Here is a 72089-nt window from a genome sequence, read left to right as displayed (position 1 = left end):
AGGCTTGATCTTCTGGTGGTGGTGGAGTCCGGATCACTCCAAGGACGAAGGCTTCGATAGATGCTGAAGTAGACGCTGGAGTTGGAGCTGAAGTAGATGCTGGAGCTGGTGCTGAAGTGGTGGCTCTTGTGTCAGCAACTGGCACGACAGACGACCTCGGACCTCTTGGCACTCTGGCAAAGGCATGAGTGGTAGTCCTGCCTCTCCTCTCCTGCATGTCCTCCTAGAGCTGCTCCACTGCAGACTGAACTTCGGTTACTTTGACATCCAAGTCATAGAACTTCTGTTCCATGATTCTCTCTAGGCTCTGCTGATTCTGAGTGAGGGTGGCCAGACTTTGCTCAATCCTCAGCGTGGATGCAATCAAGTAACCAAGCTGCTCTTGCTTAGTCTTCAAGAAATACTCAGATGCCTCCTCTTGAGTAGGCATCTTGGCAGCTTTCTCCTTCCTCGCCTTCTCCTTCTTTGCGTATGCTTGGGCAGATGATGGCTCGTTCTCAGTCATGACAACTTGATTGTCCTCAAAATCTGGACGGATGGGCAAATGTTCCTTGTCCAATAAATATATGCCCGTGCCCATCTTGGAGTTGATGAGCTCCTGAATTTGAGGGGCATATCCGCAGCTCCTCTTCTGATCTGCTGCAGTCCTCTTGATAGTTTCCACTATGAGGCTCATCACCTTGAACTTATGAGGTACATCAAATACATGTAGCAAGTTGATAGCATGGCCTCTGATCATCTTGTGATCACCTGACTTGGGCAATAAGGTGTGCCTCAAGATCCAATTGATAGTCAGGAGCCCTGACAGAAGGTAATGTACTGAGCCAAACTTGAAGGTATCAAGTGCTTCATTTGGGATCTCCTTGTACATATTTGACATTGAGTTGTGGTCCATCTTTTTCTTGGCATATATGTCCATGTCATCATCATGCTCCTCTGGGGCATTAATCAACTTTGCCCATTCCTCAACAGTGGATTGGTACCTCGTACCCTTAGACATCCATGTGATCCTCCCATCTGGATAGAAGTGTGCTGTGGAGTAGAATTGCATGATCAGTTCCTCGTTCCACTTTGTGAGCTTCTGCCCAACAAAGTCAGCTACTCCACAAGCTATGAAGCTGTCTTGCACTCCAGGATAGTGCTCCTCATTGTCCTTAATGTATTGCCAATCAACCCATCGCATATCACAGACAATGGGCTTCTTATCTAGCAGCACTGTCTCATAAAAATCCTGTTGCTCCTTGGTGTGAAACCTGTAGTCCACGGCTGTCCTTCTCCTTGAAGCATACGTGTCTGCTTCTCTCCACTTCCTCAGCCCTGAATCTCTCCTGAGCTTCATATCCTCAGCCACAGGATGAGCATCGTTGTGGTCTGGGATCTTGGGCTTTAGCTTTCTCAGAACATTCTCTTCCTCTTCTTCAGCAACAGTCTCAGGCACTGGGGCCTTGTTCTTCTCAGCTACAGGAATGCTCCTTGTATTTCTCTTAGGCTTTGGCTTTGGAGCTGGCTTGGCCTTGGAAGCAGCTCCCCCTGATTTTATGGCATCTCCCATTAGCTTGGGTGCCTTGGGAGCTGGTGCAGCCACCTCTTCTTCTTCTTCTTCCTCTTCCATGATGGAAGCTTTGCCAAGCACTCTAGCCACAGTCTTCTTCACCCTTTCCTTTCTTTTCTTGCCCTCAGCTGCAACTGGCTCTATGGGCTTCTCAGTTGACATTCTGGCCTTTGACATTGGCTGCCTGCCTGCTGGCCTTTTGATTTTCAGGCCTGGCTCAGTGCCTTGAGCTGGCTCAATTCTCTTGGAAGTGGCCTCTTCCTCTGCCACATAGTCCTCATCTTCGGAATCTGAAGTCCTCTTCTTCCTCTGTCTCGTGGCAGCCTTTGGCAAATTGCTAGGAGTGCTCCTGCTGTCTTCATCAGAAGAGCTGGAGGGACTAGTGCCCTCACTCATGTGCACCTGCTGCTCTGACATATTTTGGCTATCACTTTGATCAGACATGCTGCAAACTGACTGCTGACCCCGTGAATAGTTTATAGAAGAGATAGAGTGGATGAGCATCACAAAATGCAGAGATTTTTGCAAAAGAATGATCCAAAAACTTAGTTTTAGTTTCCCACTGAAATCATCTCGGATCTACCGATTTTCAAACTCGGTGATACCGAATCAGTTTTGGAACCTAAACTAGTGAACTCGGTAGGACCGAGTCACAGTTCGGTGGCACCGAGACTGCTAGGGTTTCACTGAGTTCAAAAATCGGTCACACCGATAAGTAATTCTCGGTCAGACCGAGTCTCACTTGTGCAATGGCATAAGCCAAATCGGTGGGACCGAGTTTTTCAACTCGGTGGGTCCGAGATGGTTTCGGCGGAAACCTAACCCTAAAATTTTCGAATCAAAGCTAATCTACAGGCGCATTGACTGGATAGGAGTGTTTCAGTTGTGGCAAGAATCATGAAGAACACAATGTGCTAGGAATTGGATGGGGAATAGCACTGTGATCAAGTCCATACCCTAGTTCGGCGGAGACTTGCTACGGCGGCAACGGCGGGGCAGAATTCCCGTTGACGGCGACGGAGACCAGCGACTGGAGGCGGCTGGCGGCGAGAAGACGATCCGGAGACCACGAGGGCAGAGCAGGCTATCGCGCGGGCGAGGGGTTCGGAGAAATTTCCAAAATTTTGCCCTTGACTATATATAGCCCAACCCTGTCGGTGTGACCGAGTGGAACAAATCGGTGGCACCGAGATTCATAACTGCAAGCAGTTACTGAAACTCGGTGTGACCGAAATGTTCAAATCGGTTGCACCGAGATGGAAAACCTAGATCAACTTAATGATCTCGGTAGGACCGAAAGTGGAGTATCGGTCAGACCGAGAATCATAAAGAGGTTTTGGAAGTTTAAGTCTATGACGAATCGGGGACTCTGAGCGCTCCTCACACAGAGTGGTTCGAATCTGACTTAATCAAATTTTGTGATGCAACATGAATAGAGTTTGAGACGAGAAAAGCATAGATAGCTAGAGGAGGTTCTTAGGCATTCTTGTCCATCCACTTGGCAAAAGAAGATAAAACCAAACAATCAAAACAACAAGTGGATGTCCTCGAATGAGTAAAATATGCAACCAGCATGCTCACACAATAAGATGGCAAATGAAATATGTGGCAAGGCATGCACAACCAATTCTAGCATCTATCAAGCAATTTGCGATGACAAGGTCATCTATATATGAGTATATTGACTTAGGAGTCAAGTGAGAGCACTTGATCATAGGTCATACTCATCGTTTAAGCTCAAGTAGGGTTACCACTTTTACATAAAGCATTGTTTTGTTCACATCTTTAGAGTTGCTTTAGCTCAAGTCTTAGAGTAAAGCTCCCCCTAGATGTGATATCCCCCCTAAGAGGGATGAACTAACCTTGGGTTTTGTCGATGATGACTTCATGTAGATGTTGAAGATGTGGATGCTCAATGTTGATGTAGATCACTTGGAGCTATCCATTTGAGTGAATTGCACTTTCAATACCTACATGGGTTAGTCCGACAAGGAACAAACAAGGATATCCATAGACATAGAGTGATGCACACAAAAGGTGATGTCCATGAAAACTTTTAGGTTACCTTGTCCTCTGTCTTACCAACAAGAGGGTTTGTGACTCCTTGAACTAGTGCACGATGTGGAAGTTGATTGCACTTGTTCTTGCCAAAATGATGAAAGTGAAGTATGTTGGCGGAGTCACCCTCAAGAACTCTCTAGTTCTTCTTCTTTTGGATCCACACCATCTTGATGGGAATCCTTGGAGTTGTAATCGTACTTGATGAAGTGGAACTTGAAGTAGTCTTGGGAATCCACTTGACTAAGGTCTTTGGAGCTTCTTCAAATGCATCAATTTCCTCTTGAAGCTTGTCCTTGCCTTTTTGCTTGTAGTCTTGTGGTGGAAGATCATCTTGAGCTTGTGTCCCCTTGAAAGAAGTATACTTCTCTTGTTGAGGGACAAACTTTGTCTTGGGGTATTGATCTTCTTCCCACTCAACTCCATTGGCATTGAACTTTCGTTCAAAACCAATACCTTGATCCTTCCTGTGCATTCCTTGTTTGCGCACAATTTCCTCGAATTGCTTACTCCCGGCAAGGCTTTTGTACACTCCTTTCTCTATAATTCCCTTCAATAAACTATTTTCTTTCTCAAGTGTAACTTGGCTAAGAGAATCATTAGTGGAATCAAGAGAGCTACTAGAAGTAACAATATTGGATTTAGCATGATCATTGTTACTACTAGAGGAAGAATCTTTCTTGTTCTTGTTACTAGACTTGACTTGAGGCATGTAAGTGGATAAGAGTAAACGCTTGGCAATGTAAGAAGAACTTTTCTTGCGGAGATCATCATTGATTGCTTTTAAGAACTCATGCTCTTGCTCAAGATTGAGCTTTTCAAAGCATAATTTCTCATGAGCTCTTAAAAGTTCTCGATGATCTTCGAAGATGGTTTCATGACTAACTTAAGAGTGTTTAGTTCTTTAGTTAGGGCCTCAATCTTATCCTTATCATTGTCATTCATCTTATCTTGATTAGCATGTTTAATTGACATTTCATCATAGTATTCATCACTAGAGTTGTCAACAAGCAAATCATCTCCTAACAAGTCATCTTCATCACTATTGAAATCAACATACTCGGGGTGTGTTACCTTAGGACCTTTGTCCATGAAGCATCTTCCAATTCCTTCATTTGGTGAGTCAAATATGTCGTAGGAGTTGGTTGACACAAGTGCTAGACCGGCAACACCTTCATCTTGAGTATCTTCGGAGTCGGAGTGATAACTTCTCTCGAAGTGGCCGTCGGAGTCGGAGCTGGATACCCATTCACCAACATGAGCTTGATGTCTTCGTCTTGTGTAGCTCCTTGATGATTTTTCCTTCCTTTCCGAATCCTTGCTTCTCCGTGAGTATCTTCGTTCATAACGATCATCTCTACTCCTTCTCTCTCTTGGTGGTGATCCTTTGCTTCTTCTTTTTGGAGAATCTTCTCTTCTCTTGTAGGGAGCCGTACACTCATTGGAATAGTGTCCGGGTCTTCCCCAATTGTAGCAGTTTTGCTCTCGACTAGAAGATCTTTTGTCATTGTAGGACCTTGACTTGAAGCTTCTATCTTTGCTTCTACTCTTGTAGAACTTGTTGAAGTTCTTCACCATTAAGCTCAATTCTTCATTGAAGTCTTGTTTCTCACTTGATGATGTAGGGGCTTCACATGAGGCTTTATAGGCACCACTTGATTTGTTGTGAAGTTCCTCTTTATCCTTAAGTGACATCTCATGAGCAACAATTCTTCCAATCACCTCCGTTGGCTTGAGATCTTTGTAATTGGGCATCATTTGGATCAATGTGCACACGGTATCATATTTTCCATCCAAGGCTCTTAGAATCTTCTTGATGATGAATTTATCGGTCATCTCTTCACTTCCTAAGCCGGCAATCTCATTTGTGATGAGAGCAAGCCTAGAGTACATTTCAGCGACACCTTCACCATCCTTCATCTTGAACTTGTCAAGTTGGCTTTGAAGCACATCCAACTTGGATTCCTTGACGGAGTCGGTACCTTCGTGCATATCAATCAAAGTGTCCCAAATTTCCTTTGCATTCTCAAGGCGGCTGATTTTGTTGAATTCTTCAGGGCACAATCCGTTGAAGAGAATATCACAAGCTTGAGCATTGTATTACAACATCTTCAACTCATCCGCGGTAGCTTCACGGTTTGGTTCTCTCCCATCAAAGAAGTCACCTTGCAAACCAACACACACAATAGCCCAAACGGCGGGGTTATGTCCAAGAATATGCATTTTCATTTTATGCTTCCAACTAGCACTGGTAGAAAAAGGGCCTATAGTCCCGGTTCGTAAGGGACTTAAGTCCCGGTTCCGGAACCGGGACTAAAGTGTCGGTACTAATACCTCCCCCCTTTAGTCCCGGTTCAATCCAGAACCGGGACTGAAGGCCCTCCACGTGGGCAGTGCGCAGAGCCCAGTCAGGAGACCCTTTGGTCCCGGTTGGTGGCACCAACCGGGACCAATAGGCATCCACGCGTCAGCACTTCTGTGGCTGGGGTTTTTGTTTTTTTTGAAAGGGGGGGGGGGGTTGGGGGTTTTGCGGGGTTAATTTAGGTGTTTCATATATTGTGTTAGCTAGTTATAATTAATAGAGAGAAGTGTCCTCTCTTATGTCCGTGCTTGGTCGACGCTACGTACTATACATACGTATATAGAGAGGACTAGACATGCTAGCTAGCTAGTAAGCAAACGAAGGAAACAGAAGATCGTCATGAACATATATGCATATATACAGATAGAACTGATATCGACCACCTCTCCTTCTCCGAGAGATTGGTCGAACAACAAGTTCTCGTATATCTATCTGACACTACCGGCTACATATATACAATAATTATCTCTTACAAATATAATCATACGGACTCAGGGTCCACATAGAATTCTCCGTCTTCAAGGATCACGTGGTCAAGAAAGAATGCCACCAATTCCTCTTGAATTGCTCGCATGCGAGCTGGTGCTAGGAGTTCATCCTGTTGGGGAACGTAGCAGAAATTCAAAATTTTCCTACGTGTCACCAAGATCTATCTATGGAGAGACCAGCAACGAGGGGAAGGAGAGTGCATCTACATACCCTTGTAGATCGCTAAGCAGAAGCGTTCAAGTGAACGGGGTTGATGGAGTCGTACTCGTCGTGATTCAAATCACCGATGACCAAGTGCCGAACGCACGGCACCTCCGCGTTCAACACACGTGCAGCCCGGTGACGTCTCCCACGCCTTGATCCAGCAAGGAGAGAGGGAGAGGTTGAGGAAGACTCCATCCAGCAGCAGCACAACAGCGGGGTGGTGATGGAGGAGCGTGGCAATCCTGCAGGGCTTCGCCAAGCACCACAGAAGAGGAGGGAGAGAGAGATGCAGGGCTGCACCAACGAGAGATCGAATCGCGTCTTATGGGCAGCCCTATGCCTCATATATATAGGGAAGGGGAGTGGCTGCGCCCCCTCTAGGGTTCCCACCCCTAGGGGGCGGCAGCCCTAGATGGGGAGCAAGGGGCCGGCCAAGAGGGGATGGGAGAGGGAGGCGCACCAATATGGGCCCTAAGGCCCATATCCCATTAGGGTTTGCCCCCTCTCCATCTCTTAGGCGCATGTGCCTTAGTGGAGCTGGTGCCCTTGGCCCATGTAGGCCAAGGAACACTCCCTACAGCCCATGTGCCCCCCCGGGGCTGGTGGCCCCACTTGGTGGACCCCCGGGACCCTCCCGGTGGTCCCGGTACGTTACCGATAAACCCCGAAACTCTTCCGGTGACCAAAACAGGACTTCCCATATATAAATCTTTACCTCCGGACCATTCCGGAACTCCTCGTGACGTCCGGGATCTCATCCGGGACTCCGAACAACATTCGGTAACCACATACAAACTTCCTTTATAACCCTAGTGTCATCGAACCTTAAGTGTGTAGACCCTACGGGTTCGGGAGACATGCAGACATGACCGAGACGTTCTCCGGTAAATAACCAACAGCGAGATCTGGATACCCATGTTGGCTCCCACATGTTCCACGATGATCTCATCGGATGAACCACGATGTCAAGGACTTAATCAATCCCGTATACAATTCCCTTTGTCTAGCGGTACGATACTTGCCCGAGATTCGATCGTCGGTATCCCGATACCTTGTTCAATCTCGTTACCGGCAAGTCTCTTTACTCGTTCCGTAACACATCATCCCGTGATAAACTCCTTGATCACATTGTGCACATTATGATGATGTCCTACCGAGTGGGCCCAGAGATACCTCTCCGTTTACACGGAGTGACAAATCCCAGTCTCGATTCATGCCAACCCAACAGACACTTTCGGAGATACCTGTAGTGTACCTTTATAGCCACCCAGTTACGTTGTGACGTTTGGTACACCCAAGGCATTCCTACGGTATTCGGGAGTTGCACAATCTCATGGTCTAAGGAAATGATACTTGACATTAGAAAAGCTTTAGCATACGAACTACATGATCTTTGTGCTAGGCTTAGGATTGGGTCTTGTCCATCACATCATTCTCCTAATGATGTGATCCCGTTATCAATGACATCCAATGTCCATGGTCAGGAAACCGTAACCATCTATTGATCAACGAGCTAGTCAACTAGAGGCTTACTAGGGACATGGTGTTGTCTATGTATCCACACATGTATCTGAGTTTCCTATCAATACAATTCTAGCATGGATAATAAACGATTATCATGAACAAGGAAATATAATAATAACTAATTTATTATTGCCTCTAGGGCATATTTCCAACAGTCTCCCACTTGCACTAGAGTCAATAATCTAGTTCACATCGCCATGTGATTAACACTCACAGGTCACATCCCCATGTGACTAACATCCAAAGAGTTTACTAGAGTCAATAATCTAGTTCACATCACTATGTGATTAACACTCAATGAGTTCTGGATTTGATCATGTTGCTTGTGAGAGAGGTTTTAGTCAACGGGTCTGCAACATTCAGATCTGTATGTACTTCGCAAATTTCTATGTCATCTTGTAGATGCAACTACTACGCTACATTTGGATCTATTCCAAATAACTGTTCTACTTGGAGCTATTCTAAATTGTTGCTCCATTATACGTATCCGGTATCTCTACTCAGAGCTATCCGGATAGGTGTTAAGCTTGCATCGACGTAACTCTTTACGTCGAACTCTTTATCACCTCCATAATCGAGAAAATTCCTTAGTCCACTAGTTACTAAGGATAACTTTGACCGCTGTCCTGTTATCCATTCTTGGATCACTCTTGTACCCCTTGACTGACTCATGGCAAGGCACACTTCAGGTGCGGTACACAGCATAGCATACTGTAGAGCCTATGTCTTAAGCATAGGGGACGACCTTCATCCTTTCTCTCTATTCTGCCGTGGTCGAGCTTTAAGTCTTAACTTCATACCTTACAACTCAGGCAAGAACTCCTTCTTTGACTGATCCATCTTGAACACCTTCAAGATCATGTCAAGGAATGTGCTCATTTGAAAGTACCATTAAGTGTTTTGATCTATCCTTATAGATCTCGATGCTCAATGTTCAAGTAGCTTAATCCAGGCTTTCCATTGAAAAATACTTTCCAAATAACCCTATATGCTTTCCAGAAATTCTACGTCATTTCTGATCAACAATATGTCAACATATACTTATCAGAAATTCTATAGTGCTCCCACTCACTTCTTTGGAAATATAAGTTTCACATAAACTTTGTATACACCCAAAATCTTTGATCATCTCATCAAAGCATATATTCCAACTCCGAGATGCTTACTCTAGTCCTCATAAGGATTGCTGGAGCTTTGCATACTTATTAGCATCTTTCAGGATTGACAAAACCTTCTGGTTGTATCACATACAACCTTTCCTCAAGAAAATGTCGAGGAAACAATGCTTTGACATCCTATCTGCAAGATTTCATAAATAATGCAGTAATTGCTAATATAATTCCAACAGACTCTTAGCATCGCTATGAGTGAGAAAGTCTCATCGTAGTCAACTCCTTGAACTTGTCGGAAAACATCTTAACGACAAGTCGAGCTTTCTTAATGGTGACATTTACCATCATTGTCCGTCTTCCTTTTAAAATCCATCTGTACCTAACAACCTTACGACCATCAAGTAGTTCTTCCAAAGTCTACACTTTGTTTTCACACATGGATCCTATCTCGGATTTTATGGCCTCGAGCCATTCATCGGAATCTGGGCCCACCATCGCTTCTCCATAGCTCGTAGGTTCATTGTTGTCTAGCAACATGACTTCCAAGACAGGATTACGTACCACTCTGAAGTAGTACGCATCCTTGTCATCCCACGAGGTTTGGTAGTGACTTGATCTGAAGTTTCATGATCACTATCATAAGCTTCCACTTCAATTGGTGTAGGTGCCGCAGGAACAACTTCCTGTGCCCTGCCACACACTAGTTGAAGAGACGGTTCAATAACCTCATCAAGTCTCCACCATCCTCCCACTCAGTTCTTTCGAGAGAAACTTTTCCTCGAGAAAGGACCCGATTCTAGAAACAATCCCTTATTGCTTTCGAATCTGAGACAGGAGGTATACCCAACTGTTTTGGGTGTCCTATGAAGATGCATTTATCCGCTTTGGGTTCGAGCTTATCAGCCTGAAACTTTTTCACATAAGCGTCGCAGCCCCAAACTTTTAAGGAATGACAGCTTAGGTTTCTCTAAACCATAGTTCATACGGTGTCATCTCATCGGAATTACGTGGTGCCCTATTTAAAGTGAATGCGGTTGTCTCTAATGCCTAACCCATAAACTATCGTGGTAATTCGATAAGAGACATCATGGTATGCATCATATCCAATAACGTGCAGTTACGATGTTCGGACACACCATCACAATATGGTGTTCCAGGCTGTATTAGTTGTGAAACAATTTCCACAATGTCTTAATTCTGTGCCAAACTCGTAATTCAGATATTCATCTCTATGATCATATCATAGATATTTTATCCTCTTGTCACGACGATCTTTCAACTTCACCCTGAAATTACTTGAACCTTTCAATAATTCAGACTCGTGATTCATCAAGTAAATATACTCAACATCTACTCAAATTATCTGTGAAGTAAGAACATAACGATATCCACTACATGCCTCAACACTCATTGGACTGCACGCATCAAAATGTATTACTTCCAACAAGTTGCTTTCTAGTTCCATTTTACTGAAAACGAGGCTTTCAGTCATCTAGCCCATGTGGTATGATTTGCATGTCTCAAGTGATCCAAAATCAAGTGAGTACAAAACGGACCATTTGTATGGAGTTTCTTCATGCATATATACCAATAGACATGGTTCGCATGTCTCAAACTTTTCAAAAACGAGTGAGCCCAAAGATCCATCAACATGGAGCTTCTTCATGCGTTTTATACCGATATGACTTACGTGGCAGTGCCACAAGTAGGTGGTACTATCATTACTATCTTTTGGCATGAACATGTGTATCACTATGATCGAGATTCAATAAACCATTCATTTCAGGTGTAAGACCATTGAAGGTATTATTCAAATAAACAGAGTAACCATTATTCTCTTTAAATGAATAACCGTATTGCGATAGACATAATCCAATCATGTCTATGCTCAACGCAAACACCAATCTCGATGGTAGAGGGAGCGTGCGATGCTTGATCATATCAACATTGGAATCACTTCCAACACATATCGTCAGCTCACCTTTAGCTAGTCTCCATTTATTCCGTAGCTTTTATTTCGAGTTACTAACACTTAGCAACCGAACCGGTATCTAATACCCTGGTGCTACTAGGAGTACTAGTAAAGTACACATTAACACAATGTATATCCAATATACTTCTATCGACAGCCTTCTCATCTACCAAGTATCTAGGGTAATTCTGCTCCAGTGGCTGTTCCCCTTATTACAGAAGCACTTAGTCTCGGGTTTGGGTTCAACCTTGGGTTTCTTCACTAGAGCAGCAGCTGATTTGCCGTTTCATGAAGCATCCCTTTTGCCCTTGCCCTCCTTGAAACTAGTGGTTTCACAAACCATCAACAATTGATGCTCCCTTTTGATTTCTACTTTTGTGGTGTCAAACATCGCGAATATCTCAAGGATCATCATATATGTCCCTGATATATTATAGTTCATCACGAAGTTCAAGTAGCTTGGTGGTAATAACTTCGGAGAAACATCACTATCTCATCTGGAAGATCAACTCCCACTTGATTCAAATGATTGTTGTACTCAGACAATCTGAGCACAAGCTCAACAATTGAGCTTTTCTCCTTAGTTTGTAGGCTAAGAAAATCGTCGGAGGTCTTATACCTCTTGACGTGGGCACGAGCCTGAAATCCCAATTTCAGCCCTCAAAACATCTCATATGTTTCGCGACGTTTCAAAAACGTCTTCGGTGCCTCAACTCTAAACCGTTTAACTGAACTATCATGTAGTTATCAAAACGTGTATGTAGATGTTCGCAACATCCACAGACAACGTTCGAGGTTCAGCACACTGAGCGGTGCATTAAGGACATAAGCCTTCTAAGAAGCAATGAGGACAATCCTCAGTTTACGGACCTAGTCCGTATAATTGCTACTATCAACTTTCAACTAAATTTTTCTCTAGGAACATATCTAAACAGTAGAACTAAAGCGCGAGCTACGACATAATTTGCAAAATCCTTTTTGACTATGTTCAGGATAAACAAGTTCATCTTATGAACTCCCACTCAGATAGACATCCCTCTAGTCATCTAAGTGATTACATGATCCGAGTCAACTAGGCCGTGTCCGATCATCACGTGAGACGGACTAGTCAACGTCGGTGAACATCTTCATGTTGATCGTATCTTCTATACGACTCATGCTCGACCTTTCGGTCTTCTGTGTTCCGAGGCCATGTCTGTACATGCTAGGCTCGTCAAGTTAACCCTAAGTGTTTTGCATGTGTAAAACTGTCTTACACCCGTTGTATGTGAACGTAAGGATCTATCACACCCGATCATCACGTGGTGCTTCGAAACGACGAACTTTAGCAACGGTGCACAGTTAGGGGAGAACACATTCTTGAAATTGTAATGAGGGATCATCTTATTTACTACCGTCATTCTAAGCAAATAAGATGTATAAACATGATAAACATCACATGCAATCAAATAGTGACATGATATGGCCAATATCATATTGCTCCTTTTGATCTCCATCTTCGGGGCTCCATGATCATCATCGTCACCGTCATGACACCATGATCTCCATCATCATGATCTCCATCATCGTGTCTTCATGAAGTTGTCACGTCATCTATTACTTCTACTACTACAGCTAACGGTTAGCAATAAAAGTAAAGTAATTACATGACGTTTAAGTTCACACGCAGGTCATAAATAAATAAAGACAACTCCTATGGCTCCTGCCGGTTGTCATATTCATCGACATGCAAGTCGTGATTCCTATTACAAGAACATGGTCAATCTCATACATCACATATATCATTCATCACATCCTTTGGCCATATCACATCACATAGCATACCCTGCAAAAACAAGTTAGACGTCCTCTAATTGTTGTTTGCATGTTTTACGTGGCTGCTATGGGTTTCTAGCAAGAACGTTTCTTACCTACGCAAAAACCACAACGTGATATGCCAATTGCTATTTACCCTTCATAAGGACCCTTTTCATCGAATCCGATCCGACTAAAGTGGGAGAGACAGACACCCGCCAGCCACCTAATGCAACTAGTGCATGTCAATCGGTGGAACCGGTCTCACGTAAGCATACGTGTAAGGTTGGTCCGGGCCGCTTCATCCCACGATGCTGCCGAATCAAGATAAGACTAGTAACGGCAAGCATATTGAACAAAGTCAACGCCCACAACTACTTTGTGTTCTACTCGTGCATAGTAACTACGTATAGACCTAGCTCATGATGCCACTGTTGGGGAACGTAGCAGAAATTCAAAATTTTCCTACGTGTCACCAAGATCTATCTATGGAGAGACCAGCAACGAGGGGAAGGAGAGTGCATCTACATACCCTTGTAGATCGCTAAGCGTAAGCGTTCAAGTGAACGGGGTTGATGGAGTCGTACTCGTCGTGATTCAAATCACCGATGACCAAGTGCCGAACGCACGGCACCTCCGCGTTCAACACACGTGCAGCCCGGTGACGTCTCCCACGCCTTGATCCAGCAAGGAGAGAGGGAGAGGTTGAGGAAGACTCCATCCAGCAGCAGCACAACGGCGTGGTGGTGATGGAGGAGCGTGGCAATCCTGCGGGGCTTCGCCAAGCACCACAGAAGAGGAGGGAGACAGAGATGCAGGGCTGCACCAACGAGAGATCGAATCGCGTCTTATGGGCAGCCCTATGCCTCATATATATAGGGAAGGGGAGGGGCTGCGCCCCCTCTAGGGTTCCCACCCCTAGGGGGCGGCAGCCCTAGATGGGGAGCAAGGGGCCGGCCAAGAGGGGATGGGAGAGGGAGGCGCACCAATATGGGCCCTAAGGCCCATATCCCATTAGGGTTTGCCCCCTCTCCATCTCTTAGGCGCATGTGCCTTAGTGGAGCTGGTGCCCTTGGCCCATGTAGGCCAAGGAACACTCCCTACAGCCCATGTGCCCCCCCCGGGGCTGGTGGCCCCACTTGGTGGACCCCCGGGACCCTCCCGGTGGTCCCAGTACGTTACCGATAAACCCCGAAACTCTTCCGGTGACCAAAACAGGACTTGCCATATATAAATCTTTACCTCCGGACCATTCCGGAACTCCTAGTGACATCCGGGATCTCATCCGGGACTCCGAACAACATTCGGTAACCACATACAAACTTCCTTTATAACCCTAGCGTCATCGAACCTTAAGTGTGTAGACCCTACGGGTTCGGGAGACATGCAGACATGACCGAGACGTTCTCCGGTCAATAACCAACAGCGGGATCTGGATACCCATGTTGGCTCCCACATGTTCCACGGTGATCTCATCGGATGAACCACGATGTCAAGGACTTAATCAATCCCGTATACAATTCCCTTTGTCTAGCGGTACAATACTTGCCCGAGATTCGATCGTCGGTATCCCGATACCTTGTTCAATCTCGTTACCGGCAAGTCTCTTTACTCGTTCCGTAACACATCATCCCGTGATAAACTCCTTGATCACATTGTGCACATTATGATGATGTCCTACCGAGTGGGCCCAGAGATACCTCTCCGTTTACACGGAGTGACAAATCCCTGTCTCGATTCATGCCAACCCAACAGACACTTTCGGAGATACCTGTAGTGTAACTTTATAGCCACCCAGTTACGTTGTGACGTTTGGTACACCCAAAGCATTCCTACGGTATCCGGGAGTTGCACAATTTCATGGTCTAAGGAAATGATACTTGACATTAGAAAAGCTTTAGCATACGAACTACATGATCTTTGTGCTAGGCTTAGGATTGGGTCTTGTCCATCACATCATTCTCCTAATGATGTGATCCCGTTATCAATGACATCCAATGTCCATGGTCAGGAAACCGTAACCATCTATTGATCAACGAGCTAGTCAACTAGAGGCTTACTAGGGACATGGTGTTGTCTATGTATCCACACATGTATCTGAGTTTCCTATCAATACAATTCTAGCATGGATAATAAACGATTATCATGAACAAGGAAATATAATAATAACTAATTTATTATTGCCTCTAGGGCATATTTCCAACACATCCCGCTTCCGAAACATCTAATTTGAAGAAGGGGGTCAATATATATATATATATATAAATGAATGAAACTCAACACAAATGATGGTAATAAAATAAAATTGTGAATGTTGTTATTTACGTACTTCATATTGTTCGTTAGAGTACCCGCCCCGCTCACAGGTCGTGTGGCGGATGGACTCGCAGATGTAGTATCCACAGAAATCATTCCCTTGTTCCTGCCACAACCACTTTACAAGAAATAGAGGTCAATCAAACTGATAAGCAAGAATGCTAAATGGTATTGATGAAACTAGCGCTTGAATCACTAGGAGATGCGCGGAACATGCTACTATAGTACTTACTTTCGGGTGTCTAAATTCCAGCTCCTTCGGCAGTCCCGGAACTGCTTTGGTGAATTTTCTCCAAACCCTGCCGGACAAAGAAAACAATTACCTGATATTAGGAAATGAACAAAGTTGCTGATATGGTGGATAATGATCGATTTAACTTACTTCTTGAGGATTTCAGTCATGTCCGCATACTCCTTGGGATCTTTTCGTTTAGAGTCCAAGACGGTTACTACTCCCTGCTCAAGCTTAATCTCTAGGAGAATATAGTGGTAACTGCACACACATGCATAACTCATCAATTACATTACTATAACCTTGACTAATATATAAGGGAAACCGAATACGCACAAGACAGTAACACTCACCTAAAGTTGTAAGGAAAGAGTATTATATATTTGTTTTGATTTATTACGAACGATCGTAGCAAGTTGGCCTCGGTAGCTGCGGCATGAAGTTTAACCTCAGTTGCATCTATGAGATATGTGTTAGCGAACCCAATATCACCGACTTGTCTTTTCTTCAATTCGGCGATCTTCAATCTGCATAATATAGTGAGGATGATTATAAATACATGCAATGAAAGAGCTAAGCTATATAGAGAAACTTAATGACAGAAGTAGTACTACTTACAGACAGTAGCAGGCGACCGTTGTTTTATCGAGGGCCAATTGATTGAAAAACTGATAGAACTCCTCAAATGGAACATGCAACAGATCAATTCCAACGAGGTCATGCTCCGGTTTAACTCTCACATGCAAAGTACTCCTCCCCCCAGAGTCTCTGCAGATTTTCATGTACCAATCATGCAATCTTCGCATCATCGTTGATAGAGATCTTTCATCTTTGACGAGAGGCTTCCCGTACTCGTATCTTTGTATCTGCACCTCCATGGGTTCATAATGTACTTCGTCGGGCAGGTAATATGCAAGATTGCTATAACCGGGCACCATCCTCGGATCATTATCGACGTTGTGGCTAGGCACCTTGAGCGGGGGGCACGATTGCTTCGCTTGTTCGCCGAGCTGTGCAATTTGTTTCCCAGCTCGTCGTTCTTTCAGCCTTTGATCACTGACAGTACTTCCCGACCGCTCCGCTTTGGCAAATTCCTTTCCAATAATGCGGTCATAGTTTCCTTTCGGCGGATCAGACTTCGGTGGTTTTGTCAGGGCAGCCAGAGTGCGCTTCACTTTCACCCGATCTACCTTCTCCTCCGGAGGTGGATGTTTCTTTGCTTTCACCCCTCCAAAGAAGTTCCTCACTTCTTCTCGCGCGATCTCGGCGTTCTCCTCCAGGGTCCTCTCATATGGTAACTTCTCTGGCGTCTTCAGAGAAGGACCGAATCTGTATGTCCTCCCGCCTCTGGTTGTACTGCTAGACGCCGACCGAGCAGATGGAGCGGTTGTCTTCTTTACTTGCTTAAGCGGCGGAGGAGAAGGACTACGACACGCCGGAGCAACTGGAGCGGCGGCAGGTCTCTTCCGCCCTTGCTGACGAGGTGGAGAAGGAGGAGGCTGGCTGCTCGGGCGCGTCGGCGCAGGCGGAGAAGGAGGCGGAGTGCCGCCACGCGCCGGAGAAGGAGCCGGCCGAGGGCCCTGATCGTCACTCGCTGGAGGAGGAGGCGGTGGAGGCGGAGTGCCCTGACTCGCCGGAGGAGGAGGAGGCGGTGGCGTCCAGTTCGGAAGGTTGATGAGCTCCTTCCGCCATAGGCATGGAGTCTTCAGGGCAGACCCCAGCCGAGTCTCCCCTTCACCGGTAGGTTGGTCAACCTGGAGGTCCTCAAATCCCTCCGTTATCTCATCCACCATCACCCTAGCATATCCTTCTTGAATCGGCCGGCAGTGAAAAGTTGCGCCGGGTTCAGTAGGATAAACAGAGCCGCCTTGACCTTCAAATTCATCCATTGCGTCATAAGGTGGCAGTTTTGAGACTCCGTTATAGCATCCACGGGATAGCTGGCAGGAGCCGTCAAGGCATGCTCCAGCTGAAGCAGCTCGGTGGAAGCCACGCTGCTTCTGCGCTGAGATGGCGGGGTAGCTTCGGGGGAGGCTTCGGCAGTACGTTTGCTGCGATTTGCTTCTCGTTCCTCTATCGCGTCTACCCTTGCTTGCAGCGCCTGTATTTGGGTCTGCTGCACTTTTTTCCTCCTCTCATGGGATTTGTAACCGCCTGCGTCCGGAAACCCAACCTTCCACGGAATGGAGCCTGGCGTGCCTCGTGTCCGTCCAGGGTGCTCAGGATTCCCGAGGGCCATTGTGAGCTCGTCGTTCTCTCTGTATGGAAAGAACCTCCCTTCCCGCGCTGCTTCGATATACTGCTTAAGCTTACTGACTGGTATGTCCATTTGATCGTTCGTCCAAATGCACTTCCCTGTTACAGGGTCCAGTGTTCCGCCAGCCCCGAAGAACCAAGTCCGGCAACGGTCTGGCCAGTTAATTGTCTCTGGTTCGATCCCTTTATGAACCAGATCATTCTCAGTCTTGGACCACTCAGGCCGGGCTACGAGGTAGCCACCTGACCCCGTGCGATGGTGAAGCTTCTTCTTCGCAGCATTTTGCTTGTTTGTCGCCGACATCTTCTTACTCTTTTCTGATGTCTTGTGGGCCACAAATGCGGGCCAGTGATCTCTGATCTTCTCATATCTGCCCTTGAATTCTGGTGTCTCATTATTTTCGACAAACTTATTCAGCTCTTTCTTCCACCTCCTGAATAGTTCTGCCATCCTCTTCAGAGTAAAAGACTTGATTAATTTCTCTTTAACTGGGTTCTCTGGATTATCCTCAGGCGGTAGGGTGAAATTTGACTTCAGCTCAGTCCAAAGATCATTTTTCTGCATATCATTGACATAAGACACCTCAGGGTCTTCTGTAGCCGGCTTAAACCATTGCTGGATGCTTATCGGGATCTTGTCCCTAACCAGAATCCCGCATTGAGCAACAAATGCGCTCTTTGTCCGGAGGGGTTCAATAGGTTGGCCGTCGGGCGCGATTGCTATGATCTCAAACTTTTCATCCGAGCTCAACTTTTTCTTCGGGCCTCGTCTCTTTACCGAGGTTGTGCTCGATTCGGAGGGCTAGAAAAAAGAACAAAGACTTAATTAATATGTGTACATACCAAAACAATGAATGCATCAATCAGCTAGTCAGCATAGGCTTAACTAATACATATACCTGGCCGGACTCGGTTCGGTCACCGGAGCCGTCATCACGGTCTCCTTCTTGCACCGGCATTGGGTCACCGGAGCCGTCCTCATGTTCTTCTTCTTGCACCGGCATTAGGTCACCGTAGCCAGCTTGTTCACCCTCTCCTTCCAGACCATCGGTTTCATTGAGAAACAACGAGATGGCATCACTTCCTTCTGCGATTATGTCCCTCAACAACGCTTCTTTTGTTGCTTCGTCTAGGGCGGTGTCCATAGTTTCTACAAATATTTGCAACATGGCAATTATTATTCAAACATGACAGATGGATATATTAGTGCCAAACGTAGAACTAGCTACCTAATCATAGTAAGCTATCGGGAGGGGGTATATATCGACAACGACGACACTACATCTATGTCCCTCGACGACCCTCGTTCCCGATAAAAAAAAGAGGAAGAAGAAGAAAAATAAGAGGAGAAGAAAGAATAGAGGAGAAGAACCCTCGACCCCTAGATGACCCTCTTCTTCCTCTCATGTTCGAGAGGATCGCCGAGGGGTCGGGAGGTTGCCTAGTGTCAAAGGATTCAACAAAACCATGTCTTCATCATTAGGCGAAAGTAACATGTGCATGATGGTACGAAGCTCTTCAAAGTTGTTCTGGAATGGAGTCCCAGATAGGATAATTCGCTTTTTGGTACAAAGTTCAGCAAGAGCCTTCCGAATATCGCTATTTGGAAGGCCTTTGCTGAATTCGTACCAGAAGGCGGATTATCTATCCGGGACTCCATTCCAGAACAACTTTGCAGAACTTCGTACCAACATGCCCTGGTTACTTCCGGCTAATGATGAAGGCATGGATTTCTTCAATACTTTGACACTAGGAAACCTCTCTCGACCCCTCGGCGATCCTCGACCCCTCGAACCCTCGACGACCCTGGAACCCTCGACCCCTAGACGACCCTCTTCTTCCTCTCATGTTCGAGAGGATCGCCGAGGGGTCGGGAGGTTGCCTAGTGTCAAAGGATTCAACAAAACCATGTCTTCATCATTAGGCGAAAGTAACATGTGCATGATGGTACGAAGCTCTTCAAAGTTGTTCTGGAACGGAGTCCCAGATAGGATAATTCGCTTTTTGGTACAAAGTTCAGCAAGAGCCTTCCGAATATCGCTATTTGGAAGGCCTTTGCTGAATTCGTACCAAAAAGCGGATTATTCTATCCGGGACTCCATTCCAAAACAACTTTGCAGAACTTCGTACCAACATGCCCTGGTTACTTCCGGCTAATGATGAAGGCATGGATTTCTTCAATACTTTGACACTAGGAAACCTCTCTCTACTTCCGGCTAATAAGAATAAGAAGAAGAAGAAGAAGAAGAAGAAAAGAAGAAAAAAAAGAGGAGAAGAAGAAAGGAATAGTGGAGAAAAGATAAAATAGAATATATTCTATTTTCTCTTCTTCTCCACTATTCCTTTCTTCTTCTCCTCTTCTTTTTCTTCTTTTTCTTCTTTTTTCTTCTTCTTATTTATTTCTCCTCTTCTTTTCGGTAGAGGAAACCCTAAATAGCTAGCAAGTATCGTGGGTGTGAGATACATGTGGCCTTCGGTGTCGGACACTACATCCACGTCCCACAAGTGACGTGGGCGTCGAAGCCCGCGCCACTTGTGGGATGTGGGTGTAGTGTCCGACACCGACGGTACATGTATCTCACACCGACGATACTTTCTATTTAGGGTTTCTCCTCTACCGCTCCTCGACCTCTCGACGACCCTCGTTCCCGATAAAATAAAGAGGAAGAAGAAGAAGAAAAAAGAAGAAAAGAAAGAATAGAGGAGAAGACTTCCTCTTCTTCCTCTCCTCTTCTTCTCCCTCTTCTTCCCCTTCTTCCTCGCCTCTCTCATGAATGTCCGACGTTCTCGACCCCCCCCCCCCATGTGTCGAAGAAAAAAAAGAAGAAAAAAAAGAAGAGAAGAAGAAAGGAATAGAGGAGAAAAGAGAAAATAGAATATATATTCTAATATTCTCTTCTTCCCCTCTATTCCTTTCTTCTTCTCCTCTTCCTTTTCTTCCTCTCCTCATCTTCTCCTTCTTCTTCTCCTTCTTTCTCTACTTATTTTCCTTTTCCTTATTTTACTTTTTCCTCTCCACTAACATCATCATATATTTGAAAAAATGCATATATGAAAAAAAAACATCATCATATATATCATCATCATATATATCATCTATCATCTATGAACAAAAATATTCCTAGATACATAAAAAATTTCTACAAATGAAAATAACCTAAAAAAATCATATGATCATCTATGAACAAAAAAAACATCATTTGATCATCTATCATCTATGAACAAAAAAATCATCATTTGATCATCTATCATCTATGAACAAAAATATTCATCATTTGATCATCTATCATCTATAAACAAAAATATTACTAGATACATAAAAAAATTCTACAAATGAAAATAACCTAAAAAAAATCATATGATCATCTATGAACAAAAAAAACATCATTTGATCATCTATCATGCATCTATGAACAAAAAAATCATCATTTGATCTCTATCATCTATGAACAAAAATTTGCAAAGGGATGGTGCCGGGGTACTGATCCACGGGCACCTATGGGACCGGCGGACCGAGTCCCTTTCGGTTCGGCGGGGGCGGAGATCGTGCAAAGAGCAAATCACCCTCGACAGGCGGTGGAAACTACCAAGCTGGAGTACGGTAGGGGCAGAGGGAATTTCCGGTGGAGCGGTGAAATGCATTGAGATCGGAAAGAAGACCAACGGCGAAAGCACTCTGCTGGGCCGACACTGACACTGAGAGACGAAAGCTAGGGGAGCAAATGGGATTAGAGACCCCAGTAGTCCTAGCCGTAAACGATGGATACTAGGTGCTGTGCGACTCGACCCGTGCAGTGCTGTAGCTAACGCGTTAAGTATCCCGCCTGGGGAGTTAGGCGATACACGCGAGCGATTTACCCAGGTTTGGGCCGCACGGATGCGTAAAACCCTACTCCTGCTTTGTGGTTTATATTGATTTCTTGCTCGGGAGCGCGGAGTGCTACAGTACACGCCAGCAGCTAGCGAGACCGAGCGTGAGTGTTTTCCAACCCCCCTCTACGTTGCACACGGGCCTCCTTTTATATGCTCAAGGGGTCACCAACAGGTAGCAAAAGAGGCAAAGGGTAAAAATGGAAAGGTGCTGCGGTAGGTACAGCTACCTACTACAGTGTATCATACCTAACCCTGACGGCAGGGGACAAGGACATTAAATGCCCGTCTGTGTCGCCTAAACAGTGCAAAAAGGGACCGTCAGGGGCGCCACCGCTCGCCACGATGGCGATCTTGTCAGCGCCGCTTGCCACCGCACACCGCAAGCTGCACAGCCTCCCGCCACGTACGCCTGGAAGGGTCCCAGAGCGACACGTCGGTGGATGTGCTGGAGCACGGGCACAGTGGCGGCTTGTCGCGGCAAGCGCCTTGCCGCGGTCGTTGTCTTGTCGCGTCCGGGAGCTTGTCGCTCACCGGGCCTTGCCGGGACGCGCGGTGCGTCGCGGCAAGTTTCTTGAGATGCCTCGGTTGGCCTTCCCGGCAAGCTCCTCTTGCCGGGGTCTTGAGATGCCTTGGATGGCCTTCCCGGCAAGCTCCTCTTGCCGGGGTCTTGTCTCCTTGACTTGGATACTTTGTTCTTGAATGGCTCCAAAGGAACCACGGAGGACCTTGGCGGTCACCCGGCAAGCCTTGCCGCGGGATGCTGCGACTGCCCGTGCATGAGTTCGGGATACTAGGGTACCCCTACTCTAGTACACCGACAGGAGCCCCCGGGCCTGGGCCATACACGGTGCTGAGCGCTGTTGGGCCAGGCCCAAAACAGGGCACGGGCACGCGCGGCCTAGGTTGCGCCGTATCTCACTCCGTATCCACTGCGCCCTCCCCGAACGGCATGCGTCAAATGCGGCGTCGTGAGAGAGATCGTGGGTGGTTTCTTTATTCGGAAATGCGGAACGTCCGCCCCTCCCTCTTTATAAGCAGAGGAAACAGGGGCAGTTCGCCCATTTGCCCGTTGCTGTTCCAATCTCAGAAATCTCCGCCGCTCCCTCGCCTTCCCAAAGCTGAGAGAGAGAGAGCAGCGCTCCGCCCCCCCATCGCCACCAGCATCACCAACGCCGTCATCTTCCTCCACTGCTGCCGCCATGGCTCCAAAAGCCGGCAAGGGGAAGGTCGTGAAGTCGACCGAGGCGCAGCGGCTCGCGGAGCTGCGGAAGGAGCGGGCCGTCTTCCCCCCCAAGCTTGGCGCGAAGGAGCTGAGGGAGAACTACTACCTTTTCTGGTCGGCGGAGACGCGCGCGCATCCACGCACAAAGGTACTCCCCGCCGCCGCTTGGAAGAAAGCCCCTAACGGATACCCTTTCTTCGCATTGTTCTTCTACTGCGGGCTCTGCCCGCCTTTCTCTAAATTCTTCTGCGACATCATGAATAGCTACGGATTCCACCTCCTTGACTTCACCCCCAATGCCGTCCTGACCATGGCAGTTTTCGCACATCTCTGCGAAAACTTTATCGGAGTCCTTCCCAACGTAGCCCTCTTCCGCCACTTCTTCATACCCCGAGTAGAGAGAGGGGAACCATTATCCGGCGGAATCGCCTGGATCTCAAGGGCCGGCAAGAAAGAAACCTATCTGGAGGGAGAGTTCCGCGGCAAGTGGGAGGAGTGGAGAGCAGATTGGTGCTGGATTGACGAGGAGAACCCGCAGCCATTCACCACCCGGCGCCAAACCCCAGTAGCACGCGGCAGCGATTGGAGTGACGTGGCCCCGGAAGATGATAGGCTGAAGATTGCCGTCAGCAGGATCCTGCGCCTCAGGCTTGCCGGGCTTACTGTAGGCGCTGTTGGCGCGGACTTCCTTCGCCGCCGCATCGCCCCCCTGCAGGAACGGGGGAGGCCCACTTGGGAGTTCAAGAATGCGGCAGACATCATGAGGCTGCGGCCGGGCCTCAACTTCAACTTCACCAGTCCTGGAGCTCAACGCGATGCTCCAGGAGCTCTTCAAATATGACCCCCAACATCCCGAAGTCTTTAGGTTGCCGGGGGGGTGTTGTTCCATTGTGCAACAATTCCGCACTCGACCGCATCCGTGCAATGATGCCGGAGTGCGACTCGCATGGAATTGTGCCAACTTGGCAGGAGCCTGCAGACGACGTCGTCCAGCAGTTCTTCGATGACTTGGTGGAAGTGCCGATCCGCTCCGATGAGAAGGACAGCCTCACCCGCGACACCACCGATGCAGAGATGGCGCTCATTGCCACTAGGCTGGAAGATGCAGCGGCAGCCGCAGCCGCGGGCGAGTTTGGATTCACCGTGGAGGAGGCAGATGCAGCGGAAGTGGCAAGCCGTGCCGAGCGAGGGGAGCCCGCCGGCAGGAAGGAGCTTGCCGGGCGTGATGCCGAGCCGAGCGAGCCTGCCAAGGACACGAGCGGCTCGTTGGAAATCAACTCCTCTTCCTCCTCATCTTCGGGCAGCTCGCCTTGCCAGACCCAGCAACCCTTCTCCAAAGCAGCCCCCAGCGTAAGTATATGATTTACTTTCCGCTGCGAGGTGCGCATGGGTACTTGTCTTTGCTGATATCTGCTTGTTGATTTATGTAGGAGCCGAGCAGCCCCACCAGGAGCCAAGGGAGAATCCCCCGACAAGGGAGAACTCTTCGGCAAGGGAGGGCTTCCTGGTAAGGGAGAAGTCTCCGGCAAGGGAGGGTTCTCCGGCAAGGGACAACACCAGCGGCCCCCCGGCAGCGGAGACCACGACTGCAGAACTTGGTGCAGGTACTCCTCTTGCTTCAGAACTTCCCTTGGGTTCTTCTTCTCTTGATCTTTCTGGGTTTTTGCTGGATTTTGCTTGACTCTTCTCCCCTTGCCGGCTGTCAGACCCATCTGCTGCGGAGCAGATGGAGATCGAGGTCGCCGCCGAAGACGCGGCCGGCGCTGGTGATCCCGCCGGCGCCGAGGCCGCCAAGGGTGCCGCTGCAGCAACTGGCGAGGGGTCTGGCGATCGTACTGACGGCGCAGAGGCCACAGGAGCGCCAGGCGCTACGCCGACCGCCGACCCGTCCGCCGAAGCCGCAGCGCCAAGCACCGAGGAGCCCCAGCAGGGCGTCTACTTGAAGGCCGGCGATGACGTCTTCATCAACCTCCCCTGGGCGTCAAGCTCCAGGGCGCCGGTCGAGGGGGAGATCTTCGACGGGGAGGTGCTCGCCTCCACTGGGTTGACGGTGGTTGACGCGCCAAGCAGCAACGGCAACGAGTCTGAAGAGGAGCGGCTGCTGCGGAAGTTGCTGTCACTCTACCGCGCGCGGCAAGCCAAGCTGGAGTCCCGCGAGGCGCTTGTCGCGAAGGCAGGAGCAGACATTGAAAAGCGCGCGGAAGAGCTCGAGGGTTTCCACCGGGAAGCCCTCCGATCCCTGGCGGAGGAGCGGGAGCAGCTCGCTGAAGCGCAGAAGGCCTTCCTCCTCGAGAAGGCCGAAGTCGAAGAGCGGCAGCGACTCGCCGCTGTGAAGCTAGCCGCGGAGGAGGGCGAGCTGGTGCAGCGGAAGGTCAATCTCGACGCCCACGAGGAGGAGCTTGCCGCGCACGAGGAAAAACTCGGCGAAGCACTCAAACAAGCAGAGGACACCGCCGCCGCCGCCGAGGCCGCCAAGGAGGAGTTGAAGACGAAGGTGGCGCGGCTGGAGGCCGATCTTGCCGAGAAGGGCAAAGAGCTCAGCGCCGCCAAGGACTTCAACACGGGTCTTGAGCTGAAGCTGACCGCTTTGACCAAGGCTCTGGACGGCGCCAAGAAGCAGGAGGCGGCCTTGAAAGAAGAGATCAAGGCCGACAAGGCGTTGCTGGAGAATGTTGCCGCCACCCAAAACGCCTTCAGGGAGACTGTGGAGCATTGGACGGAAAGTCTGGTGAATGCTGCCACAGACATCGATAGGGAGCTGGCGCGGCTGGGGATGGAAGATCTCGCGTATCCTTCCGACGACAACCTCCAACTGAGCGCCAAGCTCGTCCTATTCTTCAAGGGCGTGGCGACGGCCCTCCAGCGACTCCGGGAGAGGATCCCGAAGCAGCTGGCCGACGAGTCGCGCAAGATCTGCGCAGGAGCCCTTCAGAAAGTGTTGGTGAAGGTGGCCTTCCGCAATCCGGGCCTCAACCTCACCAACGTCCTCAAGACCTTGCCGCCAGATGCCGATCTGGAGGCGCTCAAGGCCCTTGTCGCACCCTTTGTGGACAAGGTGAGCGGGATCAAGAGGATCGAAGGCGATCGCGTAGATTAGGCCGCCCGTTTCTTCTTTTCTTGTCGCTGTCTTGTCATGTTTATGAAAACAATCTATTTAGAGCTGCGACAAGCTATCTTTGTAATATAACTCTATTCTGGGTATTGAGTGCAATGTTATTCCCTTTACTTGATTCCTCCCTTTGTATGTTTTTACCCTACGCTTTTAGGGAACTTGCCGGTGATGGCACCTTAGCCGCGAGCGCTGAGTGCGGAACGTCAGCAGCCTGCTGGCGGTGCCGCTACCGACAAGAAACCTTGTCGCAACTAGTTGCAGCTCACTTAAGTTGTTGAGCGGACTCGAAACAAAGTAAGGGCGCAACTAGCTATGAGTTGGTTCCTCTGCGCACAGGGTTTCCATACAAAGTGCGGTCGTTCAAGGGAGATAACTTAAAATTTTAAAAAATCTGATTGCTCAAACTTTGGCAACTTAGCTTTTCTGTTGTTTGCTTCCCGGCAAGACGAAACTTTCTTGAACGACGCCTGGTCCACACCGTTATCTTCTCCTTTCCCCCCGGCAAACTTGTGGGTGAGGGAACCTTCCTTTTCTTGAGAAAAAAGAAAGAAGAGAAAATAAAGATATGGAGCCTTATGGCTCGTTGTTGCTTACCGGGGTTTAGGTGCTGCACAAAGTGTTAGATAACACATGCATAAAATAGAAAGCATGAAATTGACAAAATGTGCGGAGCACATGAGCTTTACTTATGCACGGGGCCTGCGCCCGGCTTTGTACAAAGGATTACATGCAACAGCGGCAAGACTTGTACAAAAGGTGGTTGCCGGAACAGGTTCCGGCAACCGCGCCTTACGGGTAAAACTTACGAAGATGCTCAATGTTCCAGGAGTTGCTCACCGGAATGCCATCTTCGGTCTCAAGGCGGACAGCACCAGGCCTAGTGACTCGTTTCACCCGGTAAGGGCCTTCCCACTTTGTCGTCAACTTGTTGGAATTCTTGGCGGACTGAACGCGCCGAAGAACAAGGTCGCCTTCCTCGAGACTTCTGGCATTAACTTTGCGACTATGGTAGCGGCGCAAAGCTTGCTGGTAGCGAGCAGCTCGCACAGCAGCCTGAAGACGGTCTTCCTCAAGGAGTAGCGTGTCATCTTGTCGCAGCTGCTCTTGCTCAAGCTCATCATAAGCGAGCACTCGAGGTGACCCGTATACGAGTTCCGTGGGGATAACTGGCTCTGCTCCATAGACTAGAGCGAAAGGTGTCTGGCCAGTGGCTCGATTTGGCGTCGTCCTGATCGACCAAAGAACCACCGGCAGCTCCTCGATCTAGTTTCTTCCGCACTTGTTCAGCCTGTCGAAAGTTCTGGTCTTGAGCCTGCGCAGCACTTCAGCGTTTGCCCTCTCCGCTTGACCGTTGCTTCTCGGGTAAGCAACAGAAGCGAAGCAGACCTTGGCGCCAAGATCTTGGACGTACTGCATGAAGGTGCGGCTCGTGAATTGTGTACCGTTGTCGGTGATTATCCTGTTAGGGATCCCGAAGCGGCAAACAATCGACATGAAGAACTTGACTGCTGACTGTGCGGTCACCTTCGTCACTGGTTCCACTTCCGGCCACTTTGTGAACTTGTCGATTGCAACGTACAAGTACTCAAAGCCCCGACTGATCGAGGAAAGGGGCCGAGGATGTCGAGCCCCCAGACCGAAAATGGCCAGGATAAAGGGATCGTCTGGAGAGCTTGAGCCGGTTGGTGTATCTGCTTGGAATGGAACTGGCACGCTTCACACTTGGTTACTTGTGCAGTTGCATCCTGGAGGGCTGTCGGCCAGAAGAAACCTTGCTGGAAAGCTTTGCCGACAAGTGCTCTTGCGCCAATGTGATGACCACATATGCCTCCATGTATCTCTGCCAACAGCTTTTGTCCGTCTTCCCGGTGAATACACTTCAATTTCACACCGTTGAGTCTTCTTCTGTACAGTGTCTTGTCGACAAACTGGTACATACTTGACTGCCGGGCTACTCTTTCTGCTTCTTCTTACTCTTCGGGAAGTTCTCCTGTTTGAAGGAAGCGGACAATCTGCTGCGCCCATGCTGGAGCTTGTGGCTCGACAACAAGGACTAAAAGAAAATCTGCTGCTGCGGGAACATCCGCTTCTACGGCGAGAACCTGAGCCTCTGCCGGAGCTTGACGTTCCCCGGCAAGCTTGCCGGAGCAAAACTTGTCGGGAGCTTCTGCTTCAACGGAACAAACCCTAGGGCTTGCCGGAGCAGACTGCTCCTCAGCGCTCTTGGCGTTGATCTTGGGGACCTTCTTGGCGGCGGCTTCGGGGAGCTCTGCCGGCAAATAGTCACCAGAAATCAACTTCCTCTTCTTGCTCTGTCCAGTTGATGGTGTTACGGACGGCTGAGTCAGCTTGAGCACATAATCCCTGGTTCCACAGGTAACTTAAGTGCGGCGCACTTTGACAGGCCATCGGCAATGGCGTTCTGAGCTCTTGGAACATGCTCCATCTGCAGGCCGTCAAAGTGCTCTTCTAGCTTTCTCACTTCATCGACATAGGCTTCCATCAACGGACTCTGATAGCTCTTGTTTACTTGGCGGACGACAAGCTGTGAGTCACCCCTGACAATGAGCTTTTTGATCTGAAGGTCTGCCGCGATCCTGAGACCGGCAAGCAAGCCTTCATACTCTGCAGTATTGTTTGTTGCTTGCTCCTTGGGAAAGTGCATCTGGACTACGTACTTGAGGTGCTCTCCGGTGGGTGCGACAAGCAGCACGCCAGCACGGGCGCCTTGTAGCGAAAATGCACCGTCAAAGTACATCAGCCACTCTTTGCTTGCTTCATCGACGGGGATGCTCGTTTCTGGAACTTCTTCATCTGGTGTAGGCATCCATTCTGCTATAAATTCTGCCAATGCTCTACTCTGGATAGTTGAAGTACTCTCAAACTTGAGGCCAAAGCTTGACAATTCCAGTGCCTACTCAACAATCCTACCTGTCGCTTCTGGATTCTGTAGTATCCTCTTCAGCGGAAAGCGAGTGACAACTGTGATCTCATGTGCTTGGAAGTAATGGCGCAACTTTCTCGAGGCCATGAGGAGGCCGAAAAGCAATTTCTGCACGCCAGAGTACCTTGACCTAGCCCCCTGCAGGAGGGAACTGACAAAGTAAACTGGGCACTGCATCATTTTCTTCTGTATTTTCTCGCGCATCTGCGCAGATCCATCTTTGTCAGGACCAGAGCTTGCCGGGGAAGCCCGCTGCTTGTCGCTGGATGCGTTTGCCGTGGTTGCTGGCTCGTCATCTGCCTCCCTCTCTGCTACTAACGCAGCACTAACCACTTGATTGGTTGCCGCTATATACAGCAGCAACTTCTCTTGTGGTTTAGGTGCGACAAGTATTGGAGGGGAGGACAGGTATCTCTTCAAGTCTTGCAGGGCAGCCTCCACTTCCGGAGTCCATTTCATTGGACCTGCCTTTTTCAGTAATTTGAAAAACGGCAGGGCGCGCTCAGCAGACCTAGAGATAAACCTGCTGAGAGCACCCACGCAACCGGCAAGTCTTTGCACATCCTTGACGCGCTTTGGTGCTTCAATCTGCTCAATGGCCTTGATCTTGTCGGGATTGGCTTCAATTCCCCGCTGAGACACGAAGAACCCGAGGAGCTTGCCGGAGGGGACTCCAAACACACACTTCTCTGGGTTGAGCTTGAGGCTGTTTTTGCGCAGATTTGCAAAGGTCTCGTCTAAATCTTGGATCAGAGTTGCCTTGTCCTTGCTCTTGACCACTATGTCATCCATGTATGCTTCCACATTTCTGTGTATTTGTGGCTCAAGAGCGACATGGACTACCCTTGCAAATGTTGAGCCAGCATTTTTTAATCCGAAAGGCATCCGTATGAAACAGTACGTGCCATATGGAGTAATAAATGCGGTCTTCTCCTCATCCTCTTCTGCCATGAAGATCTGATGGTATCCTGAGTATGCGTCAAGAAATGAAAGCAAATCACATCCGGCTGTGGAGTCAACAATCTGATCAATGCGCGGCAAAGGAAATGGGTCTTTGGGACAAGCTTTGTTAACATCGGTAAAATCGATACAAAGTCTCCATTTCCCATTTGCCTTGCGCACGACTACAGGATTGGCCAACCACGTAGGATGGAGCACTCCTCTGACAAGGCCTGCTGCTTCCAACTTCTTGATCTCTTCTGCAATGAATTCTTGGCGCTCCACTGCTTGCTTCCTGACCTTCTGTTTGACGGGCCGCGCATGAGGACAAACGGCAAGGTGGTGCTCAATTACTTTCCTGGGAACACCGGGGATGTCAGACGGTTGCCAGGCAAACATGTCGACATTCGCCCACAGGAAAGCAACGAGCGCGCTTTCCTATTTAGGGCCGAGAGTGGCACTGATGGTGAAGGTACCACCAGTGCCGTCCTCCTTGGCGGACACCTTCTTTGTCTCTGGCGGAGCTGCCATTGTCTTCTTACACTTGCCGGTGGAGCTCGATGGTGCGTCCTCGACGGCAGCGCAGCACTCCGAAGAGGTGCACTTGCCGGAGTGGGCATCAGTGCTCTTGCCGGACTTTGTCTTCTTCTTCCCCCTGGGAGCTTCAACGGCAAGTGACTTGCAGTCTGTTGCGGCCGCCGCTTCCCGGTAGATCTTGTCGGCGCAGATAAGAGCATCCTTCTTGTCGCCGGGGACAGAGATGACGCTTATCGGGCCTGACATCTTCAACATGTTGTATGCGTAGTGAGAGGCTGCCATGAACTTGGCGAGTGCTGGACGGCCAAGTATCCCATTGTAAGGCAATGGAATATCGGCAACGTCAAAAGTAACCCTCTCAGTCCTGAAGTTCAGCTCGCTGCCAAATGTTACTGGCAACGTGACCTTCCCCTTTGGCTTGCTCCTTCCCGGGTTGATTCCTTGGAATGTGCCGGTCTCTTCGAGCTCGCTGTCAGGGATCTGGAGTTTCTGGATTACAGCGGAGGAGATCAGGTTCAAGCCGGCCCCGCCATCAACTAACATCTTAGTGACCTTGAGGTTGCGGATAGTTGGCGAAACCAACATCGGCAAGCACCCGACCGCAGTTGTGCGATCAGGGTGGTCCTCAATGTCAAAGATGATAGGCGTGCTGGACCATTTCAGAAGCTTGCGTGACTCGATAGGTGGCTCCGCTGCATTGACTTCCCGCACCCACTGCTTGAGTTGGCGGTGCGAAGTATGCAGAGAAGCACCGCCGTCAACGCACAAGACCTCTGTGGCTTTCTGGAACTCCTGCTCGCTGGTCTCAACATCATCCATGTCTTCGTCGTCGTCGTCGTCTTCATCCTTGTCGCGGCCGCGGGGAGGTCTGTCTCCTTGCCGCTGCTTGGCCTTGCCGCGGCGTCCTCCCCGGCCGGCGCGCTTCTTGCCGTATTCTCCAGCGCTTCCTTGGGCCCTCTCCTTGTCGCGTCGCTCGTATTCAGCCTTTTGCTGCTGGACAAGCTGCTCGACCTTCTTGCAGCTCTGGAGGTCATGGCCCTTGGTGCGGTGAATCTTGCAGTACTGCTTGTCGGTGCCGTCCTGCTTGTCGGCGACCGCCACAGCCTGGCAGTTGGTGCATGCGGCAATCTCCTTGCCGGAGCTACCAACCTTGGCTTTCTTGGCGCCACCCTCGTTGCCGGACTGCTCAACGACTAGCACCTATTTGCCTTTCTTCTTCCTGTTCCGCCGCCGGTTTCTCTTTGCCGGGGCAGCATCCTCACTATCAGATCCTCCTGCTCCTATATTCTCTCCGGGGAGTTTCCTCCCTTCTTCAGCACGTGCACACTTGTCGGCCAGGGCATACAGCTCACTGACGTCTCTGATCTTGCACATCGCCATCTCCTCCCGCATCCTGCGGTTACGCACGTTCTGATGAAACGCGCTGATGACCGCGGCAGGGTGGACATCTGGGATGTTGTGCTGTACACGGCTGAATCTCTGAATGTACTTGCACAGGGGCTCTCCTTCCTTCTGGCGAGCAGATGAAGGTCACTCTCCTGGCCATGAGGTTTGTGGCCGCCTGTAAAGGCGCCGACAAACTGATGGCATAGGTCTGCCCAGGAAGATATAGAGTTGTCCGGCAAGTGCATGAGCCAGGACCTGACGTTGGGCTTGAGCACCAGCGGGAAGTAGTTGGCAAGGATCTTGTCGTCTCGCCCCCCAGCAGCCTGCACCGCGATGGTGTAGATGCTGAGGAACTCCAACGGATGCGACTTGCCGTCGTACTTCTCTGGCACATCTGGTTTGAAATTCTTCATACTGGGCCACTGGACTTGCCGCAGCTCACGGGTGAACGCAGGGCAACCTACCGTGTACGGCAAGTCACCTGGTTCCCCGGGCGCAGCTCACGGTCTGATTGACGTCGCGCTTCTCTTCGGCGCTCGATGCGAGTACGAGCGTCCTCTTGCTGCCGTTCATGAAGAACTTGGCGCTGATCGTGGCGAGCTCGTGGATCTGATGACGCGGTGGAGTCGCTGTCGAGGTGGATCCGGCGAGTCGGCAATCTTGGCCTTCGGGGCGGAGAGTGCACAGAGGTTGCACCCCCACCGGTTTTGTCGCCACCGGCTCGTGCCTGGCTGACTGGCTGCGGCTGCGACATGCTCGGCTGTCGCTGAGTGTCGCCGTTGGCGAAGCCGATGAGATTCTGAATGGTGGCCCTCCAGTCGTCGATCTTGTCTGCCGTTGGCGGGTAGTCCAGGAGCAGCTGAGCTCGCGCCAAAGCTTCTGCTGCAGTGGCGGGTGGTGGCGGCGAACGGTGCGAGGAGCGGGATATGCTCGGACTTCTAACTATGTTAGAAGGAGTAGTATCCTGTCCAGGCGACCGCGCCTCGCTCGTGCCAGCATGTTGGTGTGCATGCTAGTCTGGAGCACTCCGAGACCCACCATCTTGATCTTGGTCCAACAAGCGCATGGTACTGTGAGCACCATGGCGCTGCCGGTCCCGCGCCTCCTGAGATGGGCGCGGTGCATGTACGGACGCCGAGGTCTTGGAGTGCGCCCGGTCGTTGTGGGAGCCGGCTACGCCGCCGATGGGCAGCGCAGCCTTGTCCTTGGACCTGGCAGCACCGTGAGCTCCCTCGTCGACGCCCGTTCTTCCGCCGGCGCCTGCCCCATCAGCCGTTTGCTCCGGCAGTGATGGGTTCGGCGCGGACGGAGCAGCTACCTCTGAAACCTTCTTCTTCGGTGGCATGTCGATGGAGATGATGAAGATCTAGCTCGCGAGAACGCCGGATCTGGTTCACACAACCTCGACGCCCCCTACCTGGCGCGCCAAAGATGCCGGGGTACTGATCCACGGGCACCTATGGGACCGGCGGACCGAGTCCCTTTCGGTTCGGCGGGGGCGGAGATCGTGCAAAGAGCAAATCGACGCAATACACGCGAGCGATTTACCCAGGTTCGGGCCGCACGGATGCGTAAAACCCTACTCTTGCTTTGTGGTTTATATTGATTTCTTGCTCGGGAGCGCGGAGTGCTACAATACACACCAGCAGCTAGCGAGACCGAGCATGAGTGTTTTCCAACCCCCCTCTACGTTGCACACGGGCCTCCTTTTATATGCTCAAGGGGTCACCAACAGGTAGCAAAAGAGGCAAAGGGTAAAAATGGAAAGGTGCTGCGGTAGGTACAGCTACCTACTACAGTGTATCATACCTAACCCTGACGGCAGGGGACAAGGACATTAAATGCCCGTCTGTGTCACCTAAACAGTGCAAAAAGGGACCGTCAGGGGCGCCACCGCTCGCCACGATGGCGATCTTGTCAGCGCCGCTTGCCACCGCACACTGCAAGCTGCACAGCCTCCCACCACGTACGCCTGGAAGGGTCCCAGAGCGACACGTCGGTGGATGTGCAGGAGCGCGGGCACAGTGGCGGCTTGTCGCGGCAAGCGCCTTGCCGCGGTCGTTGTCTTGTCGCGTCCGGGAGCTTGTCGCTCACCGGGCCTTGCCGGGACGCGCGGCGCGTCGCGGCAAGTTTCTTGAGATGCCTCGGTTGGCCTTCCCAGCAAGCTCCTCTTGCCGGGGTCTTGAGATGCCTTGGATGGCCTTCCCGGCAAGCTCCTCTTGCCGGGGTCTTGTCTCCTTGACTTGGATACTTTGTTCTTGAATGGCTCCAAAGGAACCACGGAGGACCTTGGCGGTCACCCGGCAAGCCTTGCCGCGGGATGCTGCGACTGCCCGTCCATGAGTTCGGGATACTAGGGTACCCCTACTCTAGTACACCAATAGATGGCGCCGGCGGCCGGACCAAGCTAAGGAGAGGTCGGCGGCGAGGATGGCGTCGGGGCAGGGGCGCGGTCGACGGCGAGGGCGGGCCGGGGCAGCGCGCGGGCGACGGCGACGGGGGCGGGCCGGGGCGGCCGCGTCGGGGCAGGGGCGGGCCGTGGCAGGGGCCCGGGCGACGGCGAGGGCGCGGGCGACGGCGGGCGACGGCGAGGGCGCGGTCGACGACGGGCACGGGTGAGGCGACAACGACGGCGGGGCAGCCTGGCGGCGTCGGCGTCGGGGCGGCAACTGCGAGAGACGGGAGTGAAAATTTCCAAAGTCTGAACTTATATAGCAAAGCCTTTAGTCCCGGTTCGTGGCACAACCCGGGACTAAAGGTGGGCATTAGTCCCGGTTGGTGCCACCCACCGGGACCAAAGGCCAATTTTCGGCAGCCCAAAGGGCGGGAAGCGGCGGCCTTTGGTCCCGGTTGGTGGCACCAACCGGGACTAAAGGGGTGCAATGGTCACGGTTGGTGGCACGAACTGTGACCAATGCCCCCTTTAGTCCCGGTTGGTGCCACCAACCGGGACCAATGCCCTTGTGCTGCCCGCGCCCAAAAGTTTAGTCCCACATCGCTAGCGGAAGGGCGCCGGCACTGGTTTATAAGCCCTGCTATGCCTCTCCATTCGAGCTCCTCTCTAATGCAGGCTTTCGGGCCTAAAGTTGCTACTGCCTGTGGGCCTATTGGGCCTCTGCGGGCTTGAATCCTGGCCCATGTAGGGTTTCTAGTCGTATTCAGGCCGTGGAGGCCTAGTAGGTGGCATTTTTTTTGGTTTTTTCTTTTTTATTTCTACATTTTTTTGGTTTTTTATTTCTACTTAAAACTAAATACTTACATTTTTAGTGATTTCTTTTTCCTTTTAGGTCACAAAAATTATAAACTTTCTGTTACTGCCATTAGTTTTAAATTTTGAATAGTTTAAATTTGAATTTTTAAAAATTTGTGTGAATCACTAGTTTATGAATAACTTTACTATAAAAATAGAATTTTTTTTCTATTTATTTTTTATTTATACATACAACTAAATACTTATAGTTTTTTAGTGATTTCTTTTTGCTTTTAGGTCACAAAAATTATAAACTTTCTGTTAGTGCCATTAGTTTTAAAATTTCGAATAGTTTAAATTTGAATTTTTAAAAATTTGTGTGAATCACTAGTTTATGAATAACTTTACTATAAAAATAGAAATATTTTTCTATTTATTTTTTATTTATACTTACAACTAAATACTTATAGTTTTTTAGTGATTTCTTTTTGCTTTATGTCACAAAAATTATAAACTTTCTGTTAGTGCCATTAGTTTTAAAATTTTGAATAGATTAAATTGGAATTTTATAAAATTTGTGTGAATCACTAGTTTATGAATAACTTTACTATAAAAATAGAATTTTTTTCTTCTTTGCTATTTATTTTTTATTTATACTTACAATTAAATGCTTATAGTTTGATTTTAGGTCATAAAAATTATATTCTTTTTGCTATTGAAGAATATTATAGTTTTATTTTAGTTGATCATAACATAATATTTTAATTGATTGTTTTTATTTTCATAAAAGTTTTGTAGTTCATTATGTTTGCTATTAATTCATTCTTTGAGCTAAATGACTCTGAAATTGGAAAGCATTTCAAAATGAACTCTGAAAAGGTTGAAAGTTGGCATGGTATCATCATTTCACCCACATAGCATGTTCCAAAAAATAGAGAGGGTTACGACAAAAACTTGATGCACTTCGTGTACAAAATGGACAATCACTTTCGAAGTATCAAAGTTTCGAACCATAAGACATGAAAGCATTTCAAATGAACTCTCAAAAAGTTGAAAGTTGGGATGGTATCATAATTTCACCCACATAGCATTTGCTTATTGCGGGAGAAAGTCTTCACTTTTTCTTCGCTTGTGTCATTTGCTTATTGCGCCGTAACCATGGATAATCTTCATTGTTTATCAGGATGCTTGGGTCAGCCTTGACATTGAAGGGAGGAATTTCATGAAACTTTTCATAATCTTCAGACATGTCTGTCTTGCCGTCCACTCCCAGGATGTCCCTTTTTCCTGAAAGAACTATGTGGCGCTTTGGCTCATCGTATGATGTATTCGCTTCCTTATCTTTTCTTTTTCTCGGTTTGGTAGACATGTCCTTCACATAGATAACCTGTGCCACATCATTGGCTAGGACGAACGGTTCGTCAGTGTACCCAAGATTTTTCAGATCCACTGTTGTCATTCCGTACTGTGGGTCTACCTGTACCCCGCCGCCTAACAGATTGACCCATTTGCACTTAAACAAAGGGACCTTAAAATCAGGTCCGTAGTCAAGTTCCCATATGTCCACTATGTAACCATAATATGTGTCCTTTCCGCTCTCGGTTGCTGCATCAAAGCGGACACCGCTGTTTTGGTTGGTGCTCTTTTGATCTTGGGCGATCGTGTAAAATGTATTCCCATTTATCTCGTATCCTTTGTAAGTCAATACAGTCAAAGATGGTCCCCTGGACAACAAGTACAACTCATCACAAATAGTGTTGTCACCTCTGAGACGTGTTTCCAACCAATTGCTGAAAGTCCTCATGTGTTCACATGTAATCCAGTCGTCGCACTGCTCCGGGTGTTTGGAGCGCAGACTGTTCTTGTGTTCATCGACATACGGGGTCACCAAGGTAGAGTTCTGTAGAACTGTGTAGTGTGCTTGAGACCAAGAATATCCGTCCCTGCATATTATTGAGTCTCTTCCAAGAGTGCCTTTTCCAGTCAGTGTCCCCTCATACCGCGATTTAGGGAGACCTATCTTGTTATGGCCAGGAATGAAGTCAACACAAAACCCGATAACATCCTCTGTTTGATGGCCCATGGAGATGCTTCCTTCTGGCCTAGCGCGGTTACGGACATATTTCTTTATGACTCCCATGAACCTCTCAAAGGGGAACATATTGTGTAGAAATACGGGCCCCAGGATGACAATCTCGTCGACTAGATGAACTAGGACGTGCGTCATGATATTGAAGAAGGATGGTGGGAACACCAGCTCGAAACTGACAAGACATTGCGCCACATCACTCCTTAGCCTTGGTACGATTTCTGGATCGATCACCTTCTGAGAGATTGCATTGAGGAATGCACATAGCTTCACAATGGCTAATCGGACGTTTTCCGGTAGAAGCCCCCTCAATGCAACCGGAAGCAGTTGCGTCATAATCACGTGGCAGTCATGAGACTTTAGGTTCTGAAACTTTTTCTCTGGCATATTTATTATTCCCTTTATATTCGACGAGAAGCCAGTCGTGACCTTCATACTGAGCAGGCATTCAAAGAAGATTTCTTTCTCTTCTTTCGTAAGAGCGTAGCTGGCAGGACCTTTATACTGCTTCGGAGGCATGCCGTCTTTTTCGTGCAAACGTTGCAGGTCCTCTCGTGCCTCAGGTGTATCTTTTGTCTTCCCATACACGCCCAAGAAGCCTAGCAGGTTCACGCAAAGGTTCTTCGTCACGTGCATCACGTCGATTGAGGAGCGGACCTCTAGGTCTTTCCAGTAGGGTAGGTCCCAAAATATAGATTTCTTCTTCCACATGGGTGCGTGTCCCTCAGCATCATTCGGAACAGCTAGTCCACCGGGACCCTTTCCAAAGATTACATAGTGTAAATCATTGACCATAGCAAGCACGTGATCACCGGTGCGCATGGCGGGCTTCTTCCGGTGATCTGCCTCGCCTTTGAAATGCTTGCCTTTCTTTCGACATTGATGGTTGGCCAGAAGAAATCGATGATGGCCAAGGTACACATTCCTCCTGCATTTGTCCAGGTATATACTTTCAGTGTCATCTAAACAGTGCGTGCATGCGTGGTATCCTTTGTTTGTCTGTCCTGAAAGGTTACTGAGAGCGGGCCAATCATTGATGGTCACGAACAACAATGCCTTAAGGTTAAATTCCTCCTGTCTGTGCTCATCCCACGTACGTACACCGTTTCCATTCCACAGCTGTAAAAGTTCTTCAACTAATGGCCTTAGGTACACATCAATTTTGTTGCCGGGTTGCTTAGGGCCTTGGATGAGAACTGGCATCATAATGAACTTCCGCTTCATGCACATCCAAGGAGGAAGGTTATACATACATAGAGTCACGGGCCAGGTGCTTTGATTGCTGCTCTGCTCCCCGAAAGGATTAATGCCATCCGCGCTTAAAGCAAACCATACATTCCTTGGGTCCTTTGCAAACTCATCCCAGTACTTTCTCTCGATTTTTCTCCACTGCGACCCGTTAGCGGGTGCTCTCAACTTCCCATCTTTCTTTCGGTTCTCACTGTGCCATCGCATCAACTTGGCATGCTCTTCGTTTCTGAACAGACGTTTCACCCGTGGTATTATAGGAGCATACCACATCACCTTCGCAGGAACCCTCTTCCTGAGGGGCTCGCCGTCAACATCACCAGGGTCATCTCGTCTGATCTTATACCGCAACGCACCGCATACCGGGCATGCGTTCAGATCCTTGTATGCACCGCGGTAGAGGATGCAGTCATTAGGGCATGCATGTATCTTCTCCACCTCCAATCCTAGAGGGCATACGACCTTCTTTGCTGCGTATGTACTGTCGGGCAATTCGTTATCCTTTGGAAGCTTCTTCTTCAATATTTTCAGTAGCTTCTCAAATCCTTTGTCAGCCACAGCATTCTCTGCCTTCCACTGCATCAATTCCAGTACGGTACCGAGCTTTGTGTTGCCATCTTCGCAATTGGGGTATAACCTTTTTTTGTGATCCTCTAACATGCGATCGAACTTCAGCTTCTCATGTTGACTAATGCATTGCGTCCTTGCATCGACAATGACCCAGAGGAGATCATCATCATTGGGCACATCGTCTGGTTCCTCTTGATCTTCAGCAGCTTCACCCATGGCAGCATCATTGGGCACATCGTCTGGTTCCTCTTGATCTTCACCAGCTCCCCCCGTTGCAGCATCACCGTATTCAGGGGGCACATAGTTGTCATCGTACTCTTCTTCTTCGTCGTCTTCCATCATAACCCCTATTTCTCCGTGCCTCGTCCAAACATTATAGTGTGGCATGAAACCCTTGTAAAGCAGGTGGGAGTGAAGGATTTTCCGGTTAGAGTAAGACCTCGTATTCCCACATTCAGTGCATGGACAACACATAAAACCATTCTGCTTGTTTGCCTCAGCCGCATCGAGAAACTCATGCACGCCCTTAATGTACTCGCGGGTGTGTCTGTCACCGTACATCCATTGCCGGTTCATCTGCGTGCATTATATATAATTAAGTGTCCAAATTAATAGAAGTGTACAAATCTCGAGGAAAATGGAGCTTGGAGGTCGAGCTTCGAGAGGAGAAAGCTTAAGTAGTGTGGCTCGGGCATTCCATCGAACACCTCATGTGCATAGAAGGTGAGCTAGAGCACCACAAAGCCCTCTCCCCCTCGGCCAGAAAAAACAGAGCACTGTGCTCTGCTCTTGCGCGAGGGGGTATATATAGGCACCTCATTGGTCCCGGTTGGTGGCATAAACCGGGACTAAAGGGGAGCCTTTGGTCCCGGTTCAAGCCACCAACCGGGACCAATGGTGGTGGGCCAGGAGCGAGGCCCATTGGTCCCGGTTCGTCCCACCAACCGGGACCAAAAGGTCCAGACGAACCGAGACCAATGGCCCACGTGGCCCGGCCGGCCCCCTGGGCTCACGAACCGGGACCAATGCCAACATTGATCCCGGTTCTACACTGAACCGGGACTAATGGGCTGAGCCGGCCTGGACCATAGCCCTGTTTTCTACTAGTGTAGCAAAATTAGTACCATCAAAGTAAGGACCTCTACGGTGATAATTTCCCTCGCTAGACGCCATACTCTCCTAGGTTGTGAAACCAAGGCTATGACCACCAAAAGCTATGGAGATCAAAGCAAATGGAGACCAAAGCTCTGATACCACTTGTAGGATCGAAAGTATGTCTAGAGGGGGGGGGGTGATTAGACTACTTGACCAAATAAAAACTTAACCTTTTCCCAATTTTAGTTCTTGGCAGATTTTAGCTAATTTAGGACAAGTCAAGCAATCATCACATAATTCAAGCAAGCATGCAAAGAGTATATAGGCAGCGGAAAGTAAAGCATGCAACTTGCAAGAATGTAAAGGGAAGGGTTTGGAGAATTCAAACGCTATTGGAGACACGGATGTTTTTCCCGTGGTTCGGATAGGTGGTGCTATCCTACATCCACGTTGATGGAGACTTCAACCCACGAAGGGTAACGGTTGCACAAGTCCACACAGGGCTCCACCCAAGGGTAACGGTTACGCGAGTACACACAGGGCTCCACCCACGAAGGGTCCACGAAGAAGCAACCACCCACAAAGGGTCCATGAAGAAGCAACCTTGTCTATCCCACCATGGCCATCGCCCACACAGGACTTGGCTCACTAGCGGTAGATCTTCACGAAGTAGGCGATCTCCTTGCCCTTACAAACTCCTTGGTTCAACTCCACAATCTTGTCGGAGGCTCCCAAGTGACACCTAGCCAATCTAGGAGACACCACTCTCCAAGAAGTAACAAATGGTGTGTAGGTAATGAACTCCTTGCTCTTGTGCTTCAAATGATAGTCTCCCCAACACTCAACTCTCTCTCATAGGATTTGGATTTTGTGGAAAGAAGATTTGAGTGGAAAGCAACTTGGAGAGGCTAGAGATCAAGATTCATATGGTAGGAATGGAATATCTTGGTCTCAACACATGAGTAGGTGGTTCTCTCTCAGAACATATGAGTTGGAATGGTGTGTGTGTGTTCTGATGGCTCTCTCTTCGAATGAGAAGGAGGTGGAGGGGTATATATAGCCTCCACACAAAATCCAACCATTACACAGTTTTCCAATCTCGGTGGAACCGAATCAATAAACTCGGTCGGACAGAAAATGTAAACCTAGTGACCGTTAGAGATTTTCGGTGGGACTGACATGCAACTCGGTAGGACCGATATGGTTAGGGTTTGGGCATAACGTAATCTCGGTGAGACCGATTATGCAAACTCGGTGAGACCGAATTAGGTAATTAGCTAACCAGAGAGATGGTCAGGCAAACTTGGTGGGACCGATTTGCTCTTTCGGTGAGACCGAGTGGAACTCGGTGAGACCGAAAAGTTACAAAGGGGAAACACTGAGTTTACATTGCAATCTCGGTGGGACCGATTCGCTCTTTCGGTGAGACCGAAAAGTTACGAAAGGGAAACAGAGAGTTTGCAACCCCATCTCGGTGAGACCGAGATCCTTATCGGTAGAACCGAATTGCTAGGGTTTTGGCAGTGGCTAATGACAAGTGAAACTCAGTGGCGCCGGATAGGAAGAATCGGTAAGACCGAGTTTGGCTTAGGGTTTAGGTCATATGTGGATATGGGAAAGTAGTTGAGGGTTTTGGAGCATATCACTAAGCACATGAAGCAAGAGGCTCATTAAGCAACACCTCATCCCTCCTTGATAGTATTGGCTTTTCCTAAAGACTCAATGTGATCTTGGATCACTAAAATATAAAATGAAGAGTCTTGAGCTTTTGAGCTTGAGCCAATCCTTTGTCCTTAGCATTTTGAGGGTTCCACTTTCACATCCATGCCATGACAATCATTGAGCTTTCCTGAAATAATCATCTTGGAATAGCATTAGCTCAATGAGCTATATGTTGTTATGAATTACCAAAACCACCTAGGGATAGTTGCACTTTCACATGCCTCCAAAGCAGTATAAAGGTCCTGCCAGCTACGCTCTTACGAAAGAAGAGAAAGAAATCTTCTTTGAATGCCTGCTCAGTATGAAGGTCACGACTGGCTTCTCGTCGAATATAAAGGGAATAATAAATATGCCAGAGAAAAAGTTTCAGAACCTAAAGTCTCATGACTGCCACGTGATTATGACGCAACTGCTTCCGGTTGCAGTGAGGGGGCTTCTACCGGAAAACGTCCGATTAGCCATTGTGAAGCTATGTGCATTTCTCAATGCAATCTCTCAAAAGGTGATCGATCCAGAAATCGTACCAAGGCTAAGGAGTGATGTGGCGCAATGTCTTGTCAGTTTCGAGCTGGTGTTCCCACCATCTTTCTTCAATATCATGACGAACGTCCTAGTTCATCTAGTCGAGGGTCGTTAAGGGGTCAAGGGTCGAGGGTTTCAGGGTTGAGGGTTCGTGGGTTCTATAGGGTCGAGGGTCGAGGGTTCCAGGGTCGTCTAGGGGTCGAGGGTTCCAGGGTCGTCGAGGGTTCGAGGGGTCGAGGATCGCCGAGGGGTCGAGAGAGGTTTCCTAGTGTCAAAGTATTGAAGAAATCCATGGCTTCATCATTAGCCGGAAGTAACTAGGGCATGACGAAGTCCTCCAAAATTATTTTGGAATGGTGTCCCGGATAGGATAATTTGCCTTTTTGTATGAATTTCAGCAAAGGCCTTCCAAATAACGATATTTGGAAGGTTCTTGCTGAACTTTGTACCAAAAAGCGAATTATCCTATCTAGGACTCCGTTCCAAAATAATTTTGGAGAGCTTCGTACCATCATGAACATGTTACTTTCGCCTAATGATGAAGACATGGTTTTGTTGAATCCTTTGACACTACGCAACCTCCCGACCCCTCGGCGATCCTCTTGAACATGAGAGGAAGAAGAGGATCGCCGAGGGGTCGAGGGTTCCAGGGTCGTCGAGGGTTCGAGGGGTCGAGGATCACCGAGGGGTCGAGAGAGGTTTCCTAGTGTCAAAGTATTGAAGAAATCCATGGCTTCATCATTAGCCAGAAGTAACCAGGGCATGACGAAGTCCTCCAAAATTATTTTGGAATGGTGTCCCAGATAGGATAATTTGCCTTCTTGTATGAATTTCAGCAAAGGCCTTCCAAATAACGATATTCGGAAGGTTCTTTCTGAACTTTGTACCAAAAAGCGAATTATCCTATCTAGGACTCCGTTCCAAAATAACTTTGGAGAGCTTCGTACCATCATGCACATGTTACTTTCGCCTAATGATGAAGACATGGTTTTGTTGAATCCTTTGACACTAGGCAACCTCCCGACCCCTCGGCGATGCTCTCGAACATGAGAGGAAGAAGAGGATAAAAAAAGAAGAGGAAGAAGAAAAAAAGAGGAGAAGAAAGAATAGAGGAGTTCTTCTCCTCTATTCTTTCTTCTCCTCTTTTTTTTCTTCTTCTTCCTATTTTTTTTATCGGGAACGAGGGTCGTCGAGGGACATAGCTGTAGTGTCGTCGTTGTCGATATATACCCCCTCCCGATAGCTTACTATGATTAGGTAGCTAGTTCTACGTTTGGCACTAATATATCCATCTGTCATGTTTGAATAATAATTGCCATGTTGTAAATATTTGTACAAACTATGGACACCGCCCTAGACGAAGCAACAAAAGAAGCGTTGTTGAGGGACATAATCGCAGAAGGAAGTGATGCCATCTCGTTGTTTCTCAACGAAACCGATGGTCTGGAAGGAGAGGGTGAACAAGCTGGCTATGGTGACCTAATGCCGGTGCAAGAAGAAGAACATGAGGACGGCTCCGGTGACCCAATGCCGGTGCAAGAAGGAGACCGTGATGACGGCTCCGGTGACCGAACCGAGTCCGGCCAGGTATATATATTAGTCAAGCCTGTGCTGACTAGCTGATTGATGCATTCATTGTTTTGGTATGTACACATATTAATTAAGTCTTTGTTCTTTTTTCTAGCCCTCCGGATTGAGCACAACTTCGGTAAAGAGACGAGGCCCGAAGAAAAAGTTGAGCTCGGATGAAAAGTTTGAGATCATAGCAATCGCGCCCGACGGCCAACCGATTGAACCCCTCCGAACAAAGAGCACATTTGTTGCTCAGTGCGGGGTTCTGGTTAGGGACAAGATCCCAATAAGCATCCAGCAATGGTTTAAGCCGGCTACAGAAGACCCTGAGGTGTCTTATGTCAATGATATGCTGAAAAATGATCTTTGGACTGAGCTGAAGTCAAATTTCACCCTACCGCCAGAGGATAATCCAGAGAACCCAGTTAAAGAGAAATTAATCAAGTCTTTTGCTCTTAAGAGGATGGCAAAACTATTCGGGAGGTGGAAGAAAGAGCTAAATAAGTTTGTCAAAAATAATGAGACACCAGAATTCAAGGGCAGATATGAGAAGATCAGAGATCACTGGCCCGCATTTGTGGCCCACAAGACATCTGAAAAGAGTAAGAAGATGTCGGCGACAAACAAGCAAAATGCTGTGAAGAAGATGCTTCACCATCGCACGGGGTCAGGTGGCTACCTCGTAGCCCGGCCTAAGTGGGCCAATACTGAGAATGATCTGGTTGATAAAGGGATCGAACCAGAGACAATTAGCTGGCCAGACCGTTGCCGGACTTGGTTCTTCGGGGCTGGCGGAACCTTGGACCCTGTAACAGGGAAGTGCATTTGGACGAACGATCAAATGGACATACCAGTCAGGAAGCTTAAGCAGTATATTGAAGCAGCACAGCAAGGGAAGTTCTTTCCAGACAAAGAGAACGACGAGCTCACAATGGCCCTCGGGAATCCTGAGCACCCTGGACGGACACGAGGCACGCCAGGCTCCATTCCGTGAAAGGTTGGGTTTCTGGACGCAGGCGGTTACAAATCCCATGAGAGGAGGAAAAAAGTGCAGCAGACCCAAATGCAAGCGCTGCAAGCAAGGGTAGACGCGATAGAGGAACGAGAAGCAAATCGTAGCAAACGTACTGCCGAAGCCTCCCCCGAAGCTACCCCGCCATCTCAGCGCAGAAGCAGCGTGGCTTCCACCGAGCTGCTTCAGCCGGAGCATGCCTTGATGGCTCCTGCCAGCTATCCCGTGGATGCTATCACGGAGTCTCAAAATTGCCATCTTATGACGCAATGGATGAATTTGAAGGTCAAGGCGGCTGTTGGCTCTATTTATCCTACTGAACCCGGCGCAACTTTTCACTGCCGGCCGATTCTAGAAGGATATGCTAGGGTGATGATGGATGAGATAACGGAGGTATTTGAGGACCTCCAGCTTGACCACCCTACCGGTGAAGGGGAGACTCGGCTGGGGTCTGCTCTGAAGACTCCATGCCTATGGCGGAAGGAGCTCATCAACCTTCTGAACTGGACGCCTCCGCCTCCTCCTCCTCCTCCGGTGAGTCAGGGCACTCCGCCTCCTCCACCGCCTCCTCCTCCGGCGAGTGACGATCAGGGCCCTCGGCCGGCTCCTTCTCCGGCGCGTGGCGGCACTCCGCCTCCTTCTCCGCCAGCGCCGACGTGCCCGAGCAGCCAGCCTCCTCCTTCTCCGCCTCGTCAGCAAGGGTGGAAGAGACCTGCCGCCGCTCCAGCTGCTCCGGCGCGTCGTAGTCCTTCTCCTCCGCCTCGTAAGCAAGTAAAGAAGACAACCGCTCCGTCTGCTCGGTCGGCGTCTAGCAGTACAACCAGAGGCGGGAGGACATACAGATTCGGTCCTTCTCTGAAGACTCCAGAGAAGTTACCATATGAGAGGACCCCGGAGGAGAACTCCGAGATCGCGCGAACCGAAGTTTATGACTGGTTTCAAGGGTTGAGAGCAAAGAGACATCCACCTCCGTAGGAGAAGGTAGATCCGGTGAAAGTGAAGCGCACTCTGGCTGCCCTGGCAAAACCATCCAAGTCTCCGCCGAAAGGCAACTATGAGCGCATTATTGCAAAGACATGGGCCAAAGCAGAGCGGTCGGGAAGTACAGTCAGTGATCAAAGGCTGAAAGAACAACGAGCAGCTGGGAAACAAATTGCCCAGCTCGGCGAACAAGCGAAGCAATCGTGCCCCCCCCCTCAAGGTGCCTAGCGACATCATCGATCCGAGGATGGTGCCCGGTTATGGCAATGTTGACGATTACCTGCCCGACGATGTACATTATGATACCATGGAGGTGCAGATACACAGATACGAGTACGGGAAGCCTCTCGTCAAAGATGAAAAATCTTTAACAACGATGATGCGAAGATTACATGATTGGTACTTGAAAATCTGCAGAGAGTCTGGGGGGAGGAGTACTTTGTATGCGAGAGTTAAACCGGAGCATGACCTCGTTGGAATTGAACTGTTGCCTATTCCATTTGAGGAGTTCTATCAGTTTTTCAATCAATTGGCCCTCGATAAAACAACGATCACCTGCTACTGTCTGTAAGTACTACTACTTCTGTCATTAAGTCTCTCTCTATATAGCTCATCTCTTTCATTGCATGTATTTATAATTATCCTCACTATATTATGCATAATGAAGATCGCCGAATTGAAGAAAAGACAAATCGGTGATATTGGGTTCGTTAACACATATCTCATAGATGCAACTGAGGTTCAACATCGTCCCGGAGATACCGAGGCCAACTTGCTACGATCATTCAAAAAAATGAAAACAAAGATATAATACTCTTTCCTTACAACTTCAAGTGAGTGTTACTGTCTTGTGCATATTCGGTTTCCCTTATATATTAGTCCAGGTTATAGTAATGTAATTGATGAGTTATGCACGCGTGTGCAGTTTCCACTATATTCTCCTAGAGATTAGGCTTGAGCAGGGAGTAGTAACCGTCTTGGACTCTAAACGAAAAGATCCCCAGGAGTATGCGGACATGACTGAAATCCTCAAGAAGTAAGTTAAATCGATCATTATCCACCATATCAGCAACTTTGTTCATTTCCTGATATCAAGTAATTGTTTTCTTTGTCCGGCAGGGTTTGGAGAAAATTCACCAGAATAGTTCCGGGACTGCCGAAGGAGCTGGAATTTAGACACCCGAAAGTAAGTACTATAGTAGCATGTTCCGCGCATCTCCTAGTGATTCAAGCGCTAGTTTCATCAATACCATTTAGCATTCTTGCTTATCAGTTTGATTGACCTCTATTTCTTGTAAAGTGGTTGTGGCAGGAAAAAGGGAATGATTTCAGTGGATACTACGTCTGCGAGTCCATCCGCCACACGACCTGTGAGCGGGGCGGGTACTCTGACGAACAATATGAAGTACGTAAATAACAACATTCACAATTTTATTTTATTACCATCATTTGTATTGAGTTTCATTCATTCATACATATATGTATTGACCCCCTTCTTCAAATTAGATGTTTCGGAAGCGGGATGAACTCCTAGCACCAGCTCGCATGCGAGCAATTCAAGAGGAATTGGCGGCATTCTTTTTTGATCAAGTGATCGCTGAAGACGGAGAATACTATGTGGACCATGAGTCCGTATGATTATATATGTAAGAGATAATTATTGTATATATGTAGCCGGTAGTGTCGGATAGATATACGAGAACTTGTTGTTCGACCAATCTCTCGGAGAAGGAGAGGTGGTCGATATCACTTCTCTCTATATGCATATATGTTCATGACGATCTTCTGTTTCCTTCGTTTGCTTACTAGCTAACTAGCGTGTCTAGTCCTCTCTATACGTATGTATAGTACATAGCGTCGACCAAGCACGGACGTAAGAGAGGACACTTCTCTCTATTAATTATAGCTAGCTAACACAATATATGAAACACCTAAATTAACCCCCCAAAACCCCCAACCCCCCCCCCCCCTTTCAAAAAAAAAATAAAAACCCCAGCCACAGAAATGCTGACGCGTGGATGCCTATTGGTCCCGGTTGGTGCCACCAACCGGGACCAAAGGGTCTCCTGCCTGGGCTCTGCGCACTGCCCACATGGAGGCCCATCAATCCCGGTTCTGAATTGAACCGGGACTAAAGGTACAGGGCATTAGTACCGACACTTTAGTCCCGGTCCAGGAACCGGGACTAAAGGCCCTTACGAACCGGGACTATAGGCCCTTTTTCTACCAGTGTTCCCCAATGACACCACCCACGCTGTATGCACTTCTAGGGTTCGAGTAGTCAAGATGAGCAGTTTGTCCTATTCCTTCTAGTTCATGATCAATTTTGGTTGTATGTCTTTATAGCCTGGTTGTTGTTGTAGCCGTGGCGCTCCTAAGCTGCCAAGATAAGCTTCCTGGCTACAGAACAAGAAAACCTCCCAGCCAAGGGCCGCTACTAATGGAATGTGCGCCAATGGCCCCGCCATCATGATCCACCCCAATGACAACAACGGCGATGATGATGACAATGCGAACAATGCCCACCAATAATCCAACAACGAGGCCGATGATGCCGAGGAGCGCGTCAACGAGCTACGAAAGTGTGACCATGGAGAGGGAACATCTTCCTTCGGCGCTGTCGTGCAGGACCCGCCTTAGGTCACAAGGCGGGACAAGCACCGAACGGTGCTCGAGAACAAGACATACCAAACTGCTGCCCATCCTATCTCGATCACCCTAGCTCCACGCATACTAGGAAAGGCCACGGGGCTACTGCACGCAGTACAAAAACCCCGAGCCAAGCCGACATCGGCTTTGTATGTAATTTGTTATCCGAACTATAAAAAACCATCATCTCGAACTTGTGATGATCTTCATCATAACTTTTTTGTAGGCCCCCACATGGGCTCCGACCCGACCAACGTCCCAACAGGTGCTCCTCCTATGTCTCTCGACACTACCGCCGGTTCTGGAACGGGCGACATGATAGAGACGCTAGTCTCCTAGGCTTCCCTCCTTCCAAAAAGTTCAGTTTTTTCTTTGTGATAGAGTCTGAGGAGGTCAATGCCCGGAGGGAGGAGAGCTAACGAGCATGCCGATGATTTGACGCTGCTGGACGACATCCCTTAGAATAACCCACCCGCACCCAATGCGGGTGGCGAAGTCCATACCCTTGAAAATGGGGTTGCAAAGCTAGAGGTCGGGAATGAAGAATGCGTTAGGGAAGTGAGTTCCCTAGTGGAACAAGTGGAGGAGAAAAACCCACCACACCGTCTGCTCCGTACACCATTGTCGATCTAGTCTCCCAGAAGGAGCCCTCAGCCGAGGTAGTGGCTATTGAAGGCCAAACTCAACCACTCAACCACCCTTAGTCCCTAGCATATTGGCTTACGCTGTAAATGTGCAAAGGCCCGAGGCACCTTCCTCGTGGTCCGACGCCGAGTCCGATCTGTGCCAATAGTCAACAATGAAATCTTTGTTGGACCCCTTCCCGACGACGACATAGAAGGAGGCCCTGCACTACATGAAGGTGTCTTCCTTCATGATGAATGAGGTCGTCAAGCCGATGACAGATGGCTTTGCACCCATAATGAAAATAATTTTAAATGTGCATCTTTATTTTCTGCACATGCCAAACAAGCAACCCTATCAAGGGATCTGGCGTTTTTCGGCATTGATAGTATGCACACCAGGTAGGGGTGGTGTGTCGAGATCAAGGTTTTGGTTACCGAATGAAGTAATTTTACCGAGGGGGACTGATAAATGTGGTTACCACGGTTACCGAGAAATACCGACAAATACCGAGAATATTTCGAGCGAATTTTATAGTTGAATTTTGAATTCAAATAAGAAAATGAATGAATATTCAAACCAGAGACCTCTCAAAACAGGAACTAGGTTGCTACCAACATGCCATAACCAACTTTCATTGCATTAATTAGACCCTACATACCTTACTGTAAATCGAGTGTTTAAATTCAAAAATTTCAAAAAAATGGTATTTTTTGCTCGGTATGACGATTTACCGAGGGGCACGGAAATACGTGGTAACCATGGGAAATCTTGAAATTTCGACTGGTAACCAAAACCTTGGTCGAGATCACCATGATTAGACATGATACTTCATAAAGAGGAAATTCGATCTCAACCATGTCCTTCTAAAAAATTGCTCATGGAGCTCGAAGGCCTGACATTGACATAGCTCTCGTGCACCCAATGCATATATAATAACAATTTTTTTATAAAGGATGAACTTTATTGACTCAAAATAAAGCATCAAGAGGATACACACACAATGAGAACACACCCGGCCTCTGCATAATTAGGATGCACACATCCAACACCAAGACATGCACACAAAAACAAGCCGGGAAATAGCAAAGTCATATAAGACCAAAACTATGCGTAGACGAGGAAAAAGACAAAATGCCTCAAAGCGATCAGATCCGGATCGGCAAACTATAACAATGACCATATCTGCATGACAATCTCATGACACCACGCGGACGACCAAGTTCTTCAACAACAACGCCTTCAGGAAGGGAGCGGCGCTAAAGTGTCGCCGTCACCGGATCCAGGCACCCAAGGCTAGAATCTAGGCTTTCACCCTAAAGAATCAGTCCGAGCATTCCGAACAATGCCTTCAACAAGGTAACGATATAAAACATCGCCATTGTCAGGTATTCCCAACTCGGGCCAGACCTAGGCTTTCACCCCGGAGGTCGAGACCGGGTGCTCAAGTAGCACCATCATCGAAGTCATTCATGGTTGTCGCCACCACTTTTCCACGATCCCAGCAGCTACATGCAATGTGACCATCGCCGCCGAACAACCATCCCTCTGCATCAAGACTTCGTTCATAGATTGCATCTCGTCGCCGAAGTCAAACACCGGATTTGCAGAGATGAAACTCACTCTTTTGATGGCAACCGCAATCAGAAGGGCATTGGCTGCAGCTAGTCAACGGCCGTCTCTGCATGCATGTGCACATCTCAATCGGCCATTTTATGCAGCATCCATGCACCAGCCCCCGTATGCTTATCTTGATCGTACTCCTAGCCATGGTCATCAAACCAGGTCGAAAGACCGAATCATCGGCTAGCAACCAGATAGGAGGCACCAAGCCATGGACATGATCCAGACCAGAAGGCCAGCAATCACCATCGAACTAAGATCGGGAGGCCGGCAACGCACAGCGGCGACGCAGGCAGCCAGATCAGGAGGCGGCCATCAAGAAAGAATAGAAAAAAACCAGGCCAAAGATGCCCCACCACCGCCGTCCGTCGGGTGGCCGGCTTCCTCCGGCGGCGGCGAGGTGAACGGGGCTGTAAGGGAGGTCCTCCGAAGCTGGCTGCAGCGCCTCCGGAGTCGCTGGAAGCGACCCGGGAGGCTCAGATGCGTTTTTTCCGGGTAATGATGAAATCGTTTACATTGACTGTTTTAGATCATCTTTTGCCAATCCGCTTGATGGGATTGTACGAAATTGAGTGGACTTCAACCCTGTAAAATAGGAAGAAAATTTCGTGCACACCGGCTGCAAAGCCCATCCTGTGCGTACCCCTGCCCAGATTCGTCCACGTGTCCTCTCCTTACATCCGACCGCCGCAGTTCATTCCGATCCGTTCGCTCCTTCCGTCGGCTCGGGAGCGCTCGCTCGGCTCCAAATACGTGCGATCCCGGCTCCCTCACGAGGCAAGGCCGGCTGAGGCGGAGGCCCACATAGGCGGCCCTTTTGTCTCGCAGTCGCCTGGTTCCAAGCCTCCGCGTCTTTCGTCCACCGCCGTCGCCGCCGCCGCTGATGGAAGGCACGGTGTGCCCAAACCAAGGTGATTCCGTCTCCGGCGCCGGCCTATCACTCCCCCACGCGCACCTCCATCTCGCCCAGTTCAGAACTGGTGACCCCCTCCCTTGCAAGTCTGAAAGTTTGTGTTTCCTTTTGGCTCTTAGCATGCAATTAGCTCCTTCAGGTAAGAGGTTTGATTTGCTAATCGTACACGACCACATGTTAATCACATATTTTGATTAAACTGGGACGAACGAAGTGCAACCTAGCAAGCTCGTACTTGATCGGATTGTTTGATTCGCTCAGTCGAGCTACAAAATCAATTGCATCACTAGTTTCAGAGTAAAGAAAGTGTAGTTTCAGACCGAAGGGTGTTTATCTTACAGGAGGACGAACTGTACATTATTTTGCTATACGCTGACAACTATCTGACCAAACTCACATGCTAATAATTCAATGCGATTTGTGCATGTCTTTGCAGTCGTGAAAGAGAAGTTTTCAAATTGGCAAGGATTCCCCCTGGTCCAACTAGCTAAGACGGTAGAAAAGGGAACAAAGAGCAAACATGAGGTCACCTACTCATGCAGCAGTCATGCTTCGCCATCATTCTACTGGACGAAGACCCCGAAGTACACTGCTGGAACAAGACAACCGACGCCATGGAAACAACATCAATAATTCCTGATGAGTAGACTTAAAAGTAGGATTTTGAGATATTACAAATCTGGAGTAGACTTCGTGACAAATCGTGTACTAGTATATAGCTGATTGCTCTCTCTGACAATTTCCAACTATAATGTATAGTTGTACATTGTATCTTTTTTCATCTAAGATATATATGAATGAGGTGCTCGACCTCGAAGATTTAAATCAGAGGTCTGAAAATCTGAAACTATCGCAGGTGCTCGGCCTTGAAGATTTAACACTTAACACATTCTGTCACATAATCAATGCAATCTCACAGAAATGCAGAAATGATGAAAAACCATACTCAGTGTAGTACAAAATTATACCCAAACATTCTAAATGAAGACAAAATTCAGTCTACTACAGTGCATCAATTATAATTCATAGATACACCAAATGACATCAAAAAAATTGTACTCCTTATAGGCTGCCCGTAATACTAATCATCAAAACGTAACTTTCTAGCAACCGAGGACAATGTGGCATCCTGCTCAACCCCAAGTAAAAGACTTGTAAATCCTCCTTGGATAGATGGAGCAGACATTGTTGAAGGTTGCCCATACACATCATTTGCAAAGGTTAGCATTGTGGCATTAGCGTATCTGCCTTGGATCAATGGTGCAGCCATGATCGAAGATCGCCCTCGCCCATAGACATCATTTGAAAATTTTGGCATGGTATTAGTAATGTCAATACTACCAGCATTCACATCCTGTATCATAGAATATGAAATTGTTCATAAAACATGCAAGTCAAATATGAAAAGGGGATACTGACTCTGAGTCAAATGGTTTACCATCATTTCCTTCGGATCAATGCCGCCATCCCTATTTTGTACTACATTTTTTCGATTTTCTCCTAAAGTCAGACATATGAATTGAAAGAAAAGTAAAAGGATTAACAATAGAAGTATAGAATGGAAAAGGCTTGCTAGAATGGGTAGGATCGGTACCTTTCTTTTTAGCACATTTATTTTTCTTCCCTTTCTTTTTTTCGAGGGAGATGGTTGCCCGTTTACGCTTTGCGCCTTTCACCACCTGAGGAACTCTGAATGATATTGTACCATTTATTGTGTTTGTAGCACACTCAGCCGAAACTAGCGGAACCTCGCTGGATTTTTCCTCCATCTTGCTAAGATTGTTATCTGCTTCCAAGTCTAACTTATCTATAGCTTTCTCGAAATCATCAAGAAGTTGTTTTGACCGAGTACACTTCAATGCAACTGATGTAGCCTTCCTTGAGATACGTGCAGCTTGTGTTTTCAAGCTTTCCTCCTCGGATCCTTGTTTTTCAACATAAAATCCTCTTTTCGCATATTTTGTCCATCTTCCTAGTATATATTGTGGTGGCAAAATGAAAACATCACATATTGAAGACTTTGAATGCATGCTTGCACAATATACCTGCAAGATATGGATGTCATATTTCATCAAGTTGTATTACAGAGCAAATTGCATCATAAATTCTGTATATATACCTATGGATTCGAACTTTCTGCAACAACATGTAATAGTTGTGTCCGTGGTATTGAATGTAACTTTTGCTCCATGCTCGCTGTTCATATGTGTGACCATATATGTCAACACCGGACCGTCGGTTTGTAATAGTTTACAAGAGAATGAAAATTGGCTTTTGAATTCTGTTTCAAATTCTGAATACATTCGCCTTGTATATGATTCAGATGCGGTCTTTAGAAAAGGAAAATTTGGACTGTAAGCAACAGGTTTCTTTCGACGCGAACTAAAATCTGCATCCAACTCATTTTCACGAAGACTTCCAGAAACCTTCTCACATTCTACAAGGAGTTCTGAAAGACCAAGTCTCCTACGAAATCTTTGCTTGAATACATTATTCATACCTTCACTCCTTTGAGTCGAGTTCAAATCAGCTGTAAAAGAGTCACGATAGACAGCAGCCCACTTTTCCCTCAACTCATACAGCCTTTTCATCCATTCATTGTCCTCAAGGTTGTATTGATCCAACAATTCAAACCATTTTTTATTGAAGTAAAATTCTGACCTATCTTCATAGACACATTTCTTAAAATCAGGTAAAAACTTCTCAGGATGCTCATGAATTACATGCCCATGATGTTTTGCAGCATTAAGATAAATGTGCCACAAACAAAGCCGATGACTTGTATTTGGGAACACATATGCAATTGCTCCGTCCATGGCCTTGTCCTGATCAGTGAAAATAGTGCTCGGATGCTTGCCTGACATCGCTGTTAAAAATGCTTTAAAGAGCCAAACAAATGAATCGATACTCTCATTAAATATCAGCGCGGCATCAAAAATTACTGTCTGCTTGTGATGGTTGGTACCAACGAATGGAGCAAAAGGCATTTCAAACTTGTTAGTCTGAAAAGTGGTATCAAATGATACAGCATCCCCAAAACATGTGTAATCCATGATAGACTGACCATCTGCCCAAAAGAAATTAGCTATCTTGCCATCAACTTGATCTATCTGAATGGCATAAAAAATGTAGGATCCTCTCTTTGCTTATTTTTCAAGTATTCCAACAGTGTCTGTGCATCATTTGATTCTAAATACTTCTTGCGCTCGCGACCAATCTCATTATTGCAGTCCATCTTTGAGAATGGTACTTTGTCGGGTCCTCCGTAAAATGCTACCATAAAGTCATATACCTGGGATGGCTTCATCCCGGCTTCCCGTATCTGGCCACTTAGATGTCTATCTGCTTTTATAACACGTCTGTGGGACCTCAGCTTGTGCACCTTATTGGGACTAGCAAGATAATGATTGTGCTCGGTTATAAGCTTTTGCACTGTCCAAATACCATCCTTGTTGACACTAAACTGAATACGAGCCTCACAACCTGTCCTTGTAGTGTCCTTAGATGATTGGGTATCTCGATGGCCTTCGTTAAACTATATATTTTTGAGATATACTTTTATCACCTCATCGCTTTGTGTGACTTTTTCTGACACTGAACCCAACCTTGGCGGCATATGCGTTGTACATACCATAAGTGCTGTCCTCTGAATCGAAAGCCAATCCAACTTTTGGAACAATCAACGTTTGTCCAACTTTATCAATCGCCTGCCATACAATGAGTCCAGAGTTAAATTTATATTACCATAATGTGATGTGGGAAAATGTTTTTCTCATGCACTTTGTGAATTTGTTTTCCTAAGCTTACTGAAGAACACATATTAATTTTGAGCAGTCATTTGCCAAGTAATCAGTGCATAGTACAGTACTAGAGTACGATGATCTTATGCCGACTGTCTGAATAGGATATCGCTTTTCAACCCGTACCTGCATTCTTTGCTCTACACCGGCGACCCCGTCGCCCTGCTGACCTCCTTCTCCTATCATGGCGGTGGTCGTATCCTCCCGGACTCCTCCTGACATGACGTGTGGGGCCTGCAAGTTCATGGCGTGCGCACAACCATTCTCATCCGCGAGATTTATGCGGGACAAGTCGTCGGCAGTGCCACCATGGTCCATCATGGCCGCTCCCGTCCTTCTCGACGGTACTGCAGCTTCAAACTGCGGCGGCCATGAATATCCTTCTAGGCTGATGCGGCCATGCAAAGGAGAGGATGATGATGCGTTTGGGCGTGAGGCAAACATAGTTGTGCTCTCCCCTGGCGGAGTGAGTGCCGGACCAGGGTTCCCTTGGCCGCCACCAGTCTCATCTGCCATGATCAGATCGCCGCTATTCAAGGGAAGCAGATGCTATCAATCACAAGTATGCGTATCTAATTGAAAAGGCATAACGACGGGAGCTGATTGCCTGTAGTTTTTGCAGCCGAGCGGAGCCCAGGGAGCCGGGATCGCACGTATTTGGAGCCGAGCGAGCGCTCCCGAGCCGACGGAAGGAGCGAACGGATCGGAACGAACGACGACGGTCGGATGTAAGGAAGGGACACGTGGACGAATCTGGGCAGGGGTACGCACAGGATGGGCTTTGCAGCCGGTGTCCACGAAATTTTCTTCCGTAAAATATCATTATGATTTAAAGATGGATCTCCGGCTACAACTGAAAAGGCCAGGTGATGTTAGATCTGGAAGCGAATCCACGCACTTTTACGAGTGTAGCGGCCAACTCTCAGTGATCGCACCATTCAGATTGCGCGGAATTGTCATGGCTACAATGCATCAAAATTTCAGCTTGATCGGATGGTCGAAACTCTGGCAAGGCCAAGGAAGTGCATCAATTTGTAAAACTGTGGTTCTACGTGAAACAAATCCAACCCGAGTTCATATTTGTCCCCCGTGTATAGCTTAAGGGAAGTCTGATTCATGACTTTTTTTTTGTGGAGTCGTGTGCCATTTTCTCTAGAACATGCCTGCGAGATTTGAGTCTATTCTAAGGGCTCTAGACAATCGCATCTCCACCATGACGCGTCGATCTCGCTGCCCCACAAGTGTGGGCGTTAAGGGTTTGGCCACACGTCTTATGCGGTATCTAAAGAACCAGTCCACACGTCTGCGTGTGAGCAAAACAAGTAATTTTCACACGCTTTGTTTTTTGCCTCGCGATCCCTTTCACATGCCTACGTGTGGATAAAATAGATTACACCCACACGCCCGTACTCACGGTTCAGCATGCTTTGCGTGACAGTCACCACACGTCCCCGCAGTTGCCATGGTCCAGACCCTCTTCCATATTCGTTTAACTGCATTTGCCATGTTGCTGAACTACAGTTGCCATGGTTGCTCAACTGCAGTTGCCATCTCAGGTCAAGTGCCAGATGCCACTTTAGGACAACTGCAGCTGTTGCCATGTATGATCTGGTCTACTACACTTGCCATGATTTGAAAATTTGAGGAGTTACCACCTACTAACAGTAGGCAGTTGCCATGTAGCACTATAAAAAAGACATGGCAAAGAAACATGTTCGAGTAAAAGAGAGTTGCCATCTGCTTACAAGTACGCTAGGGCAGTTGCCATGTACCCTGCAAAACACATGACAACTCGAGTAAAGAGAGAGTTGACATCTGCTTACAACCACGATAGAGCAGTTGCCATGTACCCTGCAAAAACACATAGCAACTGACAACTTATGGTGTGGGAGAGGAGACGCGTGTGGGCGAACTGATAAACGCCCACACACCAGCCCCTCTGCGTGCGTGAAAACTGGCGTGTGGACGAACTGCTAAACACCCACACATGTGTGGGTGTCCAGATGAATGACCACACACCAGCCCAGTCCTACGTGGCATAAAAAAATCTGACAAAGGACTCCGATAACTGCCACACGTGTGGTATATTTGACATGCGCCCACACACCGTGTGTGGTGTGAGTAGGAGGCAGCCCACACGGGCTGTGTGGGCGGATATTAGAATTGCCCACACGTGTGGGCGCGGCTACTTCGTGCCACACGCCCACCAAGTACTACTCATCTTCACCCCGCGCTTTTGGCACGAAGCAAAAATGCCCACACTTCCTGGCACAACTACGTTAGGTACCCCGCGGGATGACGATTTAGTTGCCATCCTGGTTGGTAGATGTAGTTATCCGGGACGGCAAGTGTAGTTGTAAAAGCATGGCAACTCTATCTGTTTTGGTTAACTATAGTTGCCATGTCTAATTTATGGTAGTTGCCGCATGTAATCAAACCGTAGTTGCCGTGTGTGATTAACTACTTGCTACATATGGTCAAACAGTAGTTGCCATGTGTGTTTACCTAGTTGCCACGTGTGGTCCAACCCTAGTTGCCATGTGTGTTTATCTGGTTGCCACGTACGCGCAACTGCAGTTGCCGTCTAGCGAAAGAGCAACAAGCGAAAGAGCAACAGTTGCCATGTGTGTTTACCTAGTTGCCACGTTCGCGTAACTGTAGTTGCCATCCACAACATAGGAGTGTCGTGTGGGCGAAAAGCAGTTCGCCCACACGCGCATGACTTAGGTGGTGGTTGGCAAACAGCATGGTGCGGGCGTGTGGGCAAATTCTCCAATGCCCACACACCAACCTCATCCTACGTGGCACACCAAATCCACTTTTTCGTGTCAAGATTCGTGCAAAAGACAGTGAACGACGATCCAAACGTGTGGGCGAGTTGAAAAACGCTCACACGTGTGGGCGTTAGTGTTTCCGAATAGAACATGCCAAGATTCGTGCAAAAATAAACAGACGTTGATCCATGTGTGAGGGTGAGATGCAGACGCCCACACATGTGGGTGTTAGTATTCTCCTAGACTTTCATACCTCCACATCCGGCTTGACGACTCGGACTCTCGTGTCCAGCTTCAGATGCTGTTAATCAAATTATTTTCTTAATACCAACTAAAAATCTTTAGATCCTTTTTTATTCCTAAATTCAACTACTTTGTGTGCACAGGATAATTGGCCAACTGCTGCCATGACGTACGATCCAGTGCTGATGAATCATGACATAAAGTCTTCCACGACTGACCTTATCGCCACAGACAGGGGATTAGATGATTTGCCCCACTTTATAAGGGGTTAGATGATTTGTCCGAGGGTTGTTTCAATGACGAGTGGCCCCGGCCTCACCCGGCAGCCTCTCAGAATGAGAAAGTAAAGTGGGGCAAAAGATCTAATATTTCCTCCACAGACATGAACTATTTTTTTTAGAATGTGACTTTTCATACTTATTTTTGTGAATGGAACTTTTCATACTTTTTAACACAGTACGGATGCAAGCGCTCATATACACATGCATACACTCACCCCTATGAACGCACACCCTACTCTTATGAGCACGTCCGAAAGACTGAGCCAGCATATTATCTTGAAATTTACAAAGTCACTGTAGGCACTTCGTCATCGACGGAAACATCTCCTTTTGAATCTTTATGGGCTGGGAATACCACAATCCCTCTAATCATCTAACTACAGGTTGATTCGCAGAAATTTTTCATACTTAACAAGACAATCAATCTAAAATATCTCTTAGAATAGTTAACAAGCATGTAATGTTCGTCCCTGACATACATTCCTTTTTTCATCCTCCATCGCAACTGACATCAGGTTGTGGCCGATTTTTCTCATCGGGTTTCCTTCAAAACGCCTTGGACTGCGCCACGCTTATTAACTTACCAAATAAAAGCATGATTTCCATGGTGAGCAAATAAATATTAATTTAATTGTCTGCTAAAGTATATTTCCTAAAATAAACATTAACAATAAAATGAACCATAAAATAGTAGGTTAATCATGATAATTGGGTAAAAACAATCGTATGCCCTTTGCAGAACACATATATTTATCAAATGTATAAAGAAATTGGCACACATTACCAGATGTGTTTGTAGCTTATGATGAGGAGAGTGGTAGTCCATGGATAGGGGAGTATAGTTGTTTCTCTTTATTTATCTACTTGTGAGGGAAAGATGATGATACTTTTTTATTTCAAAACTGTTCTTTCACACAAACAATTCTTCGAAGAAATTAAGATTCTACAGATCTGATGGGTGAGAAGGAAAAGCTCGCTATAGTTCAAGCCTTCAAGGAGAGGCCCCTTCGGGTGCCGAAGCCAAGGGGCACTCCTTCTTGCATATCTTCATCGTCGCGTAGCAATATGCATCACCTGCCAAGCAGCAGTAGCACAACGGTATGTCGAGTTTGCAGAATGACCAGTCTTTCTTGTAGGCGCACAGCCCATTGGGCAGACTAACCTTCTCGTCGCCGCTGACGTCGATGATCCGGTCTGAACGGAAACAGATGATAAGTTAAGATTGAACACCAGGGTGATCGATCAATGATTAACAAATAAGCAACATAAGCAGGCGTTGAAAACGTGGATCTTACATTGTGCATTGGTAGCAAGGAGTAGGCATACGGTGAGAAGAAGAGCAGCCACGCGGATGCGGGTCATGCGGTTGTTCATCGTGTGTTGTGTATGCTGATGATGGTGTAGTGATCAGATCGATGTATGTGTGTTTTATATGTACTAGGGTGAGATGCTTGCTCCATCGAGTCGAGGGATAAATGATCAATGGGTACGAAGAGAATCGAAGCTAATCTTCCGTGTTATGGTCGAATAAAAATGACCAAATCAGCCGCGATTGCCTGCCATGTTTACACCTGTATCTATCAACGCCTCATTCCAAGGTATAGTTTGCCTTTTGTACCAACGATTATCTACAAATTACAACCATCTCCCTGCGATTATCATACAAGTTACACCCGTCTTGCATGCACCTAGTACGCTGATGAGCGGCTAAACGTGGAGTGGACATGCACCTCGTATGGGATTATAAATTTTCTAGTATCCTTAAACGACAACAGAATAATCTTGAAGAATAGAATGGGATTACTCTTGCGGTTTAAAAAACTCCGTCTGATTTAAAAGTGTTCACATGTTTTAGAAAAAAGAATGTTCTTGCAATTTAAAATATATAATTTAAAAGTGTGTGGGAGTATCAGGGACGGTGTATGGTTGTGTGCAGGGTATACATTGCGGAGAGCGGCCCTTGTGGCCTCCCTAATGGCCAGCTCGAGGAGATTAGTACTACCTCCATTTAGGTGAATAAATCATTCGCGTAATTTTAGGTCATCGGTTTAAGAAATTAAATATGTATTATATGTCATAAAAAGTATATCATTAGATTTCTACACGGATGTAGTTTCTAAATATATATTTTTTGTCACATATAATACATATTTAGATAGTTAAATCGTCGATTTAGAACTAAGCGAATGACTTATTCACTGAGATGGAGGTAGTATAAAAAGTTTGTAAGTATTTCCTTATACTAGCAGCAAGATCATCACCTTGGGATTGAGCTTGTTTGAAAGCAATACGATCAGATGTATGTTGCGGCCATTGTTGGTGAGGGCGGGAAGGAGCATAAGAGGGAACAAGGGTGGGGAGCGTGCTGAAATAGTGGGCGTGGGTCAGTGGAAGATCTTAAACCCTGCTTATATTGGGTTAATGGCATGCGGTTTTTTTCTCCCATTGCAAGAGTAAGGTGTGTATTGCCATGTATGATACTCCCTCCGTAAATAAATATAAAAGCGTTTAGATCATTATTACTAAAGTACAAAGCATTTTACTATCTATCGTTCATGAGCACCCGTTTTCCTGTACGTCACCCACGAATGAAGTTTCCCAAACAAAGTTTTTCGAAAATGGACGCTTTATTACTTAAAAGATTTAAGCATCACACCCAGCCTCTGCATAATTAAGATGCACACGGCTAAATAAGATCCTCTCACATAAAATAAAAATAAAATGCAAATTACAACGAAACATGTAGAGTCCGTATAACGTCTAACGTGGAGGGGGCCAATCCTTAGATCGTGCTGCCACCCATTTTGGGTTAAAGTATCTCTCGTCGTAGCCTCCAATCGTGTACACACCTCCGTAAACAGGCCTCGATTCTCCACGCGTTGTAGAGAGGACCATAAATAAAGAGTCCCAGTACATCTGTAGATAACCTGCAACAGAGAAGTACTTCTATTGTTAAAAATCGTATCATTTTTACATAGCCAAAGCGACCAAATAACGGCAAGTGCTCCCACTATTGTGGTTCTATGTCTGACAGTAGATTAGGGGGTACGTAGGAGGAGGAAAGATCCTAGCTACGATGAGATTGTGCACGCAAGATTTACGAGTTCGGGCCCTTCTCAGAGGAAGTAAAAACCCTACGTCTCAGTGCCCGAAGGCGCTCGACTGGATTATGCGTGAAATTACAGGGGGTGCGAACCCTTGTCTCAGTGGAGGGGGGTGACTTATATAGAATGCGCCAGGACCCTAACCAGCCCACGTTACAAGGAGTTTAATGTACATTAAGGTGAGACGTTACTGATAACGCCAACAATAAAGACATATAAATGATCATTAACTCTACGGAGTGAACGCCTGACCGTTGCCATCCTGAGTGACTTTAGACCTTCTGTACTCCGAGTGGTTTCTTGTACGGCCGAATAATGATATACTGGTCGAATTGAATTGGGTTATCGGAGTGGAGTTGTTGGTCGAGTGGGTTGCACTCTGAGGTGGTTCCAGTCGGTGGATGCTACTGTGCTTTGAATGCCGTTGATCTTAGGGTAGTGTTCTTAGGAAGGGCGTCTAGGTCAGGCCTATTACCCTACCCTAGGTACATGTCGTCGTCATTAGCCCCCGAATGGATCGAGGTCCGAGGGGTGAAGAGGTTGAAGATGGTTCCGACCCAATTCTTATGCTTGAGGGGCATCTTACTTGGGCTGGTGAACCACGCTGGAAATTCAAATTTATTGTCAGTCGCCTTGATCCATTCAGTATTTGTTGAGTGAACTTATCCTGGTATGCTTCGAGTGTTGGAGTGGTATGAAATCTTGGGCGTGACTGGTTGCGCTGCCATTCCCGGAACTCACGGGATTCGAAATTTGGGGAAGTGTGTGGGATGGAGGGTATCGCAGTAAACGGGATGGATTAGGCAGGGGCGCCTCGATCTCCGCGCCACCTTTTTCGCCACGTACCAAGCGCGCGGCTGTTGCGGGATTTGACAGGATCTCTCGGTCCCTCATGTCAGCCACTCGGAAGCGGGCAAATAAAAGGCACCGCGGCCGATGTGTCTGCACAGCGCATCCCATTCTCCTCCTTCTTCCTCTGTTTCTCCACCTCGTCCTCCGCCACTCTCGACGCCACCACAACACCCGTGAGCAGCCCGTGGTGATGGGGAAGGACAAGACGGCAGCCCCGGAGCGTGGCAAGAAGGCGACGGCGACGGCGACGGGGAAGCCGAAGGGCAAGAACGTGAGTCGGGGGGACCTTCTTCGAGGTCCGGCCTGCCGCCCGACTGGATCCAGTGCGACTGGATTCGGTCCACCATTCAGCAGGAGGATCTGGAGGATCTGGTCGAAGGGGGCTTGATTGCCCATGGATCTTGGAGGCTGCCGGGCAGCGAGACCGAGCTGCAGCCGCAGGATGGTGAGTGCGTCCTCCTCGCGACTCACATTGACTGTGGTTTCTCTCTTCCCCCCTCATCCTTTCTTCCAGGGTTTTCTGAACTTTTTTAGAGCCCAACTTCATCACTTTACCCCCAACACCATCACGTACCTTGCTACATTTATTTCTATGTGCGAGAATTTCTTGGGCTGTCGACCACATTGGGGTCTCTTCAAACACATCTTTACCTGTCGCTCTCAGTCTGTGATAAAGGCTAATCTGAGTGATGAGAGGACGCGCGTGATCTAGATGTGTGGAGGTCTAGGTATTCAGATGAGAGGCAAAAGTACTTTTCCAGCTGTGATTCTTCCCGAGTCAGTTAGAGGTTGGCAATCGACCTGGTTTTACTACAAGGACCAACCGACTCCTGCCCAGTCGACCGGTCTTCCTCCCTTCTCCATGGAGCGAGTCCAGCAGCCCACTTATTTGAAAGTAACTCCGACAGAGAAAGCAGAGGTGAACATGCTGATGGAACGAGTAGTCCAACGAGTCCGTGATGGCGTGACTGGTATGGACTTGCTGGAGGTGTTTCTCAGTCGACGCGTCCAGCCACTCCAGGCCCGTGATCATCCTATGTGGATGTACTCAAGTATTGAAGACACCACTCAGATCCACCCGGACGAGGTCACCGAAGAAATGGTGGAGCAATGGTTGCAGGGCATCACTAGAAACAAAGATAACCCCAGGGGGTCCAGAAGAGTTCTACCATTCAGCGTTGAGCATGAACATGAAAAGGTCTGTCCTTTACTGTCGAGTGTTTATTCATTCTGATTTGTAACTATCTTTGTGTCTGACTGATGTCTATGCTATTCTTTGCCTTGTAGGTTTACACTGAGATGTACTCGATGCCCAATGGAGAGCAGGATCAGGAAGGAGAGGCGAGCGAAGGTGAGAGTGGTGACTGGAAATCCAATGACAAAGACGAGGAGCAGAGTGAGGACTCAAGCGACGGCGAGGAGGTCGACTCCCCTCCTCGCACTGAGAGGCGCTCCAAGCAGACCCATGACCAGCAAGTATCCATGGCAAGGCAGTCGCATAGACCTCGAAGCGCTCTCGGACTTCCTCTCCCGTTCCGACTGAAAAGGCCACAGAGCAACCCAAGGTTGCGGCTCCCAAACCTCGGAAGACTCTGTTTAAGATCAAGGTTGACGTTCCCATCGCCTCCGGGTAAGCGTTTGTTTTCTTTCTTTATTCAAGAGCTTCTTAAGTAGCTGTCGACTTGTTTTCTTTCTTGACTGAGTGAGTTCGGAAACTTGCAGTGCTGCTACTTTTGGGACTTCTGTGGATATTTACAGAGATGAAGACGATGCGGAAATGGAAGATGCTGCCACCTCCAAAGTAGGTATGACTCTGCCATCTTGCTTCTACCACTACTAGGAAAAGGCCTACTAATGGCGCACCAGTTTTCTCTACTAATGGCGCATCACTAGTGCGCCATTAGTAGCACGCCATTAGTAATTTTTACTAATGGCACACCACTGGTGCGCCATTAGTATCTGGTATACTAATGGCGCACCATCCAGTGCGCCATTAGTATATAACACCATGCACCATTAGTGTGCCTCCCAGGGCCATATTTAACCATGTGATTTGGCACACTAATGGCGCACTGCGGATGGATCCGCCATTAGTATACTTGGCATACTAATGGCGCAGCCTGTAGTGATGCGCCATTAGTATGAATATTAGGTTTTTTTTACTTTTCTGATTTTTGCACATGTTACAAAATATATTATTTGACAGAATATAGACAGTAGCACACAGCAACAGCAGATTCATCGAATACAATAGAAGATTAGTCTCCGAATACAATTCATCATATTAGTCTCCGAATTCAAAAGACCGAACAAAGATAAAACATTACAAGTCTCGAGACCGCGAGTATCGAGTTTGTAGGAAGTAATACTAATCCTAACAAGTCCTACTAATCATCATCATACAACTTCTACTCGTTATTCATAACAAGTCATCCGATCATCATCTTGATAGTCATCGAACCAACCCTACTTAATTGTTCTTAGCACATGATCATCAGTATTAGGCAGGACCTAAATACCCTATTTAAGCTAAAATAGCATAAAACAATATAGATCCTGACTCTCCATTATGGAGAATGAAGAACATCCTGTCTCCAATTCTTGCGCTTCGCTTCCTTTTGCTTCCAAGAAGCTCCTTACGACTGTCCATACATTTTTTCCATCCTTTGATTTTCATGTCTCCACTTCTTTTAGAAATCTCGTATGGACAGTTGAGATTCGTAGGACGACCTGGCTGTATGTTCAAAACATTAACACTACCTTTCAGATACATCATATGACGCACACAATTCTCTGGGATTATCTGTTGAAAAACATAGTAATAACTTCATAGTTAACAATGATGTACTAGTTTTAGAAGTATGCAAAAGGTGCACGGATGTCGTAATAGTAAAAATCTTATCTTACCAGGGTATCTCCATGGTAGTTACCGTAGTTGAACACATGCACTAGTGGCACGTATTTACCATAATGTTGAGGAGTTTGATTGTAGATATTGTAATTCTCAATGTCAGTACAAAATCCGACCAAATGATTTTTCTCCTTGTAAGTTGTTAGTTCGGAGCCATCGGTGTAGTGGGTTTTGTCTACCATCTCCGGCACATTCTTTGAACAATAAAAATAAGCTGTCAATGGAAATAAGCTGTCAACTATTTTGAAATAAACAATATGAATTAGCTAATAACTATGTTTGAGAAACTCATATAGCGGTAGAACTGGAGGCGTATCAACAAGGACCCAAATGTCCGTATTGTCTTGGTTGATGTCAAGATTACCAAGATCCATGGTGATAAGCATACCCTCATCAAAACCATACATCTTGCAAAATGCTTCCCAATTTTTGCAACCAAAATGGGTTACGCTCTCAGAATTATATAGATTTACTTCAAAGTCCACATCGTGATGAGTCCTTAGGTGAATTTTCTTTGTTTCAGAAATTTCATGGTCTTCAAAATCCATCCTCTCCAAGACATAGCGTCTTGCATGGCATGGGATAAGCTATACTCGAATTGTAAAAGATGAAAATTACACGTTGAAATAGTTGAAGTCGTGCTTAATTATGAAAATAACACTTGTCGTCGTTGTGTACCGTTTCAACTTCGAAGGTCTCCTCGAGCTTAATGCTGAAGCGCCGATCATCGTCCAGGTGAGGCATGTCGCACAGACCTCGATCGTCGTGGCACCAGTCGCACTCCGCCGGGAGACTTTCGTCGTCCGATGATGATGACGACATATCCTACGTTCATAATTCAAAACTACATCATTTAGGGTTTGTCGACACCGAGGCATCCAAAAAGCTAAGCTTTTATCATTTAGGGTTTGTCGACGCCGAGGCACCCTAAAAGCCTAAGCTTTCATCATTTAGGTTCTTATCGACACCGAGGCACCCTAAAAGCCAAGGTTTTATCATTTAGGGTTTGTCGACGTCGAGGCACTCTAAAAGCCTAAGCTTTCATCATTTAGGTTTTGTCGACGCCGAGGCACCCTAAAAGCCTAAGAGTACATCATTTAGGTTCTCATCGACACCGAGGCACCCTATAGAAGCCAAGTTAAGTTTTCATCATTTAGGGTTTATCGATGCCGAGGCACCCTAGGTTGGGCCTAATCACTTGGCACTAATCACTTGGCTCTATTGCCACCTATGTTGGATTTATCATCTAGGGTTTATCGATGCTAATGAGAATTCTAAGTTGGGCCTAATCACTTGGCTCTATTGCCACCTATTGTTTAATGCAGCAAGAATGGCGGGGCAGTTGATCCTACTTAATTAAGTACTAAGATACCCTGGCCCATGCATTAGTAGCAAGTACCCCATATGTCCGATTTTTGGCAAAGTCATACTAAAATTCACGGAAAATTTCAGCACGACCTTTGCTGAAAATAAGACATATGGAGTACCCGAATTTTTCGGAACGGAAGTTAATCGACATTCCGGCAAACTCAAGGGCCTCTCGGGGTACCTGCAAAATCATCACGACATGATGGTCGGAGACAAAACCTAGCAAACTAGCACCACAATGTGCCTCTACTTTCATATGGATGAAAAGGCCACAGACCATATGGTCCTCTGCTTTCATATGGACAAAAATCAGCTCAACTTATGTGAGCTTCCATTCCAGATCTAATAGGTCACCCAACAAAAAATCATGAATAGTTTTAGCTGAAAAAAAAACATGGATTGCTGTTAACTGAAAATTAGTGAAAGAAACTGTTGCTGATCATGGATTACTGTTAATTAAAAATAGAGCATCTGGCTTATCTTATCATGTTCACTAAGTCCACAAAAATGAATAGGTTCAGTAAACTTGAAGTACTCAACACTAAACATGGTTCAGAGCTCACTACACTGCACTACATCGTGCAATGGTTCAGACCTCACTACACTAGAACAAGCTCACTACACTACACTACACTACACATGCTTAAACTCTGAACATAAACAAACACCAGCAATGCAATATGTAAACTACCTCTGTTTCTAGGCAACAAGAGTTATCATCAATGCTTTTGAGTTTATTAAGTACCTTCATTTCTAAGTTTTAAATGTCAAAAGTGCTTCACAGAATCTTGAATCCTCCAAATCACTCTTAACAGTTCTGCATTGCACAAAGGCAGCAATGAGCCAATGATATCAGTAGCAATAATAGGTGCTTACATTCTCATAACATCAGTATTAGTTAACCAAAATTCAACCTACAGAGTTCTTGTACAATGAGTAACTCCCAATTCTTTTAATAGAAGCACAATTAACAACACAACTAGGGAGTCTAGGACAATGCCACCAGATAGAATTTGAAGGAAAAATGTTCTTCCAGAACCTTCAAGCCACAATCATACATAGAGTGGCTGATCATATAAGCTATATTTAAATAAACATCAACTAAACTTGATGACAAGAAAAACTACAATCACATTGATACAAACTAGAGCATATAGCAATAGTAAATTGCTGCTCCATATAGCAATAGTAATGCACCTAATCAACATTGTAGAGCATCCTGTTACAAACTTGTTCTGATCCTGCAAATTAATGGGGAGGAAGAACTAGGGAGGGAGGGAATGGTAATGGTTCAGAGAAGAACAATAGTAATGCTCCATATAGCAATAGTAATGCTCCATATGTTCTGATCCATATAGCAAGAAGAACTAGGGAGGGAGGGAATGGGGAGGAAGGGTGGAGAGGGAGGAAGGAGGAGAGGTACCTGGGCGGGCGTGGCCAGTCGCCGGAGGGGTCGGGGTCGGGGTCGGCGACGGCGTCGAAGGGGTGGCTCGAGGGCGTCCGAGCTCGTCCGGGTCCTCGTAGTCGAAGAGGAAGACGACGGCGGTCCTCCTGGGAGCCTCGGTTGGTCGCGGGGAGGCCGGCGGCCAAGTGCTTCGCGGATCGGGGGGCGCGGGGGCGGCGGCGCGGGGGAGCGGGGGCGGCGGCGCGGGGGAGCCGGAGCGGGTATGGCGAGGGATGGAAGGGGATCTGGCGAGGGAGAGGGAAGGAGGTATCGGGCGAAGGGCCGGGTATCCAGCTATAGAGGGGGGAATGTTAGTAATGGCGCACCATCGAGGGGTGCGCCATAAAAACACTCATAGCAATGGCGCACCATTCTCTGGTGCGCCATTAGTAACTTTTTTTTTCTGATAGCAATAGCGCACCCTCCTCTGGTGCGCCATTAGTAACTTCTTTTTTTCATTATTTCTTGTTGCATCTAATAATTTGTTTTTTTATCAAATTTGTTATTTTCATGAGGACTAGAACAAAATATATCATCAAATTTGTTTTTTTTAATATCATCAAATTTGTTTTTTATTTTTAATTGAAAATATCATCAAATTTCTTATTTGAAAATATCATCAAATTTGTTATTTGAAAATATTATCAAAAAGCGGGGGAGGGTGCGGGGTGTCGGCGGCCGCGGTGGAGCGGGCCGGGGGAGGGTGTGCAGGGGGTCGGCGGCAACGGTGGAGCAGGGGAGGGTGCGGGGGGTCGTCGTCGGCGGTGGTGGAGCGGGGGAGGGTGCGGGGGGTCATCGTCGGCGGCGTGGGTCGGGGCAGCGGGGGGAATTAGCTAGGGGGGCGAGGGAGAGGGATGAAGGAGATCTGGCGAGAGGGAGGGAATTAGCTAGGGGGAATCTTACTAATGGCGCACTAGCGGTCGGTGCGCCATTAGTAATCTTTTTTTTACATAGCAATGGCGCACTGGGCATACGTGCGCCATTAGTAATCTTTTTTTACATAGCAATAGCGCACCAGGCAGAGGTGCGCCATTAGTAATCTTTTTTTATATATATAGCAATGGCGCACCAGCCAGAGGTGCGTCATAAGTAAATTTTTTTGTTGCATGCAATAATTTTTTAGAAAATGAATATGAATATAAAACAGTAGTATTTTTTTATAAAAAAGTAATAATTGTTGTTTAACAACAATTGCAGTCTACACTTTTTTATTATTATTTTTAAAAAAATGAAGAGCGGAGAGGAGGCGCGGGTGGGATCGAGATCGAGATGGAGGGGGAATCGAGATCGAGATGGAGGGGGATCGAGATCGAGTGTCCTCATGAATATTCAATATTTTATCATATTGAATATGAAAAAATATCATCAAATTTGAAAAAATATTCATGAATTCAAAAAGTGCCCATGAAATTTAAAAATATTCATGATATCAAAAAGTGCCCATGATATTTAAAAATATTCATGATATCAAAATATATACTAATGGCGCACTTCTACAGGGTGCGCCATTAGTAGTTTAAACTAGTAATGGCGCACTGTGAGGCATTGCACCATTAGTAGTTTTGCAAAAAAAGAATAAAAAAAATTCAGTACTGGCGCACTCCCTGTCTGGTGCGCCATTACTAGTTAGAACTAGTAATGGCGCACTTCGGTAGGATGCGCCATTAGTATGTATGTAAAAATGAAAAAAAAATATCACTAGTGGCGCACCTGTTTTCTGGTGCGCCATTAGTGTCTTCCACACTAATGGCACATCACCAACTGGTGCGCCATTATGTAGGATCTAGAAGTAGATGTGTCTAGAGGGGGGGTGATTAGACACTTAGTGCTAAAGTTGCAATTTTTAGGCCTTTTGGTTTGAGTGGAGTTTTAGGCACAATTTCAACATACACAATACATATCAAGCAAGCATGCAAAGAGTATATGAGCAGCGGAATGTAAAGCATGCAAGTTGCAAGAATGTAAGGGGAAGGGTTTGGAGAATTCAAACGCAATTGGAGACACAGATGTTTTTCCCGTGGTTCGGATAGGTGGTGCTATCCTACATCCACGTTGATGGAGACTTCAACCCACGAAGGGTACGGTTGCGCGAGTCCACGGAGGGCTCCACCCATGAAGGGTAATGGTTGCGCGAGTCCACGGAGGGCTCCACCCACGAAGGGTCCACGAAGAAGCAACCACCCACAAAGGGTCCACGAAGTATCAACCTTGTCTATCCCACCATGGCCATCGCCCACGAAGGACTTGCCTCACTAGCGGTAGATCTTCACGAAGTAGGCGATCTCCTTGCCCTTACAAACTCCTAGGTTCAGCTCCACAATCTTGTCGGAGGCTCCCAAGTAACACCTAGCCAATCTAGGAGACACCACTCTCCAAGAAGTAACAAATGGTGTGTAGGTAATGAACTCCTTGCTCTTGTGCTTCAAATGATAGTCTCCCCAACACTCAACTCTCTCTCATAGGATTTGGATTTTGTGGAAAGAAGATTTGAGTGGAAAGCAACTTGGAAAGGCTAGAGATCAAGATTCATATGGTAGGAATGGAATATCTTGGTCTCAACACATGAGTAGGTGATTCTCTCTCAGAACATATGAGTTGGAACTGTGTATGTGTTCTGATGGCTCTCTCCACGAATGAAGAGGAGGTGGAGGGGTATATATAGCCTCCACACAAAATCCAATCATTACACACAGTTTTCCATTCTCGGTGGGACCGAATCAACAAACTCGGTCGGACCGAAAAGGTAAACCTAGTGATCGTTAGAGATTTTCGGTGGGACTGACATGCAACTCGGTAGGACCGATATGGTTAGGGTTTGGGCATAATGTAATCTCGGTGAGACCGATTACACAAACTCGGTGAGACCGATTTTGGTAATTAGCTAACCAGAGAGTTGGTCAGGCAAACTCGGTGGGACCGATTTGCTCTTTCGGTGAGACTGGAAAGTTACAAAAAGGAAACATAGAGTTTACACTGCAATCTCGGTGGGACCGATTCGCTTTTTCGGTGAGACTGAAAAGTTACGAAAGGGAAACAGAAAGTTTGCAATCCCATCTCGGTGAGACCGAGATCCCTATCGGTAGAACCGAATTGCTAGGGTTTGGCAGTGGCTTATGACAAGTGAAACTCGGTGGCGCCGGATAGAAAGAATCGGTAGGACCAAGTTTGGCTTAGGGTTTAGGTCATATGTGGATATGGGAAAGTAGCTGAGGATTTTGGAGCATATCATTAAGCTCATGAAGCAAGAGGGTCATTAAGCAACACCTCATCCCTCCTTGATAGTATTGGCTTTTCCTATGGACTCAATGTGATCTTGGATCACTAAAATGTAAAATGAAGAGTCTTGAGCTTGAGGCTTTAGCCAATCCTTTGTCCTTAGCATCTTGAAGGAGTTCCCACAACCTTTAGTCCATGCCACTCCATTTTTGAACTTATCTGAAACATGCTAAATAGAAATGTTAGTCCAACAAGAGATATGTTGTCATCAATTATCAAAACCACCTAGGGAGCACTTGTGCTTTCAATCTCCCCCTTTTTGGTAATTGATGGCAACATACATCAAAGCTTTAGATAAAGATATAGAGAACAGCAAGTAAAGCTTTGGAAGGACATGTAACA

General features: G+C 47.4%; 1 pseudogene; it reads right to left on the bottom strand.

Annotated features, from left to right (window-relative positions):
* Positions 1 to 52775: 52775 nt before the first annotated feature.
* LOC147963053 (protein FAR1-RELATED SEQUENCE 5-like) lies at positions 52776 to 56010 on the bottom strand (annotated as a pseudogene).
* Between the last annotated feature and the right edge of the window lie 16079 nt (positions 56011 to 72089).

Source organism: Triticum urartu, chromosome 6A (genome assembly GCF_056163025.1).
Source record: "Triticum urartu cultivar PI428250 chromosome 6A, HENAU_Tu73, whole genome shotgun sequence".
NCBI classification, from domain to species: Eukaryota; Viridiplantae; Streptophyta; class Magnoliopsida; order Poales; family Poaceae; genus Triticum; species Triticum urartu.
The sequence above is the reverse complement of the archived record's forward strand: the minus strand, read 5'-3'. Positions and strand labels throughout refer to the sequence as shown.